This window comes from Myotis myotis, unplaced genomic scaffold, assembly GCF_014108235.1.
Source record: "Myotis myotis isolate mMyoMyo1 unplaced genomic scaffold, mMyoMyo1.p scaffold_m19_p_1, whole genome shotgun sequence".
Lineage (NCBI taxonomy): Eukaryota > Metazoa > Chordata > Mammalia > Chiroptera > Vespertilionidae > Myotis > Myotis myotis.
The window spans coordinates 85,568,633-85,640,721 of NW_023416313.1; the positions used below are offsets into that span (position 1 = coordinate 85,568,633).

Consider the following 72,089-nt stretch of genomic DNA (forward strand, 5'->3'; position numbering starts at 1 on the left):
TAGTGTAAGGAGCCTCTGGGACAATTTCAAGCATACCAACATTCACATTATGGGGCTGCCAGAAGGAGAGGAGAGAGAGCAAGATATTGAAAACCTATTTGAAGAATTAATGACAGAAAACTTCCCCTACCTGGTGAAAGAAATAGACTTACAAGTCCAGGAAGCACAGAATCCCAAACAACAGGAACCCAAAGAGGCCCACGCCAAGACACATCATAATTAAAACATCAAGGGTTAAAGACAAAAAGAGACTCTTTTTTTTTTTTAATATATTTTATTGAGTTTTTACAGAGAGGAAAGGAGAGAGATAGAGAGTTAGAAACATCGATGAGAGAGAAACATCGACCAGCTGCCTCCTGCACACTCCCCACTGGGGATGTGCCCGCAACCAAGGTACATGCCCTTGACTGGAATCAAACCTGGGACCTTTCAGTCCACAGGCTGACGCTCTATCCACTGAGCCAAACCGGTTTCGGCAAAAAGAGACTCTTAAAAGCAGCAACAGAAAAGCAGTTAGTTACCTATAAGGGAGTGTCTATATGACTGTCAGCTAATTTCTCAACAGAAACTTTGCAGGCCAGAAGGGAATGGCAAGAAATATTCAAAGTGATGAATAGCAAGAACCTACAACCAAGATCACTCTACCCAACAAAGCTATCATTTAGAATTGAAGGCCAGATAAAGAGCTTCACAGACAAGAAAAATCTAAATAAGATAACCACCACCAAACCAGTATTACATGAAATGTTGAAGGGTATTCTCTAAGAAGAGGAAGAAGAAGAAGAAAAAAAATTAAAAATATGAACAATAAAATGGCAATAAATACATATCTATCAACAATTGAATCTAAAAATCAAAATAAACAAACAAGAAATCTAATGAACAAATTAAACTAGTTAATAAAATAGAATCAGAGGCATGGAAACATGGAACAGACTAACAAATCTCAGAGGAGGGGTTGGAGGGGGGACGGGGAGAGATTAACCAAAGATTTTATATGCACATATGCATAACCTGTGAACACAGACAATAGGGTGGTGAAAGCCTAGGGTAGGGCAGGAACTGGGTGGAGGGGGGAAGTAGAGGGGGGGAAAGAAGGACATCTATAATATTATCAACAATAAAGATTTAAAATAAAATAAAAATTTTAAGATTATTTTCTTGAAAAACTAAAAAAAAGGGGGGGGGGTGGCAACTAAGAGAAAATAAAAGGAAGGAGACTGTAAAGCAGGGGTTGGGAATCTTTTTTCTGCCAAGGGTCATTTGGATATTTTTAACATCATTTGCTTAACATAATTCACTTAATATAAATTTATGTTGCTATGAAAAAAGCTCTTAGATTTATGGAATTTCAAGTCCCACCTGTGATTGCCTTGGCAGGGCCAAACCAAATGATTTTGTGAACCAGACATTCCCCACCCATCCTGTAAAGGGTAGAGTTTTCCACCCTCTTACCTCAACTCCTTCTCACATCACCAGTTCAGTTTCATTCCCTCCATTTCTAGAACACCCATGCGAGGAAGAAAACAACATTTTGGGTCCCTTCAAAAACCCCCACAAAAACAAATAAGCCTAAGCAACCAAAGAAGTCCTTACAAAATCGCCTCCCTCCAGTATTTATCCTTATTCTGCCTGATTCCTCTTACTCTACTGAAGTGGAAAATATAGCATTTTAGAGGTTTAAAATTCCTGCTGACTTTTCATATATGCTAAGCTAACCACTGCCTCTGCTGTCTTAAATATGTTAATTACTAATATTACCATTCCATCCTGGTATACTCGTTGCATTTTCTCGCCAAGGGCACAATGTTATAACTATACTAGAGGCCCGATGCACGAAATTCATGCAAGGGACTCGGCCCTCTCAGCCCTGGCTGCCTCGGCCCTTGCAGCCCCTACTTCATCCAGAAGGTCATCCAGATGGTCATTCTGCTGCTCAGTCTAATTAGCATATTAGCTCTTTATTATATAGGATAGGTATCTAAGCACATTGAACACATTTTTTACATGGGTAGTTCATGTAACCTATATGTAAACCTGGTTTTTACTCTCCCATAGCAATAATATAAAATACCACTGGCAAAACATATGCAAAAACTCACAAACTATGGACACCACACATCTGGTCTTTAAACTTCATAATTGGTGGGATATATATATATATATATATATATATATATATATATATATATGGTTTCTATTGATTAGAGAGAGAGAGAGAGAGAGAGATTGGTTACCTCCTGCAAGCACCTGATCGGGACAGGAATCGAACCTGCAACCAAAGTAGGTGCCCTTGACTGGGAATCGAACCTGCGACCCTTCAGTGTGTGGGCCAACACTCTAACCACTGAGCAATAGTGGCCAGGGCAGTGGGTTATTTCCTAATGGTGTTGAGGAAACTAGGCAGCCTCCTGGAGATAAAAGAAGATAGGTACATAAAGTCCCTTAGGTAAGAGATTTGTATTAAAAATAAACAAACTAGAAAAATCCATGAGAGAAATTTCAAAAATAAAATCATGAAGTGCAGAAAGCCCTTTTAAGTGTATTATACAATTCAGAAACCAAATAAGAAAATATTGAGAATTTTTTTCTACCATGTCAAAACCCATTTGCAAAATCTCTTAATTAAATTTTGTTAAAATTTGGAAATGGCTAGGTGGAGAAGTATTAGCAAGCTGTCGTTAGCACAATGTAATTTGCACATGAATTATTCTCTTTGTATAAATATACATCTGTGCAGTGTGTATATGGAGCGGTGTGTGTTGGAATAGTGCGGTCTCAGAGCAACTCCACAGACACCCCAGAGTCTGTATCCTCACACATTGTTGGAGAGACTGCTTTCCTCCTTCTCTGCCCTTGTCTGCACTGAGAGGCGGAGAAACCAGGTGTGGCAGAGAAGAAAAAGACTGCTGGGATGACTAGTAACAGGGAATGGAGTCAAGTTGAAAGCTCACTGCCGTGAGAATCTTGAGGATCTGCAGCCCCAGCTGTAACCCCAACCCAATCGCCACCTGTGAGGCCTTGAATAAAGGTCTTTTTACAGGGGTTGTTTGAAAAAAAAAATGGAAGAAGAAAAGTGTGTGGAAATAGGATGTGCTTTACAGATGTGGTATTATTATTATTATTATTATTATTATTATTATTAACAACAGTTGCAATGACATGAGACTTGCAAAGTGGATATATTTCCAGTTACATTCATGCCAGGGTGGAGTCTCTGATGGTCCCAAGGCCCAGGGATTCTGGGGGAAATAATGGGACACAGCAATGTTAACTTTCTGTGTAGAAGGTCGGTCGGCAGTGGTTGTACTTCTGAAATAATTCCGCTAGGACAACAGCTGTGGCTGCTAGAGGTAGGAGGAGCCTGGGATGACACCCAGAGCTCAGAGTGGGCAGGGCCATCTTGGGGAGTGGGAGGAACTGCTTTCTGAAACAACAAATGCTGGCAAGGATGTGGAGAAAAGGGAACCCTCGTGCACTGCTGGTGGGAATGCAAACTGGTGCAGCCATTATGGAAAACAGTATGGAATTCCCTCAAAAAATTAAAAATGGGCCCTAGCCGGTTTGGCTCAGTGGATAGAGCATCGGCCTGCGGATTCAGGGCTCCCAGGTTCGATTCTGGTCAAGGGCATGTACCTTGGTTGTGGGCACATCCCCAGTGGGGGGCGTGCAAGAGGCAGCTGATTGATGTTTCTCTCTCATAGATGTTTCTAACTCTCTATCCCTCTCTCCTCCTCTCTGTAAAAAATCAATAAAATATATTTTAAAAAAATTAAAAATGGAACTTCCTTTTGACCCAGTGATCCCACTTCTGGGAATATATCCTAAAAAACCCAAAACACTATTAGAAAGACTATATGCATTCCTATGTTCATAGCAGTGTTACTTACAATAGATAAGATTTGGAAACAGCCCAATTGCCCATCATTAGATGAATGAATAAAAAAGCTGTGGGGCATTTACATGATGGACTACTATGTAGCTGTAAAAAAGAGGGATCTCTTACCCTTTGGGACAGCATGAATAGACTTAGAGACTATTATGCTAAGTGAAATAAGCTGGTCTGAGAAAGACAAATATCACATTATCTCACTTATTTGTAGAATCGAATGAACAAAATGAATCGACCAACAAAATAAGACCCGGAGCAAAGAAGCATGGAACAGACTGATATACCTTGATGTGCGGATGGGGGGATGAGAAGAGCTAAACCAAAGAACTTATATACTTACTAGAGGACCGGTGCACAAAAATTTGTGCACTCGGGAGGGTCCCTCAGCCCAGCCTGTGCCCTCTCACAGTCTGGGACCCATCAGGAGATGACCACCTGCTGGCTTAGGCCTGCTCCCTGGGGGATTGGGCCTAAGATGGCAGTCAGACATCCCTCTGGCAGCCCGGCAGCCCTCAGGGGATGTCCACTTGCCAGCGGGGAGCAGGCCTAAGCTGCAGTCGGACATTCTTAGCACTGCTGAGGAGGCGGGAGAGGCTCCCACCACCACCACTGTACTGGAAGCCATCAGCCTGGCTGGTGGCTGAGCAGAGCTCACTGACCACCAGAGGGCAGCTCCTGCATTGAGTGTCTGCCCCCTGGTGGTCAGTGTGTGTCATAGCAACCAGTCATTCCCAGTCGTTCTGCTGTTAGGGTCAATTTGCATATTACCCTTTTATTAAATAGGATAGAGGCCTGGTGCAAGGGTGGGGCCGGCTGGTTTGCCCTGAAGGGTATCCTGGGTCAGGGTGGGGGTCCTGCTGAGATCTCTGGCCAGCTTGGGTGAGGGGCTGATGGCTGTTTGCAGGCTGGCCACGGCCCCCAGCCACCCAAGCTCCCAGTGGAGGCTGGCTGGAAGCAGATATCTGGGATTTATTTATCTCCTATAATTGAAACTTTGCTGCCTTGAGTCGTGGCTGCAGCTGGCCAGGGCAGGCTGGAAGCTTGGCTTCCTCCATCGCCGGGGCAACCAAACCTTCTGCTTGCTCCAGCTCTGTGGCTCCCAGCCGCCATCTTGGTTGGGTTAATTTGCATATAGTCACTCTGATTGGCTGGTGGGCGTGACTTGGGATGTAGTGGATGTGTGGTCAATTTGCATGTTTCTCTTTTATTAGATTAGCTATGCATAGTCCATGGACATGGGCAATAGAGTGGTGCAGACTGGAGGCAGAGTGGGGGCAAGAGCCTGGGAAGAAGGAGGATGAAAAGGGGGGGAATGGGAGACATCTGTAATACTATCCTATATAATAAAAGACTAATATGCAGATAGACCAAATGACAGAACAACCAAACAACCAAACAACCAGTCGTTATGATGTGTGCTGACCACCAGAGGGCACTCGTGGAACATGGCAGGCATTGACCACGTCAGGATGGTGGAGCAGGTGAGCAGGGGCACCAGACCAAAGTGGGGCACTAGTGGCTGCAATCAGGGCGAGCCTCTGGTGGTTACTGAAAATTCTTTGCTGACAGCGCTGGCCCAACTCGCACCCACTGCCAGTACCCAGTGCCAGCCCCAATCGCTCAGCACCCTCAGTGGGTGCGAGTGGTGGCTGCCGACCCCGATTGCCCCTGAGGGCTTCTCCACCTCCCCCTGATTGCACCCACTGAGGGCACCAACCCCACTCACACCTGCTGCTGGTGCCAGCCCCAAATGCTTCACACCATCAGTGGGAGCCAGCATGTGGGGGTTGCGGGCAGACAGGGGACTGGGGGCCACAACAGGAGGGGCCAGGCGGGGGTGCAGAGGATTGGCCAAGACCCACCCCTGTGCCCACCTCAGCCTCTCAGCCCACAGTTCCTTTCAAGGTGCACAAATTTGTGCACTGGGCCCCTAGTCTATAATAATAAAAGTGTAATATGCTAATTAAACCGGACATCCTCCCAGACAACCTTCCAGACAAAGCTGGGGCTGCGAGGGAAGCCCAGTTCCCAGGTGCCAGAGGGAAGCCAATGCCAGCAGCTGGGGGAAGGAAGGCCTACTCTTGCACGAATTTCATGCATCAGGCAACAATAACTAACTAAATAAATAAATATTTTTTAAGGAATGGCATAGGAGATAGACATTGTTGTTCCTAGGTTAGAGTACATCATAGTCAAAAGAGCTTGGAATTTGGAACCAATCAGTCTAGTTCTAATGTTGTTTTCATGTCTTAAAAAATCCTTCCCAACCTGGCCAGGTAGTTCAGTTGATTAGAACATCATCCCATTATGCCAAAGTTCCATCTGAGGTCTGGAAACATACAAGAATCAACCAATGAATGCATAAATGAGTGGAGCAACAAATCAACGTTCCCCTAAAAATCAATCAATAAATAAAATTTTTAAGAAATCCTTCCCAATTGTGATGTCCAGTGTGTTTTGTAACGCCTATTTATAAACTTTCACATTTAAATATTTAATCTATTTAGAATTGACTTTTGTATATAGGTTTGTTTTTTTGTTTTTTTCCATATGGATACCCACTTGTCTGCTGGTCTACATTGTCACCTTATCACCTGCCAAGTGCCCATGTGAGTGTGAGTCTGCTCCTGGCTCTATTTTGTTCCATTATGGCCACACTACACTGTCTTAATCAGTATGGCTTATAAATGTTTATATTGGGTAGACCAGGTTCCCCTACATTGTTATTTTTCTTCTAAACTGCCTCTTCAATTCTTGGCCGTTTGTATTTTTGTAGACATTATAGAATCAGCTTCTCAAAGCAGTTGCTGAAATTTTAATTGAGATTGCTTAATTTACAAATCAATTTAAGGAGAATTGGCAAACATATAGTATGCTTCGTTTATATAAAATTAAAAACTAAGAAAAGTTAATCTAGAGAAACCAAGATGGTGGCATAGGTAAACACCAGAAATTGCTGCCTCCCACAACAACTTCAAAAATACAACTAAAAGACAAAACAGGCATGATCCAGAACTATAGGAAGGCTGGCTGAGTGGAAATTCTACAACTAGAAGGAAAGAGAAAAGCACACTGAGACTAAGAGGAGGTGCGGAAGTGCAGAGGTACAGAGGCGCACGTGGCAAGGGCTGGCAACTGAGGATGCAGCTGTCTTTTTTAATCAGGAGGGAGTCACAAGCCCCCAGACTGCTCTGTACCCCTGTTCCGGGAAGTCTCTGGGGACCCAGACTCATACGGGGAGAAACTGGACTGTCTGGCAGTGGGCAGAACTCGGAACTCGAGGGTGGCTTTCTCTCAAAGGTGCTTACAGTGATTACCAGGACACTGAGACCCAGGGCCTCTTAGGGCAGGGCTGAGGATCAGCCATAGCTGCTTGCTCCGCCCTGTTGATTCCCTGAGACCCTGCCCCACCCAAGCTGCAAGCAGAGGCTTTTGCATATGAATTCCCTGGCCCTTTGCAATCTGAAAATTACCTAACAAACTGCAGCTGGGCCAGACAGACCCAGAACTTCCAAGAGAAGGCCCAAGGCCCCACAGCAGCTTGCATTGCTTCACAGCTGGGCCTCATCTGGGCACCTCCAAACCCCAAACAAGGAAGGGGAATCTGCAGATCTCTTCATAGCTCCTGCTGGGTAGCCTCAGGCAGAGGCTAAAATTAGCACCTCCTTAGATCCAAGAGCCAGTGTACCCAGTGGTCAGAGTGGGACCATCCAGATTACAACCCCTCAGATCCATAAGGGACACACTCAGGGGGCAGACTCAGTGAGCACCAAAGCCCCACTGAAGCAAGTCTTGCCCCAGAAGGGTGTCTCCAGCACAGAAGTTCTCCCACCGTAGACAAAGCTGATTCTCACAGCCAATTGGCCTGGAGGTCAATTCCTCTCAGTGATACCTACAACAATCAAGGCTTAACTACAACAAGACTGTGCACAAAGCCCATAAAGGGGTGCACCAAGAGTGTCCACCTCAGGTAATTAGGGAGGCTGAGCCATTGGGCCCTATAGGACACCTAGCACACAAATCCACTCTACCAACACAGGGAAGCATAAAAAATGTGGAGACAAAGAAACAAATGACAGAAATGGGGGAAAGCAAACTACTGGATATAGAGTTCAAAACCACGTTTATAAGGTTTTTCAAAAAATTTCTAAAACCGTGGATAAATTTAGTGAGACCCTGGAGAATATGAAAAAAGACCACCTAGAAATTAAGCATACACTGACTGAAATAAAGAATAATATACAGAGATCCAACAGCAGACAAGAGGATCCCAAGAATCAAGTCAAAGATTTGAAATATGAAGAACTAAAAAATGCCCAACCAGAAAAGCAAAAAGAAAAAAGAATCCAAAAATATGAAGATAGTGTAAGGACCCTCTGGGACAACTTCAAGCGCACCAACATCCGAATTATAGGGGTGCCAAAAGAAGAGAGAGAGCAAGATATTGAAAACCTATTTGAAGAAATAATGACAGAAAACTTCCCCTACCTGGTGAAAGAAATAGACTTACAAGTCCAGGATGCACAGAGAACCCCAAACAAAAGGAATCCAAAGAGGACCATACCAAGACACATCATAATTAAAATGCCAAGGGCAAAAGACAAAGAGAGAATCTTAAAAGCAGCAAGAGAAAAACAGTCAGTCACCTACAAGGGAGTACCCATATGACAGCTGATTTCTCAACAGAAACTATGCAGGCCAGAGGGAGTGGCAAGAAATATTCAAACTGATGAATAGCAAGAACCTACAACCAAGATTACTTTATCCAGCAAAGCTATCATTCAGAATTGAAGGCCAGATAAAGAGCTTCACAGATAAGAAAAAGCTAAAGGATTTCATCACCACCAAACCAGTATTATATGAAATGCTGAAAGGTATTCTTTAAGGAGAGGAAGAAGTAAAAGGTAAAGATAAAATTATGAACAGCAAATATATATCTATCAACAAGTGAATCTAAAAATGAAGTGAATAAAAAATCTGATGAACAGAGTAAACTGGTGAATATAATAGAACCAGGGGCATAGAAAGGGAATGGACTGGCAATTCTTGTGGGGAAAGTGGTGTGGGGGTGCAGAAAGAGACTGGACAAAAATCGTACACCTATGGATGAGGACAGTGGGAGGGGTAAAAGCAGAGGGTGGGGTGGGAACTGGGTGGAGGAGAGCTATGGCAGGAAAAAAGAGGAACAACTGTAATAATCTGAACAATAAAGATTTAATTTTTAAAAAAGTTAATCTATACTGTTTAGAGATTGATAAATTTTCAATATAGTAAGGAATTCATCATCATAAAAGTCAGTGAAATGGTTACCTCTCAGAGGGAAGTTAGGGGCCATGATTTGAAAAGAATACCTAAGGATCCTTTGTTTTATTTCTTGATCTGATTGTGGTTATTTATTAAAAACTATATTTGTGATTTACTTAATTTTATATGTATATTTCATAATAAAATACTTTTTAAAAATCCTAACCCCGCCCCTTGCTAATTGTTACATCTGTCTTTATTACATTAGTCTCACTCTCTCTTACTCAGCCCCAGTTTCTATTTGTAAAATGGAGCTAATACCTGCATCACAGAATTGTCTTTTCTTACCACATTGCAAACAACACATAGTACAGGGCTTAGCTCATTATTAGTACATAATAATAAAAATGCTGATCTCACTTTCTCACCGCCCCCAGTAATCTAGAATAAGTCAGAGAGAGATGAGAGGACAACCTCTATGAGAATACAGAATTACGTACTTAGGAGTTCGCTGCCTTGGACTTACACTCTGTCCTGTACAAAAGGAACGTTGACTGGGCAGTGAGGTTATCTCCTGTTCTTTCTAGAGCTCATGACATCTGTTAGTTTCATCACCTCAGGTGTAGGGCAAAGTGAAGCTTGTTGAAAAATGCTTATCTGTAAACAAGCCTTCTGCCAGAGTCATCAATTGGCAATGGACTTCTCCCCACCTCTTTCACTCTGTCCTTGACTGTAGAGAAAGTGAACCCATAGCCTTTGACCCTTACTGGTAAACACTACCTGGTTGTAACAAATGGTCATTTTTAAAGTTAACTCTTACATTGTCGCCTTATCACATGTCAATGTAAGAAGTCCCTTTAAAATATTGCCACGGAGTCCCTGTGATATATATCCGTCAGAGAGAGGTACCAAGGTTAGTCCCTTAATAATAAAAATGAAAATAATAAAGGTTAAGATATTTTAAGTGGTTGCTAAATATGCCAAGCATTTTGCTTAGCATAATGCATTTCAAATGTATTATTTTATTTAATCCTCACTTGATCATGTGTTATTTTTATCCCTTATTTTAAAATGACTAAACTAGGTCTCAGAGAAGTTGTGACTTGGCCAATGCCCCACTAGCAATAAATTGGGGAGGCTTTTATTGTATATCTAAGTTTGTGTAATGCCAAGTTACAGACTGAAGTGCTGGATACCCACATATACTCATGCATACAAACTGGCTCATATGCCGTGCCTTCTCTTATTGCAAAGAATGACTCACAATAATGATGCTTTCCAACCTGTGTGCCATTCCTCTATGACTGGTGGCCGCCTATCAGCACACTAACAAATAATCATGATGGCTCTCCCGCTCAGACTGCGCAGTGAGTATAACTGATTGTGCTAACAATGAGATGATGGCGGAAGAGAACACACACCTAATAACCCCAGTGGTCACAAGTACATTTTGTGGCCAAATTGTTCCACATCTGCAGGAAATACAATTACCAATTGCACACAAAATTAGCTGTTGGTTGGGTCTTAGACAAAGTAATTGTCTGTGGTCACAAGAAACACCTGACCCAAGACCAATAAGACCCTCTACTACAAAATTTGGCATTTGAACAAAGAGCCATTAGTCTCTTTGTTTAGCCAAAACTCTAACACACAAAGTCAGGAGCTGTGAGGGAGTAATGTGCCCTGTGCCCAGAGGCGCAGAGAAACAGTGGTGCAAAAGGAAGTGGGAAAAGAGGCTAAGACCCCTGAGGCCTGGTGGCTCCCATTCCATCCTCTCCTGATCTTGCTGCACACCAGCCCTGGAGTCCCTGAAATGTCCCGTTACCTATGCTGGCATAATTCAGACCTACGCTGGTTCGTCAGTTGGTTGGTTTCTGCCGTAAAGTAGTTTGAGTGTGAAAGAGGGGGGTAAATCATAGGAAGAAAAGCATTAAATAAATAAATAAATAAATAAACAAATAAATAAATAAATAAATAAATAAATAAATAAATAGAAAGAGGGGGTAAAAGAAAAATGTCTCCCTTTGCCTACAGTGCAGCTTAGAGAATTTTGTTTCGCTGACCCCTCTAGCAGAGCCTCTGAGCTTCCCTCGCTGTCTGTCCCTGTCACGGCTCTTCATGCTCTTGTCCAACCTTCCCTTTCAAGCCCTGCCGGTGTTTTGGAATGCTGCTTGATAAGAGCTTTCACCGGCACTGCCATGCGGCCCTAATGGCAGATGGGCTACGTGATGCCCATTTGTACAATAAATGAGATAGACCTTCCCCCTTTAAAAACAACCACAAAAGTACAACCATCTAAACTGCTAGAGGTAGCAAGTCACAGCACTGGCTATTTTCCAAAAAGGAACCAGAGGGCTCACGTGTGTTCTTGGAGACAAAGAGAGGGTAGAGAATGAAGGGAGTGTAGACCGGCTGTACACTGGAATCACCGGGGGAATTTTTAAGTCATGATGCCAGGGTTCCACCCCCAGAGATTTCGATGGAATTGGTCTGGCCCATGGCACCAGGGTATTAGCAACGCCTTCGCACCCAGCTGGTGTGGTGCAATGATTCAGCATTGACCTATGAACCAGCAAGGTCATGGTTCCATTTCTGGTCAGGGCACATACCCGGGTAGGGGGGCGTGCAGGAGGCAGTGATCAAGGATTCTCTCTCATCACTGCTGTTTCTATCTCTCTCTCCCTCTCCCTTCCTTTCTGAAATGAATAAAAATATATTATAAATAAATAATAAAAGCGCTTGGGCATCCCAGGGGATTCCAACTCCGAGAACCACCAATGTGGAAGAGAAACATTGTTATCAGGAAGTTGGGCAGGTTTAGGACAAGATAATTGTTGACTAAACTCTTTGTTCTCCACGGCATCTAGTTTTAAGTAATGACTATCTATTAAGCACCCGCTGTGTGCCAGAAACCTTGCTTTCTATTAATTACCTCCATTCATCACAGCGACCCAGGGGTTTTCCTAGCTGAGGAAGCTGAAACTCAGGAGGTAAAGTATCTCCACTAAGGACAAACTCCTCAGTCTCAGAGTTTGTGCCTTTCCGGAAACACCACTCAGTCTGACCTTACTAAGCAGCAGGGTCACCGGGGGCACGTGCTAACAACGCATTCCTTGGTCCTATCTCACAGGGATCAAGTGGGTTTAAACAGGTTCAAGTCTTTCTCCCAAACACCCCAGGTTAGTCTTATGCACATGTGCATGGTTCACAGACAGCTTTGGAGACGTTCCCCATTATACTGTTTCCTCAATGCCCCCAACATAGTAGATGCTCAAGAAAATATTACAGGAGGGAAGGAAAGAGGGAGGGAAGGAGGGAGCTAGGGAAGGAGGGAGGAGGGGATAGACTTGGGACTTTAATAATAATTGAGTGATAATCCTTTAGTAATAATTATTGAGTAATAATTGAGTTGACTGTGCACACAAATATCAAGGGATACACTTCACATATCTGTAGGGCTTGTTTGTCAGTCAAAAAGGTAAAATGAACCCTAGCAGGCTTGGCTCAGTGGATAGAGCGTTGGCCTGCGGACTGAAAAGTCTCGGGTTCAATTCCGGTCAAGGGCACATGCCCCAGTTGCAGGCTCCATCCCCAGTGGGGGGCGTGCAGGAGGCAGCTAATCAATGATTCTCTCTCATCATTGATGTTTCTATCTCTCTCCCTCTCTCTTCCTCTCTGAAATCAATAAACATATATTTTTTTAAAAAAGTAAAATGAGAAACCCTGAAGGTCAAGGGTTTAGAGGCAGGGAAGGGGCACAGGCTGCAGAGGAGAGTAGATGGGGTGGGTGTGTCCTTCTGCAGAGCCACCAAAGGGGCCCAGATACCAGCAACAGAGGCATCCAGTTCCAAAGACAGGTCTCTGAGTACAGAGGTGTTTACACCTATTCCATTGAACTTGGGTTTTACACCCACGAATAAAACATTCATTGGCACATAAGATTACAGAGTTGACCTGCAATTCCAGCTGGCATTTCAGGTCTGCTTAAAAATACAGTGCCATCCGGCAAGGATTCCATATTTAAAGAGAGGGTCTTAAGCAGAGAGGCAAGAACAAAATAGATTTGGAGATTATATGACTCTTCCTACACAAACAGGACAAAAATCACTCTAAGTTTTAACCATCGCCCCCAAATTTTCTGTATTGGAAAAGTAATCATTACCAAGCCCCAGGGACAAGTGATATTTTATCTAACCACATTGTGGCCAATAAAGGAATCTGGACAGTCCCTCAGAGGCTGTCCACTGCCAGTGCCAGAACTATATTGTAATATTGACGAAAGGCCAGGCCGCATTTCTTCTTGCCTCTCCTTCCTCCTCAATTCTCTGCCACCACCATAAATTGCCTGTCAAACCCAGTGAAAACAGCTGGACAGGAACCCGGAGATATAACTTCAGTGAACATTTCCTCTTCCCACCAAACATTTGGACACAACTGGCATATGAAGAACTTTTAATATGTGTTTGTTGAATGAGTGAATACGTGAAAGGATTAATTAACCTACAAGTAGCCTGGGGATCAATGTAAATAATGTTACATAACAGGAAAAAGTCAAATGCTTGGCATTGACTCAGAAATTTTTGTAGTAGTTGCTCAATAAATGAGTGCTAAATGACAGGGAAGAAAGTGTTCTTTGAGACACTGACCCAGGTGAAGTATATTTATTCCAAACCCCAGGGCCATGTTTCAAAACTTCACCCAATACTGAGAAGCATCTGGTGTTTTTATTAAGAATACAAATTCCCCAGTCTCCTGCCATGTAGATTCTATTTCTACCGATCTCCTGCAAGGTCTGGAAATCTGTATTTGCAAAATTCCCAAATACCCTGGGGCCAAGGTATTAGGCAATTTGCTATTTTTCTTCAATTTAGTGGAGTCTAGCGTATTCATTCATTCAGCTAACATTTATTGAGTTCCTCCTGTGTAGCAGGCACAAAGTTAGGCATTAGGCATACAGCAAGGCCAGGTCCCTGTCCTTAAGGGGTTACTCTGAGGGAGATTTGAAGCTCATTAGATGGAATGAGATAACATCTCAGGAGCATCTGAGACCAGCGCAAACAAAAACCACTTTGTAAAGTCCCTGGTCAGTGGATAAGAACTGGGAGAGGGTAAACAGAAAGAAACCTCTCTAAAAAGGATTGAAATTCAAATTTCAGGAAGATGCTGGAATTTGCTTGATTCCTATTTTCTTTTCTTTTTCTTTTTTCTTTCTTTTTTTTTTTTTTTTAATAAACAACAGACATTTATTTCTCACAGTTTTGCATGCTGAACCAGCGTGATCCATTCTGGTGAAAACCCTCTTCCAGGCTGCGGACGGCTGACTTCTCACTGTGTCCCCAGTTGCAGGAATGAAAACCAATGCATGGGCTAAGGTTGATGCCTATTTTCTGACCATCACTGCGCCCGGGGTGGCGTGGCCTGAGAAGGGAAGTGTTCCAGTGGTTTACTCGGGGTCACTGCAGTGACAAGAAGTAACAATGGGGCTGAGGCTAATGCTGCTGCCTGACCTCCAAAGCAGGAATGTGTCTCTTGCTGGGGCCTGTGGGACTTGACTTACAAGAGTTTCCAGAAAACAAATGTTGTAATTACTGCAACAGATGAGTGAAGCTTTCATGGCTTTCTGAAGAGCCTGTGCTGTGAAGGTCTCCTCAGGGAGGTGATGGAGAGCCTGGGGCCAGGAGTGTTTCCATCTTTATCACAAGTAGAAGGTACATGGGTTACCCGGCTGCAGTTCAAAACAGTTTTGGACTTAAGAGAGAACGAACTGAAATTCTGCTTTCTCCACTTATTTATTGTGTTAATCAAGATACGTCCTGGAGGTTTTCTTGTCCCTTGGGGTCTTTGTGAGAAGTATATGACAGAATACATATGAATGCTTAGCAGAATTCCTGCGACATAGTAGGCAATCAACAAATCATTGCTCTTTTTTTTTTCATAGATGTGCAAAAACTGATAGCAGAAATCTATGTGTCTATAAATGTCAGTTTTTGTGGTTGCCATCTTGATACGTTCCCTACCTTTGGGAGCATGGAGTTCCCACACTTATCTACCAGGTTTTCCATATGCAAGATATTCTTTAAGCTTTCTCATTCGAAGGGTGTGTAAGCATGCTGACCTAGTGGATTTAACACCATCCGAGGAGGGCCCCAGGAAAGACCCAGCTGAAGACTTGTTCCTAGGGCCTCTCTACCTTTGCCTTCGATTCATGCCAAGTGAGTGGTTTCTGGTGGGCAAATTTGGACGGTGGGTGTTAAGGATTAAATCATGAACAATACTGATTTTTAACTAAGGAGAGAATATAAGGAGTGTTGAAAGTGTTGGTGGATCAGAGAACTTGAACTTTGAGAAAAAGATGGTTTCAGTGGGTAAGGGAAATGCCTGAAGAGCTTGGGACAGGCTGGAAACAATGGGGAGCAAAAGTAAGGAGAGTCCAAGGTAAGGAGAGTCCCAAGGAGGAAAAGATGGTCAAAGAATGGTCAGAATATCTCAACTGGGACCTTGGATACTTTGAATATGGCCTGAGTTTCACCTGGCATTCAACCCTACAAGGTCCAATGTTCATTGGTTCATTCATTCATTCATTCATTCATTCATTCATTCATTCAACAGGTATTTATTATGGATGTAAAATAGCAAGTACTTAATAAATTCCTGAACTGAATTAACAGGCTGCTTCATGCAATGACTGCTTTGGGGCAGGTTACTTTACCTCCATGACTTAATTCGGTAAAATAAGTATAATAGTAGTACTGTTATATGCGATGAGGATTAAATTAATGCATGTAAAGTGCTAAGAAGACTGCCTTGAAAATGGTAAATTCTCAATAAATGTTAGCTGCTGCTTATTATTTTAATGTGTGTGTTTTAATTGATTTTAGAGAGAGAGGAAGGATAGAGAGATAGAAACATGGATGAAAGAGAAACATCATTGATCAGCTGCCTCTTGCACGCCCCCTACTGGGGATAGAGTCCACAACCAGGCATGTGCCCCTGAGGGCTTCCAGACTGTGAGGGGGCAGGCCAGGCTGAGGGACACCCCCCCCCCCCTCCAGTGCATGAATTTTCATACACCAGGCCTCTAGTTATATATAAGATTACTGATGTGGTATAGAAATATAAACATTTACACACATAAATAAATACATATAAGTATTTGTATTTACACAGATACATTCTAATTTACATAAGACTTTCAGAATTCCATCTCATCAAATGTCAATGAAATGCTTAACAAGCTCTAAAGATGAAAACTGAATGCACTAAAATCTAAAATTTAAAATAAAGAATTCTTATCTAATAGCCTGAGGTAAATGTCTGCTATTTTATAAGCACTGAAAGTCCTCAATAATCTTGCAATAATAATATTCGTACACTCTCAGCACTCAAAGAACTGCTGGGAAATTGCCTCATTAACCTTTATAATACTCTTGTGGGGTCGGCGGGAATTTGATGAGATTTCCATTCTCTATGGTGAACTAATGGGGACAGGGAGAATTGAGAAAAAAAAAATTGTAGACAGAGCTCAAATATAAGTAAATCCTGTATTGAGTCCTGGGAGAGTCATCAGTTTAGGGGCATATGAATGAATTAAAGTCTATTAATCACCAGTCATTTTAAACTTGTATCTAGATCTCAAGAATAGAAAGTCATGTTAGAAGAAATGATGAGAACAAAGAAAAATAAAAGAAAATTTATCGAGCACTTTCTATTTGGGTCTTTTAACCTGTCTCCAGTTATAGATGTAAGAGAAGCAAGGACTCATTAGAGAGAGCAAGAAGTATGAGAATAAAATGAATACTCTGAACAAAAACAGGAATTCTAAAGTTGCTAAAATGAAAGACAGGAATGGGAATGGTGTGAAACAGAAGAATCTTATATGAAGCATATAATGGGAGGGAAGGAAAAAGCTCTGAAATTTTGAAGTCAGGGAAAGCTGAGCTGACTATAGTCATCCATCTTGAACTGAAGAGTATGTGTGTGGTGGGGAAGGGGGTGAAAGAATCAATAATCTCCTCAAAACAGCATTCTTCATTTGACACCCAAATGGCCTTCTGTTAATAATAAGCAGCAGGTGCAGGCCAGTGTGGCGCAGTGGTTAAGCATTGACCCATGAACAAGAAGGTCACAGTTCAATTCCCAGTCAGAGCACATGCCTGGTTGTGGACTCTATCCCCAGTAGGGGGCGTGCAAGAGACAACCGATCAATGATGTTTCTCTTTCATCCATGTTTCTATCTCTCTATCCTTCCTCTCTCTCTAAAATCAATTAAAACACACACATTAAAATAATAAGCAGCAGCTAACATTTATTGAGAATTTACCATTTTCAAGGCAGTCTTCTTAGCACTTTACATGCATTAATTTAATCCTCATCGCATATAACAGTACTACTATTATACTTATTTTACCGAATTAAGTCATGGAGGTAAAGTAACCTGCCCCAAAGCAGTCATTGCATGAAGCAGCCTGTTAATTCAGTTCAGGAATTTATTAAGTACTTGCTATTTTACATCCATAATAAATTCCTGTTGAATGAATGAATGAATGAATGAATGGATGGATGAATGAACCAGTGAACATCGGACCTTGTAGGGCTGAATGCCAGGTGAAACTCAGGTAATATTCAAAGTATCTCTCTGCTTTCTGTGGATGGATGAACTGTCTGTGTTCATACTAGTATTTCAGGGAGGAGAGAGTGATTGACTGTGTCATATATCCTGCTAGGTCAAGTGAGATGAGGATTGAGAAATAGTCAGTAGGTTTAGCAATGTGGAGGTCACTGGCGACTTTGAGAAGAGCAGTTTCAGAGAGGCGGTGATGGTGTTGGTGATGGAATGGGAGAACAGAGATTGGACCAGTGGGTACATGCAAGACTTTCAAGGGTTTTTGCCAAAAAGGGATGGAGAAACAAAATGAGTGTTAGTCAAAGGGACAGGTTATTTTAAGATTGGAAAGTTAGCAGAATACTTGTAGGCTGATGTGGGGAATAATTCAGTAGGGAGAGAAAAATGGATGATTTTAAATGACAGAAAATAAAATGGTGGTGGGATGTTCCAAAGCAGGCGATGGAGGACAGCCTTCGCTACTAGTACTTTCTGCACTTGGTTTTCAGGACATCCCCCCTTGCCTGGTTTTCCTCCTTCTTTTCTAGTTGCTCATTCTCAGTCTCCTCTGCCAGTTCTGCCTTTGACATGTATCTGCCCCAAGCCTTGTCCAACCTACTATCATCTCTCACCTATATTACTGCAACTCTCCTCATAACTGGTCTCCCTGCAACTGCTCTTACAAGATAATTCTCATGACAGCAGCCAAACTTATCCTGTTAAATATGTCAAGTAGAGTCATTCTTCTGCTCAGAGCATTCCATTGGCCTCTCATCCCATCTGAACTAAAATCAAAGTCTCTACTCTGTCCTGCCAGGCCCAGCGTGATCCTATGTTGTCCTTCTAGCCTTTTCACTCCCACCACTTTGCCCCTTGCTCACTCATCTCCAATCACAGGACCCCCTTACAAACTCCTTGAACTTGACCTAATGGCCTTTTTACTGCTCTTCCTACTTTTCCCCAAATCATCTGATAGCTCACTAGCTCACTTCCTCACTTCCCTCATTTCCTTACTCGAGAGTTGCTTTCTCAGAAAGACCTTCATTGACCATCCTAAGCACCCCTTCTGCTTTTTTTCCTGCTTGGCATTTCTTTTTTTTTTTTACTTATTATCTGTCTTCCACGAGGATTAAGATTTTTTTGGTCTGTTTTATTTACTGTTTTATCAGTTCCTAGAACAATGATTGGAAAATAATAAGCATTCAATATAAATATTTACTAAATAAATTATAAATAAAACAGATGATAAGTCAGTTTGTTGTAATTGATAAATTGTCAGAAAAATAAAATTCAAATGTTGGCATGAAAGCATCGTTGCTGTGGATTAGGGCATGCATGTGCCCCGTCGGTCTCTGGTGTGGAAGGCGCACCATTGGATGACCCTCGCCTCAGCCCCTCAGCAGCATGGGCCGCCAGCAGTCTTCCTGCAGGAGCTGGTACGTGCTCAGGGAGGACTGGCTCTCCACCTGAAGGACTTTGCCAAGTTTATCACTATTAACTGATCAACAGAGGCCAATAGGATTTTGTCCTTTTTCAATATTCTACTAGGTTATCAGGTCTCAATCTTCTTGGCTTTTGCCTCTTAGTTTTGTTCCCAAATCCAATTGGGGAAGATTTCTATTCAGACTTAATTAAACTCTTAAGGAACTGGCTGTAATATGATTTCCTGCTCCTAGAGGTTGTCTCTCCGTGTCAGCAGAGCATAAACATTTAAGTAAAATATCATTCATCATTCAACAACACTGATAGAGCTATATGATTCCAAGTACAATAATGGATGCAAAAATAAATAAGGCTCAAACCTTGCTTTAGAGGAGATCAAAGTCTAGAGGGGGAGAGAGACTTATAGACTAATTCAATACATTGTTATAAGCCCAGTAATGGTCAAAGGGTTATGGGAACACTGAGCAGAGAGCAATGAAGTCTGCATGAAGCTGTGAGCTTTGAAGGAAAAGAAGGTGCTTGCTGAAAGGAGAAACTGCAGGAGATTCTGCCACCCACAATAATCCCTTGCTTCATTCAATATGACACAAAACAAGAGTCACCTTCAGCTAGCTAGGCTGAACAGTGACACAGTTAAAATTAACTTGATTTTTTAAAAATTGTATGTTTCCTATTCATGTCATTTGACCCATCCCCAGGAATAAAATACCATAAGATAAAGTCACCCAAGGTGCCTGTTGGATAGGTTTCCCACCTTAGGCTCATAGACTGTTAGAGATGAGAAGAGACTAGCTTTGCCCAGACTTGATTGCCTCCACCACTGAGGAGGCCAAGGCCCTGAAAGAGTTGCTGTCCTCCCCAGGGAGCATGGTGAGTTAGGCCTCCCTGTCGCTCAATAGGACCTGATCTGAATACATGTCAAGGGAATGAATCAATTCTTGCAACTTATTTTCTGCATTTTCCAAGCCATTCTTACTGCTCTCCAGACCTGAAATAGGTGACACTGCTCTGACCCACTCTCCCTCCCCATTCGGTTGCAAAGGGCTTATGTAGCCAAGAGAAGCAGTATCAGGAGGTCTGACCTGACCACTTTCCCGCATCTGAAACAGTCAATAAGCTGCCCCAAGCTTTGCCTTTAACGAGATTCTACAGTGGTTTTTATGGGCTGTGACTCAAATTCCAAACTTAAGTCTTTGTAGGGGTGTTAAAACCTATCACATCTTGCCCTGGCTGGCATGACTCAGTAGTTAGAATTTCAGCCTGCACAGTGAAGGATCATGGGTTTGATTTCCAGTCAAGAGCATGTGCCTGGGTTTTGCGTTCCATCCCCGGCACTGGTCAGGGCATATGTGGGAGGCAACCAATCAATGTGTCTCTTTCACATCAATGTTTCTCTCTCTCTCTCTCTCTCTCTCTCTCCTTTTCTTCCTTTCTTCCTTCCTTCCTCCCTTCCTTCCTCCCTTCCTTCCTCCCTCTAAAAATCAATGGAAAAAATATCCGTGGGTGAGGATTAACAAAAACAAAACAACAACAAAAACCCTACCATATTTTGGCATTGAAGGTTTTTTTTAGATTCTGCAGGGCTTTCCTCATTACACCAGATTCCCTAGGCTGTGCCTTGATCAGGAATGACAAAGGGAATGGGAAGAAAGATTACCCCTGCTCAGAACCTTGTCTTCCCTACTTGGTCATAGCTCTAACGAGCAAAGGTTGGCAGCTGTGTGCAGACCAGCATCATCTAGTGGGCATTTGGCTCTTGTAGCTTCAGTTAATAGGGAGGTATTTTAAAGTACCAAAGGGAAACAAAGCCTTAAGAGTTTAATTAAGTCTGTAGCAGTTAAATGATCAGCCCTTGCAGTCACTCAGAATACATGGTAGACTGGCCGTTCAACAGTTCCCGAGTCCTGGTAATCCAGTCATCTTCACTCTGCTACTGCTATTATTCCCCTCCCTTCTGCCTGCTTCTGTAACTTTTATTAAGATTCTAGTGACTCTCTTGCTGCTGCCAACTACTATTAAAAATATCTGATTACTAAGTTTTCATGTATGTAGTTACAATTTGACTTGAATGATTATTCTCATCCTCTGAAACACACATACACTCATGCATGGAGAGTCTTCACATAAGCTTGGTTCCTCTTCAATTAAGCCATAGGTTGTTCCTTTGGACCTAGATTACAGGAAGCAATAATAACACCTACTGTTTGTTCAGAGCTTTACTTGCATTAACTCCTTTAATCTCCATAAACTTACTCTGATTCATAATATTTGTCTACCTGACATTCTATAGTTGTCTACTTATTTGTTTGGATATGTCTCCTCCTCTAGAATATAATCTTCATGAGGGCAAGGTCTTTATGTTTTATTTTGTTTGGTTTTTGTTTATCCTCACCTAAGGATATTTTTCTATTAATTTTTTTTTAAAGCCAGAGTGGAAAGGACAGGGAAAGACAGAAATAGAAACATCAATGTGAGAGCCACATCGATTGGTTGCTTCCTGCATGCACCCCCTCCACGGCCGGAGATCGAGCCTGCAACCAAGATATGTGCCATTGACCAGAATCGAACCTGGGACCCTTCAGTCCACGGGCCAACACTTTATCCACTGAGCCAAACCAGCTAGGGCAATCTTTATGTTTTTTTTAATGTCATATCACCGGTATCTAGAAGAATTCTTGACAATTAGTAGTATTCCTTAAATATCTGCTGAACAAATAAATTTAATACCCTGACAACCTATGATATAGGTGCTATAATAATATCTTGATTCAGGTAACAAGAGGTTATCATAGCACTACTTACTGTGTGACCATAGCACTGAGAATCAAGTACAATGCCTCACAGTAAGTAGGTGGTGGAGGTCATATTAAGACCCACCTGACCCCAGCACCTTGTGCTCTGCCACTGTGCTGTACTGGCTCTTGGCATGCTGCCTGGGTGCCCTGGGAAGAAAGCCTTCCTTTCAGCCCCTGCCTATTTGAATCAGACTCAGACTGAGTTTAAAATAAATGAAATAATTGTTCCCTTTGGAACTGATGCTATTTGTGATCACCAGCAGCACAACTTTTCCCCCGACTAGAAGGGGGACTAGTACGGTAAACCACTGCATCCTGAATGGCCAGGGGCCATTGCCAGGTCCAGAGAACCAAACTGCCAATACAGCCATGGAATCTTGGCTGAACGGATGAAAGGCCAGCATCTCAAAAAGTTAAAGCAGGTGACTCTGCACAGAGTTTGCCCAATGGGGCTGTAATCTGACCAATTATACAATTGTCAGCTGATGTATGTTTTTCCGAAAGATGAACAATCAACTCTTCATAAACAATAAGGAAAACGATGCCCAACGTTGGTATCCATCGGGTTTGCTTCACTTGCCGCCCATTGGAACCTCACAGCAAGATTGTCTCAGAGGACAGACCTTCAGGTATGACTCAGTCAACAGAAGCCCTTCAGAGAACCCAAGAGGCTGAGGGCAAACATGATATAGCTGGGCGGTAATACTTTTGTCACAGGTAAGCATGTCAAGAGAAGAATGGTGATGGAATTTAAGCAGGTTTAGAATTACAGTATTTGAGCTATATTTACATAGTATGAGTTGCCTTTCATAACAATTTGGGAAATGTGACTGATATTTATGGAATCTCAAATGAATACTGTAGTTCTGGTCTGACAGTTCTATTCTAATACATTTATATATTTAAAAAGATTTATTTACAGATAAATATATACCTCATCAGGGATTCACTTTGAATTAACTCAGACTGGGAGTGGGGCAGCGGCAGTGGGCATTCATGGGACAAGCTTGGCCATGAGTTGATAATAGGTGAAGCTAATCAATGGGTGAATAAAGGTTTATTACACCACTCACTCTTCTTTTGTCTGTGTTTAAAAGTTCCATAATAAAAGTGAAAAGCCCTGCCCTGACCTGTTTGGCTCAGTGGATAGAGCGTCAGCCTGCAGACTGAAGGGTCCCGGGTTCGATTCCGGTCAAGGGCATGTACCTTGGTTGCGGGCACATCCCCGGTAGGAGGTGTGCAGGAGGCAGCTGATCGATGTTCCTCTCTCATCGATGTTTCTAACTCTCTATCCTTCTCCCTTCCTCTCTGTAAAATATCAATAAAATATATATTTTTTTAAAAAAGTGAAAAGCCCTGCCTGAGGCTGCTCAGTGCTTAGAGCATCAGCCAGAGTATCAAAGGGTCTCAGGTTTGATTCCCGGTCAAGGGCATGTACCTGGGCTGCAGGTTTGATCACTGACCCCGGTAGGGGCACATGAAGGAGGCAAACATCTTACATTGATGTTTGTCTCTCTCTCTCTATCTCTCTCCCTCCCTTCTTCCATTCTCTCTAAAAATCGCTGGAGAAAATATCTTCCAGTGAGGATTAGAAAGAAAAGAAAAATGTGAGAAGATAAGCAAATAATAAAAATAACTTCTACCCTCCAGTGTGCACAGCGCTCTGCCATGTACAGCAGAGAGAGCATGACCAGGTTCTTCCTCAAGGGGCTAAAAGTGCTATCAGGGAAAACATGCACACACACATTCTAAATTCCACCAAATTAAAGGAATTTGTTAAATATCTGTAATTAATTTAAAAAGTGGAGTGATTTGCATGTATTTTGTAAAGTTTAAAGCATTCCCCCAAAGTTATTTCTACTTAAGTTCTCAAACATAAATCAAGCTCCTATCATATGCTAAATTCTGTGCCTGTTTCTCAGATGCAAATGGATGAGACTACACTGATAAAATGTGGTAAGTGCTACAACAGGTGAATATGGGTGTATGACTAGAGCTATGGTGCAGAGAATTTTGTAAAGAAGTAAATAAGAAACAGAATCAGACCCTGAACTAAAAACAATTTCCAATCTAGTTAATTCATATATATACTAGAGGCCCAGCACATGAAATTCATGCACAGGGGCAGGGGGTCCCTCAGCCCGGCCTGCACCCTCTCCAATCCGGGACCCCTCAGGGGATATCCAACTGCCTCTCGCATTCCGGGACTGCTGGCTTTTAACTGCTCACCTGCCTGCCTGCCTGATCACCCCTAACCACCTCTGACTGCCTGCTTGATCACCCCTAACTGTTCCCCTGCTTGCCTGATTACCCCTAACTGCCTCTGCCTCACCCCACACCCGGGACCCAGAATTCCCTCCTCCGACTGGTCACATGCAGCCAGGACCCGGGCTTCCCTCCCTCTGACCTGCCGCAGGCACCCAGGACCCGGGCCGGCTTTGCCCAGGCCGGCCGCAGCCGCAGGGGACCGTGGGCAGGTGGCTTTGTCCAAGCCACAGCCACAGGTGCCCGGGACCATGGGGCAGGTGACTTGTCCCTCTCCCGGGCCACAGGACCAGGCACAGTCGCTGGCACCTGGGACTGCGGGGCATATGGCTTGTCCCTTTCCCAGGCCTCAGCCTGGCTGGTCCCCATTCCTCTCTTGCGAGTTCATTTGTGCCTGGCTGGTCCCCATTCCTCTCTCCCCAGTGTTGAGTGTCTGAGCCATTACTGCATGACGCATGAGGGCATGACGACCATCTGCATATTAGCTCTTTATTATATAGGATAATTTTTTTTCTTTATTGATTAAGGTATTACATATGTGTCTTTATCTCCCCATTGTCCCCCCCACTCATGCCCTCACCCCCCTGGTGTCTGTGTCCATTGTTTAGGCTTATATGCATGCATACACGTCCTTTGATTAATCTCCCCCCCTTACCCCCACCCTCCCCTGCCTTCCCTCTGAGGTTTGAAGATCTGATTGATGCCTCTCTGTCTCTGGATCTGTTTTTGTTCATCAGTTTATGTTGTTCATTATATTCCATAAATGACTGAGATCATGTGATATTTATCTTTCTCTGACTGGCTTATTTTGCTTAGCATAATGTTCTCCAGTTCCATCCATGCTGTTGCAAATGGTAAGAATTCCTTCTTTTTTTCCCACAGCATAGTTGATTCTTTTTTATAAATAATAAAAGGCTGTTGTTTCATTGAGGTGAAATAAAGATGTGTTCCCGGAATGCTCCATCGTGGTAAAGTGCAGAGGTTCTGGATGCAGACCACAGGTCAATCACCTTGTATCTGTGCAAACTTTGGAAAGTGACCACCTCTCTGAGTGTCAGTTTCCTTATCTACAAACGTCATGGCATTGTTCAGAGAATGCAGTGAGATGACAGATGAGGTGTTCCGGGAATTATGCCCGGCACACAGTATGCTGTCAATAAACATTAGCTGTTTGTTTGTTTGTTTGTTTAATATGTATTTATTGATTTCAGAGAGAAGAAGGGAGAGGGATAGAAACATTGATGAGAAACATTGATTGGCTACCTCCTGCATGCCCCCTACTGGGGACCAAACCCACAACCCAGGATGTGCCCTGACAAGGACCTCCTGGTTCATGGGTTGATGGCCAACCACTGAGCCACACAAACCAGGCCATTAGCTGTTTTTAATACCTATACTTCCTTAAACAACAAAACTTTCCACAGTAAAAGAAAATACTCTTGCCCTAGCTGGTTGGCTCAGTGGGTAGGGCTTTGGTCTGTGGACTGAAGGGTCCTGGGTTCGATTCCTGTCAAGGGCACATGCCTGGGTTGCGGGCTCTGTCCAGTGTGGGGCGTGCAGGAGAAAGCCAATAAATGATTCTCTCTCATCACTGATGTTTCTATCTCTCTCTCCCTCTCCCTTCCTCTCTCTGAAATCAATAAAAATATATATTTTTTTTTAAAAGAAAATTCTCTGGAGGACACTAATTAGGAGCCTAATGGGTTAAACGTCCTAGAGAATGGAGTGCTGTGCTAGGCTAGTGAGTCAGCACTTGTCCTTATTTGTTCCCTATCCATTCACAAATACTGATTAACATGCTCAGAGGAAGAGATCCAAGAAGAATTTGAATGACAGGGAAAACAACAAGCTTTCTTGAGGTAGAGGCAATTTCCTCATTAAAGTTTTACAAACAGGTTATGTGACACATGGGGGGTTGCAAGGGAAGGGGGAGGGGGGGAAGAAAAGGCAGATCTTCCTGTGCCAGACCCAAAAGACTCAGAGATCGTCAGTCTTCAGCTCTTTCTGGTACATCTGTCTGCTCTTCTCAAAGTGCTGACCAGGCATGGCCCAGGGCAGAGGACACCCAACCACGTGGTCCAGACACGTGATGAGCTTGTTGTGAAGACCTGCACAGGTTACCCGACCTTCAATAGCTCTGAGCAGAGGCTTACACCAAGGAGGACGTGACCTTTCATGAGGACGCATGTCCACGCTCAGTAAATGAAAGAACTAGCAGCTTGTGCTGCTCTGCCTTGGAGAGGTGATTGAAAGACTTGGCCAATCTTTGGTTTGATGGTGGAAGCAGAGGGAAGGGGCACCACCAGCTGACGTGCACTCCTGTCTCTGGCATCTCTTGCTTAGCAGTGTGGAAGTACAACATAACCACCAGCCTACACTGGAACGGGCTGTTTACAAAACGATAGTAACTGGGCCTGGGAAAGTCCTCAGAAAACTTTGAGAAAAAACAAAGAGAAAATGAAGTTTCGGGAACACCTGGATTTTTCTGCCTCCTGCTTTGAAGCACTGCTTAGTTGGTATCTAGGGGAAAACATTGATGGCATTAGTATTAGTATCCATTATAGATAAAATATTAAGTATTTTTTTCCTTTTTATTGAATTTATTGGGATAGCACTGGTTAAGAAAATTATACAGGTTTCTGGTGCACAATTCAACAACGTATCATCTGTACACTCTATGGTGTGTTCACTACCTCAAGTTAAGTATTCGTCTATCACCATTTATTCCCCCTATACTCTCCTAAGATATTAAGTATTAACATTTATTTATACATTGAACATTTTCTCAAACTCCCCATGGCTTCTGTCTTATTGATGATCACAATAGCCTTAATAAGATGCATTTCCTAGCTTCTGAGTTCCTGGAAGGTATTCGCAGGCCACAGAAGATGAGGCCTATCAGTTCCTTCACAAAGGAGCTGGGAATACTGAGGTCACTTAACTCTGAGCGTCAAATTGTGGCACTTCAGCTTCAGAAGATGGCTCAGTAATCACTGGGCCCAGTTTTAGACAGGGAGAGGTTTCTTCTTGGTAAAATAAGTTTTCCTTTGAAACCTTTACCATATGTAAGAACAATAATCTGAGATAGGCCTAAGAACAGAATAATATAGATTTGAAGCTGCAACAACAGGATTGTACCTGGGCACATGGTAGGCACTCAATAAATACCTCTTTCTATTCAATTGTCAAGAGCTCCATCTGCTGGTCAAATGGAATTCTGTTGTAGCCCTGTAGTTACTTAGAAAAACCATATATCAGAAAATTAGAAAAGATAAAAGGAATATCAGAGGTGAAAGATTACAGATCATCTGATCCACTTGTTTTATAAATGAAGAAGCATATTATACTCCTAAAGGCCCAGTGCATGGATTCGTGGACAACAAAAGGAAATTAATTAGAAGGTGACAGGTGGGGCGGGACTGGGCAAGACAGGCCGCACATGCCCTGGAGCCAACCTCCCACGGTCCCTCCCCAGCTGGTGCACCTGGGGCAGTTCCAGGGCTCAAAGGGCATCTGTGGAGTGAGTGGGGTCCCTCCAGCAAGTGGGGTCCCCCGGCCTGGCCTGCAGGGACCGGGTCAAAACCAGCAGTCTGACATCCCTCGAGGGGTCCTGGAGTGTGAGAGGGCACTCTGCAAAGTTGCTGTCACTTGGCAGCTCCTGCGATGAGCATCTGCCCCCTAGTGGTCATTGTTCATAATAGCTACTGGCCAGTCAGCCAGGCAGCCGGTCGTTTAGGCTTTTATATATATAGATTGCATATTCCTAACTAGAAGAAATGGAGAAAGTAAAACAATTTGTCAAAATTATAGTTCACTTATAGTGAGTCTGAAAAAATTGACTGTGACAGACAAGCATGAAATTTTATAAGATAAAAATAATCTACATACTGAAGATCCTTTCTGATTTAAAATTGCTACCTGCTCTTCTCAGGGAAAACGGTAAATTGGGAGTTTGGATTTGAAGTCAAACTAATATTTGACTAGAGATTCCTCCTCTGCTAGCTGTTTCTTGGTTGAGATAGCTACATTTCTGGCTTAATATCCTTTACTCATAAATTGTGAGTCATAATACCCTGCTATGAGGGTGAGTGATCATATGCCATAAGAGGGGTCACACGGTAGGAACCCCATAATTGGAGGAGAAGGAGGAAGGATGACTGTGGTTGTTGCTATTAATAATATTGTGGACCAACAGTAGCCTACAGTGGGATTGTCAGGAGAAATGAGGTGATGTATACGCAAGTTCTTTGTAAAATGAAAACGTGCAATACATCTAAAAATTAGAATTGTGAGTTAGTCACAGATTACAACAAAATCTTTTCAAAAGAATAAATTAGGAACATTTCTTGGATAAACTGTGTTACCTATACCAGCTTTCGTTTACTATCTGGAAAGACTTCTCGCCCCTTTTCCTCTAAACTTAGCGGAGCAATTCCTTCTTTGGTTCATCTCTCTTCACACATTTCATTACCTGCGGCTAGAAGAACCCGGTTCATACTTCTGCCTAGAAATGTTCCTAGTCCAATCCATGCGTCCTTAGGTGCCCTTTCTATTTTACACGTTACTGCGGACAGCAAGGCTAGCAAACTTGTGGCCTTTACATAACAAGGGTCCCTTTTCTTCAGCCTCCAAGGTCATTTCCTCACTGTCTCCAAGCTCACCAGCGCGTGCCTGAGGGCCTGTGGGCTGTCACTGTGGTCTTGACACCCTTCTAGCTTGCGTTCTTCAGCTCCTCCAGACCCTGTCAATTCCCATGCACCCCTCAGTCCCAAAGCCAGCACCACATTTCCACCCCAGTTACCTACTGCTGCATAAAAAGCCCAGCGCCTATACACAACAGTTTATCAACATTTCCCTTCTCTCTACAGCAGGTAGTAATTTAAATGCATATGTTTAAAAGTATTGTTGCCCTGGCTGGTTTGGCTCAGTGGATAGAGTGTCCACCTAAGGACTGAGGGGTCCCAGGTTCCGTTTTGGCCAAGGGCACATGCACTGGTTGCAGGCTCGATCCCCAGTAGGGGGCGTGCAGGAGGCAGCCAATCAGTGATTCTATCTCATCATTGATGTTTCTATATCCTTCTCCCTTCCTCTCTGAAATCAATAAAAAAATATATATATTTAAAAAAAAGTATTGTTTATATCCCTTCTGTGGCAATAGATCAGACATTATCTGATAAAAAAAAAAAAATTCCAAACCTTTCTGGGCTCAGTGGGCAGTTGTCCTCGGGGGTGTCTCGCCCAGGGGATGGCAGATGGCAGCTGGGGCTGGATGTCCACCAGACCTCACTCACAGGACTGGCGGTTGATGGTGGCGCCAGCTCAGAGCTCAGCTGGTGTCGGAAGGAGCAGCCACTCCCACTCGTGGTTTCTCTAGGTGGCTTGGGTTTCTCATACCTTGCAACTGGGCTCCAAGAGCCAGCATTCTAAGAGGCAGGGGACCAAAGCTGAAAAACTATGCCCAGCACTGGTACGGGTTGGCTTCTACCATCTTCTCTCAATCAAAGCAGTCACAGGGCCTGCCAAAGCAAGGGCTAGAGAATTAGTCTCCATCTCTTGCTGGGGAGTGGCAAGGTCATTCTACATAAAACAAGCGAGACAAGAGATACTGTTGCAGCCATCTTCAGAAACTACAACATGTCACTTAAGGATTTTAAAAAATCCTATCAACCCAAAAAGGGAGAGAGAGAAGGAAAAAGAAGCATTAAAAAGTGAGACAAGTAGTACAATGTGGGGAGATATCGAAAAGTCTAAATATGTAATCGTCACAATTCCTGAACATAGACTAAACTCATTAAGAGGCAAAGATTGTCACAGTAAAACACAAATAAACAAAGCGAACCAAGATGGCGGCATAGGTTAACGCCGGAGTTTGCTGCTTTGAACAACTACTTCAAAAGTGAAACTAAAAGACGGAACAGACGTCACCCAGAACCACAGGAACGCTGGCTGAGTGGAAGTCCTACAACTAGGAGGAAAGAGAAACGCATACGGACACTCAGAGGAGGCGCAGTGCTGAAGTCAAATTCTGAGGTGCGGAGTGCGCAGAGCGGGCTGGCGGCGGAGGGCGCGGTTGGCGTTTTCAATCGGGAGGGAGTCGCAGACTCTGAGCTCCAGATACAGGCGAGTCTTTAGGGACCCAGACTCAAACAGGAGAAGCGGGACTGTCTGGCTTCGGTCAGAGCGAGTGCAGCTTTCTCTCCAAGCTTTGCAGCGGGTGCTGGGACTCAGAGAGGCAGAGCCCCTGGAGACAGGACTGAGAGCCGCCATAACTGCTCTCTCCGGCCCACCCTGTTGATCCTGTGCGACCCGCCCGGCCCAAGCCCAGCACAGAGGCATTTGCTGGATAGCCTCAGGCAAACGCCAGATTAGCACCTCCCTAGAGGACAGAAGTTCTCTCACTGCTGACACAGCTGATTCTCATAGCCACTTGGCCTGGAGGTCAAACCCTCCCTGGTATTAGCTACAACAAACAAAATGCGGAGACAAAGAAACAGGACAAAATTGTCAATGGAAGATATAGAGTTCAGAACCACACTTTTAAGGTCTCTCAAGAACTGTTTAGAAGCCGCCGATAAACTTAATGAGATCTACAAGAAAACTAATGAGACCCTCGATCTTATATTGGGGAACCAACTAGAAATTAAGCATACATGGACTGAAATAACGAACATTATACAGACTCCCGACAGCAGACCAGAGGAGCGCAAGAATCAAGTCAATGATTTGAAATTCGAGGAAGCAAAAAACACCCAACCGGAAAAGCAAAATGAAAAAAGAATCCAAAAATGCGAGGATAGTGTAAGGAGCCTCTGGGACAGCTTCAAGCGTACCAACATCAGAATTATAGGGGTGCCAGAAGATGAGAGAGAGCAAGATATTGAAAACCTATTTGAAGAAATAATTACAGAAAACTTCCCCCACCTGGTGAAAGAAATGGACTTACAGGTCCAAGAAGGGCGGAGAACCCCAAACAAAAGGAATCCAAAGAGGACCACACCAAGACACATCATAATTAAAATGCCAAGAGCAAAAGATAAAGAGAGAATCTTAAAAACAGCAAGAGAAAGAAACTCAGTTACCTACAAGGGAATACCCATACGACTGTCAGCTGATTTCTCAACAGAAACTTTGCAGGCCAGAAGGGAGTGGCAAGAAATATTCAAAGTGATGAATACCAAGAACCTACAACCAAGATTACTTTATCCAGCAAAGCTATCATTCAGAATTGAAGGTCAGATAAAGAGCTTCACAGATAAGGAAAAGCTAAAGGAGTTCATCACCATCAAACCAGGATTATATGAAATGCTGAAAGGTATCCTTTAAGAAGAGGAAGAAAAAGGTAAAGATACAAATTATGAACAACAAATATGCATCTATCAACAAGTGAATCTAAGAATCAAATGAATAAATAATCTGATGAACAGAATGAACTGGTGATTATAATAGAATCAGGGACATAGAAAGGGAATGGACTGACTATTCTTGGGGGGGAAAGGAGTGTGGGAGATGCGGGAAGAGACTGGACAAAAATCGTGCACCTATGGATGAGGACAGTGGGTGGGGAGTGAGGGCGGAGGGTGGGGCGGGAACTGGAAGGAGGGGAGTTATGGGGGGAAAAAAGAGGAACAAATGTAATAATCTGAACAATAAAGATTTAAGTAAAAACAAACAAACAAACAAAAAACAAAACAAACAAACAAACAAAAAAAATATCTGGTGTGGTTAGAGTTTCGACCCAAGGACTGAAGGGTTGTATGAAGGTTGGATTCCTGGCCCCAGTTGGGTGTGTGTGGGAAGCAACTAATCGGTGTTTCTCTCTTCCCACCTTCCTCCTTCCCGTCTACTCTCTCTAAAAAAAAAAAGCAGTGGAAAAAATATCCTCAGGTGAGGATTAAAAAAAAAAAAAGAATTGATCCTTCCCAGAAGTAAAGTTGTTGGGTAAATGAGGCCTGATAAAAATAAAATAAAGTGATGTTTTAGTTGCACTTATAACACTTTATTGTATCATTCCACTAATTCTCACAATAGCTATATGTTTAAAAAAACAAAACAACAAAAAAAAAAAAAACAAAGCGTCGTGATCTACATGAGAGACAGCCCTAAAACCTAAGAAAAAAAGGCTGCAAGTTTGAGTGGAATGTTCTATAAACTGTTAGTTAGGTTAAGTTGGTTTTTAGTACTGTCTAAGTCTTTGTTATTTTGATTTTTGATCTATCTTATTCTATAAGTTATTGAGAAAGTTGTGTTGAAACCTGTTTTGTGGATTTGTCTATTTCCCGTTCATTGATCAGTTTGTGTTTCGTGTATTTTATAGCTGTCTTTGGGTCAGCTTTAAATTTAGTATTATGTCCTCAGAATGATTATTATAAAATTACTCTTTTATACCTGGTAATATTATTTGCCCTTAAATATGTTTTATCTGGTATAAATATAGCCACCTCCAATTTTTTTCAATAGTGTTTGGATGGTATATCTTTTCCCACCATTTTACACACTTTTCCCAAGTGCATATGAAATATATTTCAAACAGACCATATTCTGGTCCATAAAACAAGTATCAATAAATTTTAAAAATTCAAATTATACAAGGCATGTTCTTTGATGATAATGAAATTAAATTAAGGATCAATAATAGAAAGATATATGAAAAATTCTCCAAAATTTGGAAACAAAATACTATACTTCTAAATAATGCCAAAGGAGATAACATGGTAAATGAGAAAGAATGAAAATAAAAACACAACATTTCAAAATGACTGGGTTTCAGCAAAAGCAGTGCTTAGAGGGAAATTCATAGCATTAAAAATGCATATATTATTAGAAAAAAAAAATGAAAGGATGGTTTCCAGATGGGAGGGGAGCTGGACTGGAGAGATGGGTGAAAAGGGTGAAGGGATTAAGAAGTACAGATTGGCCTGGCCGATGTGGCTCAGTGATTGAGCATCAGTCCATTAACCAGGAGGCCATGGTTCTATACCCAGTCAGGGCATATACCCATATGCTCAGTTGCTTAGAGCATTGTCCTGATATGCAAAGGTTTTGGGTTCCATTCCTGGTCAGGGCACATGCAAGAATAAACCAATGAATGGAACAACACAATCAATGTTTCTATCTATCTATCTCTTTCTCTACCTCTCTCTCTTCCTCTCTCTCTCTTTAAGATCCATCCAAAAGAAAAAAAAATACTCATTCTCGCCCTAACCGGTTTGGCTCAGTGCATAGAGCATCAGACTGCAGATTGAAGGGTCCCACGTTCGATTCCAGTCAAGGGCATGTACCTTGGTTGCGGGCACATCCCCAGTGGGGAGTGTGCAGGAGGCAGCTGATTGATGTTTCTCTCTCATCAATGTTTCTAACTCTCTATCCGTCTCCCTTCCTCTCTGTAAAAAATCAGTAAAATATATTTTTAAAAAATGATTCACTCTAACCTGCAGAGGACTAAGTTAGCTACATTAACCTGCAATACATAGACTTTGAGACAAAAAAATCAGTGTCACATATGAAGAGGATCACTACATAATGATGAAAATTTCAATTTAGTAGAAATTACAATAAAATTTTATAAAACTGAAAATAAATATATTTTAAAGCATAAAGGTATTTTTATGTGTAACATAGGCAAATTATTTAAAATTAATAAATCTTTATTTAAGGAATTTCACATATTGTGATTCTTTCCATTGCCTTAGTTTCTCCTGAGTTTAAGTCTTAATCTTCAAGATAGTCCTTTTTTTAATATATTTTATTGATTTTTTTACAGAGAGGAAAGGAGAGGGACAGAGAGTTAGAAACATCGATGAGAGAGAAACATCGATCAGCTGCCTCCTGCACACCTCCTACTGGGGAGGTGCCCGCAACCAAGGTACATGCCCTTGACCAGAATCAAACCTGGGACCCTTCAGTCCGCAGGCCGACACTCTGTCCACTGAGTCAAACCGGTTAGGGCCAAGATAGTCCTTTTAAAAAGAACTTTTGTTCAATCCACAGTTGTCATGTCCATCAGTCCATAGTTCTTTTAGTTGGGCTTCTTTGGTCTTCTCTTGACTATGGACATACTTCAAAACTTCTCCACCCCTGTAGGGTCAGAATAGATGGCTCTGCCTGGTTCTCAATTTCAGACAACCTCTAAACATAAATAAGTTGAAATCATATTCACTCCTAAGCAATCACACTCTGGAACAGTACAGAACCTTGGGTAAAACAATACCTAAGATTTTTAAAAAATTTTTTGACTATTAGTTCTTTCATAGTTTTAGCAGCTCTGTCTTATAGTTCCTCCCCACAGATCTAACACATATTTACTCCATGAGGCGTTTCCAACAATGTAGGTTTATAGAAAAAGCCCCATCAAGATAGACCTCAACTGAAAATATTTTTTGTAATTATGATCACAATCTCCAGGCCCAATACCATATGATCTCATATGTGGAATCTAATGAACAAAATAAATTGACGAATAAAATAGAAACAGAGGCATGGATACCTGGAACAGACTGACAGGTGTCAGAGGGGAGGGAAAAGGCGGGGACTGAATGAAAGAAGGTGAAGGGATTAGCCAAAGAACATACAGGCATAACCCATAGACACAGACAACAGTATGGTGATGGCCAGAGGGAAGCCGGAGCTGGGTGGAGGTGGGCAAAGTTGGTGGTGTGGAAAATGGAAACATATGTAATAGTGTCAACAATAAAATATAATAAGAAATAAGAAAGATTAAATAAAAATTATGACCATGTGAAAGATACCATACACAATTTTAAATTACCAATGTGTTCAACAGTAACTCAAAAGCAAGTAAAGACTAAATGATATATTATTTAATAGTCACACAAATAAGGTAACACTATTTTTTTAAAAAATCAACAACAAAGAGGCCTGGACTGTGTTGTTGTGAGGATTGAAAATAACATGGATCAAGTGCCCAGCATGGCGCCCCTCCTGGATTCAGCCTGCTATTTCTTCGTATAACACTAAGAGACCTAATGACAGATGGGGTCCTGGTCAGGGTTAAATGAGATAATAGATGTGAAGGCACTTTTAAACGTTGAAATGGGTTCTCATGCGAATATAAAGTGTCATGTGAAAAGATACAGAATATTTGCTATGCGGGCTTAAAATTGTTAGGTCATTTCTTGTCATATCAGTTAAGATAGTTATGCAGCTTGGGGACTCTGAATTACAGCTGTTCTAACCTACTAACCTGGTCACACCTCAAGTGCTCTTGGTCAGACTGGCACCCACACTCTGCTGTCAAGAGAAAACTCTTTTTCCGAGGTGAAGCCACTGCCAACATAAGCACTTACGGCCCCTGTGGTGGTTCATCCTCGGCAGGAGCATCTGAAGAAATGGACTGTTATGAAGAGGAGATGTCACCCATTAACCAAAGGCAGCTTCTCGGCCTTCCGTCCAGGGGAGGCGTCATGCTGCGTAGAAACTACTTCTACCTTGCAATGGATGCAACTTGAGTCAGAAAACCCTTTTTCAGTAGGACACAAAAATAAAAACAGCCCCCGCCGGCGTGGCTCAGTGGTTGAGCATCAACCAGGCTCAATTCCCGGTCAGGGCCCATGCCCGGGGTTGCCGGCTCAATCCTCGGTGGGGGCATGCAAGAGACAGCCAATCTGATGATCCTCTGTCATCATTGATATTTCTATCTCCCTCTCCCTTTCTGAAATCAATTAAAAAGTTCTGAAAATAAAAAAATAAAAAAATAAAAGCAGACATTCCATGTTCAACTACATTTATCACACACACACCCTGTGGCATTTCCAACACATCCATCTCCAGAGCAGAACGTATAGTCACGCATTAAATAAAACTACAGCGTGTGAAGGGAAAGACACTGCAGATAAGTTTATAACATTTCTGGAGCACCTAATATGTTCCAGAAGTTGAGCACTATTTCCTTTAATGCTCAGGACATCCCTATGAGATAGGAATTGTTAGCTTCATTTTACTAAGAGGAAAACAAGGCTCACAGAATCTAAATGACTTGTCCATGGTGACAACAGCTAGTAATTGCCAGAGCTGGAACGTGAACCCAAATCTGATTGATCCCAAGTGTGAGCTCCTACTAACTCATGGTACTGTCCATCGAGATGGGTAGTGACCATTGCTAACACCCTGATAATTAGCATTGCTTATAGAAGTATGGAGCCAGCAAAATGGCTGTATCGATTGCAGTATAAGCATCCCAGAAATAATCTTCCGGGAAACTTATTTTTTGAAGGGATATAGACAATGAGTGCAGCGAGAGAAGAATGATCATAAAGGAACCAGACCACATGCTTGAGCCTGAAAAGCTAGAAACGGTAAGCCTGGTAAAATGGGGGCTCCCCAAAAGGATTTTAAAACTTGCAATGCTGTCATTACATTGTAATGAACTAAAGCAAAACAATAAAGTAGCTTTCCAAAAGACAGAGATCTGCAGATGGAATGAATGGGCTGCTCTGAGAAGTAAAAAGATTCCCACCATTGGCAGGTTCAACATAAGTTAGAGGACACCTCACCATGGATAATGAAATTAAGATATGAATCATCTCACATATATGAACTAAATTCCATAAACTTGATAACAACTGAACTTTGTGTAATCTTGCAAAAAGGTAGCTAGACAACTAGAAGCAGCAGGGCTGGGGAGGGAATTAGGGAAGGATAGCCGAAGATAAGGTAAAGGGTAGGAGTTTCCATTCAAGGAGGTGACATTACAAAATGATTAAACAAGGTAATTTCCTCTAGAGTGCCTAAAGCTGTCGAATGTCATGATCAAGACAGACTGGCAGCCCAGCCTGCGTGGTTCAGTGGTTTAGCATTGACCTATGAATCAGGTGGACATGGTTCGATTCCTGGTCAGGGCACAGGCCAGGGTTGTGGGCTCAGTTCCCAGTGCAGGGCATGCAGGAAGCAGCCAATCAATGATTCTTATCATTGATGTTTCTATCTCTCTCTCCCTCTTTCTTCCTCTCTGAAATCAATAAAAATATATTTATGAAAAAAAAAAAAAAAAGACAGGCTGACAGCCATGATTCCTACCATTCTGACCCAGAGTAATAAAAGTGACCAGTTTTATAAATAGAAAAGCATGAAGCAGACCCATAGAATATGTCAAAAATAAAGAATAGAATTCTTATCATGCCATGTTAATTCTGGTACTCCTAATGCCCAGCAGCATCCCTGTCTTGAGTATTGTACTACTCTAATCTATAATAAAAGCATAATATGCTAATTAGATCAGACAGGCAAAAGACCTTCCAAACGTCCTTCTGGACGACCTTCCAGACGAAGCCAGGGCTGCAAGGGCCAAGCCCCTTGCACAAATTTTGTGCATCGGGCCTCTAGTATCCTAATCATCTTTGTTGCTTAAGATAGCTTGAGTGAGTTTCTCTCATTTGCAATTAAGGGACTTAGTACATGAGTAACACAAGGAAAGAGATTTGGGGGGAAAAGTGTACTTACACTTGAAACTTTTAGGTAGATGAGTAGCCCAGTGTTCCCAAGCCAAATTAAAGACTTCTTTCTTCCGAAATCTGGGTTTCAGTGCTCCTGCCATGAGCTCCTATAGCAGAGAACTGGCCCGGTTGTGTAGATTCACTAAATTATAAATTACCCATAGACAGAGGTTGTGCTTTTCTTGCTCACTGATATAACCCAGCACTTGGCATTGTCTTTTACAAGTTAACGTATGTTTCTTATTACTACATTCAGAGTGATCGTCTATCCCAAGAAACAGCAGCACGTGATGGAAACCATTGGTCTGCCATGCAGACCTGGATTCTACTTCAAGCCCTACAGCAAACACATCTCCATTCACTTACCAGCAAAACAGGAAGATAACCTTTATTCCAGTTCTACCCTTTAGAAATGTACCATTTAATTCCCAATTCAAACACTAACGACAATCAGTCCAATCTTTCTTTTATAAGGAAGGTATACAGGATTTCCTCACTTCAATCCTGTAAAGGGGATGTTTTCTTTACAAATCTGTGACAGAGATGAATGGCTCCGACCTCCTGCCTGGCTATGAGTGGGGCCAGCTGACAGCCTTGTTGCTAGCTTTGTCAGGACTCACCTGTTTTGCAGCCAAGGTCATCCTAACCTCAGGGTGGCCAAAGACCTGACAAGGCAATGGTGTGAGGGTCCAGCCACTTCCATCCAACATACTACTCTGATAGGCAAGTTTTGCTGCTCTGGAGCTCCCCATGGGGCTAACACAGTGATTTTCAATTGTATGCAGCAAGAATTTTTAAAACATGCAACATCTATTTACTCAGGGGCACTGACCTCGTTACTATTAGATTATCAAATTAAAAAATGACGCCCTGACTGGTTTGGCTCAGTGGATAGAGCGTCCGCCTGCGGATTGAAGGGTCCCAGGTTCGATTCCAGTCAAGGGCATGTACCTTGGTTACGGGCACATCCCCAGTGGGGGTGTGCAGGAGGCAGCTGATCGATGTTTCTCTCCCATCGATGTTTCTAACTCTCTATCCCTCTCCCTTCCTCTCTGTAAAAAATCAATAAAATATATTTTAAAAAAAAATGACAGCAGCCAACACAACCATCTGGTGTGAATGAATCAAAATGATACCTATTTGCCCTAACCTGTTTGGCTCAGTAGATAGAGCGTCAGCCTGCGGACTCAGGGGTCCCAGATTCGATTCCAGTAAAGGGGATGTGCAGGAGGCAGCTGATAGATGTTTCTCTCTCATCGATGTTTCTAACTCTCTATCCTTCTCCCTTCCTCTCTGTGGAAAATCAATAAAATATATTTTTTTAAAAAATGATACCTATTTTTTTGTCAGATTGGCAAAAAAAATTTTTTTTAATGTGTCAAAGAATTTTAGCTACTTTTTAAAATTATTATTTTTAAGTGTTTTTATTGCTTTTAGAGAAAGGGAGAGGGATGGATAGAAACATTGAGACATAGACCAGCTGTCTCCTGCATGCCCCCTACTGGGGACTGAGCCCACAACCCAGAAATGTGCCCTGACTGGGACTAGAACCAGGGACTTCTTAGTTCATATGTGGGTGTTCAACCCCTGAACCACACTGGCCAGGCTACAGAATTTTAGTAATTAGTTTATGTGTGCCATGAGATCAAAAAGATTAAAAATTGCTGGGTTAACAGCAATTCTGTCAGCTTGGCATCACAAAATGACAGCTTCCCCTGGCTAATGTTGCATCCATCCTTTACTTCTTTCTGCTATGTCTCTCCACTAAACCACATTGCACTTCTGACTCCATTATAATACCTATTTCCTGGAGAATCCTGTAATAAAATCAAAATTTTTTGCTTCCGATCTAGTCAATTTTTTTTTCTTTTCTAGTCTATTTTTTTAAACAGCTTTTCAAAAAGCATGTTTTTATTGGTTTCAGAGAGAGGGAGATAGAAACATCAATAATGGAAATCATTGACTGGCTGCCTCCTGCATGCCCCCTACTCAAGATCAAGCCTAAAACCAGGGCATGCTGTGACCTCCTGGTTCATAGGTGGATGCTCAACCACTGAGCCACACTGGCTGGGCCCAATCTAATCTATTAATTTACTCTCTCTCATTCATTACATCTCTTGGAAGCTTTCTGTCAGGCTATGCCATTTTAGTTTAGTATCCCCAAAAGCATTTTAACTCCAGTACAAGGTACAATTATTTTCTTCACAAAAAATATTGCAATTTTACCAGAAAAAAACATTAAAATATATTTCATTGTATTTAGGAATTTTATTTTCTTAAAAAAATCAAAACCAAAACTTCTAAGAGCTGTAACACAGAAAACTACACCAAACCTAATAGCACCATCTGGTGGTGCTTAAAGGACTGCTCACTACTCAATCACTTAGAAAAAGACCTTTTGAAAATAACACTTTTAGAATATCTTCTGTCCATCTAGCTTAGTTTTAAAATATGGCCAAATATGTCCTGGTTGGTGTGGGTCAATTGGTTGGAGTGTCGTTCAATACACAGAAAGCTTGTGGGTTTGATTCCCTACATAGATCGCAGATTCAATACCGCATCAGGGCACATACGGAGGCAAATGATTGATGGTTCTCTCACATCAACGTTTCTCTCTCTCTCTTTCTCACACACACACACACACACACACACACACACACACACACACAAAATTGGCCAAAAAGTGTAATTAAAGTTAAATCAAGTCTTTAAATCAACTCTTTATGGTGAGTACATATAGCTCTTGTTTCCCGTTTTCAGAACTTTGGCGGATAGCAACCTCTTCCCACCTCTCATCACTACAGTACAAACTATTAACTTATTTTGCTTGATTTTTGTAGCATTTATCAGTATCTGACATTTTATAAACATTTTTATCTTTTGATTATCTGGCTTCCTTATAAGATTTTGATTATCTTCTCTTCCCTTTGTCGTATTGAGTCTTATAATCCTCGTGTTGGTTGGCATATAATTGGCATTCAAAATATTTTTTAATAAATGAATCCTTTTTAATTTAATGAACAGCTGCTTTTAGATCAGTCTTGGAATTAGGAAAAAAAATTTACCTGAGTGAAAACTTTCCTGGAAACTTAAAGATTTTAGGGTAAGAACTGAGCCACTAGAGAAGTTCATGGCCAGTCGGGAGAACTAAAAGGCCTGGCTAGCAGAAATGAGGGGAAGACCACATTGGTCTAGAGGTGTTTCTCAGATGTGCTCAAATGTGTGTTAATTAGTAAAAATGAAAGGCTGAAGGGAATGTTCATCTAACGCATCACATTTCCAACAATTCTGATACAGGCTTGCAGTCCAGCTTGAGTATGTATAGGAATGTGAAGTTGCTATCTCACAGGGCATCCTGACAACTATATGTTGAGACTTTAGGCCACCATCAGTAGCTAAAATCACAAGATGGGACTGAATAATTATAGCCCAAAAGGTTAATATCATCAATTAAAAAACAAATATAAAAGGTGTTAATTAGAAAAATTCTTTATTCCTGATCCTTTCATACACCTTATTGTTCAGGAAACAGTCTTACATACACATCTGAAATAATGTGCTAGTACACACACTGTTTAAAGGCAAAGCACCACAGGTAAAACTGCTCAGCTGTCCAGAGTTCCCAGCTTATGGGATCTTGCTTCCTGATTTTACATTCATTTCTGAGTCAGAAATGTCATCTCCAAAATAATGTTAAGATGGTTGTAAAAAATAATTACTCTATTCAATATTACAGGTGTAGAAATGGAGTACATTTTCTTTAAATTAAAAACCGAGAAGAAAATGCCACTTAACATGGGTATGTCAGTGTAGGTCAGCAGGAAAAAACACTGTATAAGCTAGTCTCTTTGATACCAAGAAGATATTCTAGTCCGAGCTTTAATATGTTTCCATGTTTCCTACTAGATGCTTCTTTTCTGCTGCTTTTCATTCTTTTCCATATTTCATAGCAGAGGCTTGGTACCGCCTTTAAAACTTCATTAACAGGAACAAATCCAGTTTCCACAGATTTCTTCTCAAAAGGCACGCTAACCCATCAGATAGCCCCTACAGAAACAAAATTTATAAACACAAAAAGTGAAAAGGAAGCAACATTTCAAAATGCCCTAACAATCTTTATGATGAATCAAATAATAATCTGAAAATACTAGAGGCCCGTTTGTGCCTGGGTAGGGTCCCTAGGCCTGGCCAGCGATCAGGGCCAATCGGAGCCTTCCGGCTGCCAGCTGGGGCCTCTTTTCATTCTGCGCCACCCCCTGGTGGTCATCGCACATCATAGCAAATGATTGAACTCCAGGTCTCCTGGTCAAACTCCAGAGGGAACAATTTGCATATTAGGCTTTAAGGTGTGTGTGTGTGTGTGTGTGTGTGTGTGTGTGTGTGTGTGTGTGTGTGTGTGTGTACACAGTGGGGCCTTGACTTACGAGTTTAATTCATTCCGAGACCGAGCTCGTTAAGGAGCTTGTTAACTCAAATTACTCTGTCAACTCAATGTAAAAAATCGGCCGAGAGACAGCTGGTATCTCAAAAACCTCGTTAGTCGGGACACTCATAGTCAAGGCCCCACTGTATGTATGTATGTATATATATAGTGTGTGATTACTTTTATGGTTTTTAGTTCATTATCTGGGCTCCTCCCCGCCCCAGTGTTTTACTGGGCCTCAGTTCCATTACTCTTCCCCCTCAAAGGATAAACTTACAAACCAATATGCTAAACCATACAAAATGAGGGGGGGGGGGGGAAGTAAATAAAAGAAAATGTTACGTAAAAATTAAAGAGTCAGAATCAATTTTCTTTGGACTTTCTCCAAGTGCAACAAAAATCATAAACTTTTTAATGGAAAGAAGCTAGTTTTTATTTTCTAAAAACCCTAACATTACCAAAGGAGAAGGCAGGAGGATCAGGAGCTACTCACACCTGGGAAGTGAGCCCTGAACCCTCGAGAAACAGTGCAGAGCGTGGGCCTGCACCTCTGCTCCTCAGGAACTGTCCGGACAGCGGGGAAGCCCTAAGCTGCAGCTGTTGAGCAGGTCGAACTTTATGCGGATCAAACAGGAGATCCTTTTACTAGATGTACAACTTAGGCCCTGGAATCCCTTTCAAATTTAAGCATTAAGTTTGGTTTTCTAAAGTTCCGAACTTTTCCCTTTGCAATTAATCTTTGCAACCTATTAGTAAGGACCTGCAAGATCGAGGAGGGGGCGGGGGTTGGGGGGGGACTATATAAAGCTATCCACATTAGGAAAGGATTTAATACACCCTATCTTCACTGATGCCTTCAGAACTTCTCTCCTTTGGACCCTATAACACTCCTATATAGTAAATGCTACTCATGTAATTAAGTTCTTGATGATGTTAGCTATTATTAGTTCAGAACATGTCATTATTTTTAATTATTATATATATTCAAGCTTGTGAGAATTTTACAGAAGTAAAATTACTGGCAAATACAAGCACTTAGGTAATATAAAAGTAAATCAAGAACTCAAGAACTAGACAGAGAAGCGAGAATAATCTTCTACTTAACCTTTAAGACATTCATTCTTTCAGAGTACCTTCTGTATATAACGCAGGTACTGTGTTAGGTTGGCACTAACACAGAAATTTCTCAAACACTATGGCAAGCATTTTTGCATTTAACCCTTGCAACAATCCTAAAAAGGATGGTGAAACAAATATCGTTGGCATTTTCCAGTTGAAGAACGTCAAACTGGGGGGATGGGGGGGAGGCAATTATGTGGTTTGCTCAAAATCGCACAGCAAGAAAAGAACAGAGCATACATAGATGCTCCACTCCTGGCCCGTCTCCTCCAACAGTCCTAAAACAGAAATCTCACTTTCTTCGTTTAAAAACAGAAACTGCCTATTTATTTTTTAAATGGTGGCCATAATTCAATTTGCAAATAGAAATTTTTTTTAGGATTCTGTTTATCTTTACAATAAAAATACTAATTATTAATATTATGCTTGAGAGCACATAAAACACCCTCTCATTTAATCTTAACAGCAACTCTGAGTCACATAATTAACTTCATTTAACAAGTTTGGAATCTGAGAGTCCACAGAACTGACCCAAAGTCTCAGAGCGAAGCAAACCCCAAACTGGCCTCCAAATTCCTCACTCCCCCTACCACATACCATCCTCAGCAGCTGTACATTCTGTTTTGTTAGATTTCCTTCCCTCCTTTGCTAACAATCAACCCTGGATCCTAAATTTCACTCACTGAAGCAACCCAGCTTATGCAGATGTCAGAGTCTCTACAACCTTAACATTTTTTTAATCCTCACCCAAGGACATGTTTGTATGTTTTGTTTTGTTTTATTACTGATTTTATAGAGGAAAAGAGGGAAGGGGGAAGAGAGGGGAGAGAGAGAGAGAGACTTATAGGATTAAATTTCACTTATATGGAAGAATCATATATATGCATCATCCTAGTCCCTAAATGATATTAATTTAAGTAAAATAATATTACATTCTTATTTTTCAAGTCCCCCTCCTCCCCCCCCCCGCCACCGCCCCCCCCCCCCCCACCCCATTCATTGACTGATCCCATGATCTTAAGATTTTCTCAGTGGCCCAGCTTTTCTTATCAGGCTTAATAAACACTAGTTCAAATTACTAAAATGGCAATTTTTACCAATCTGAGCAAAGCAGGCCTTTTGTCTTCAATCATAAAATAGTATCTATTTAGTCTATTTTATACAGCTTTACAATACTTATAAAAGCATTTTAGTAAGCCAGCGGTTCTCAACCTATGGGTCGAACGACCCTTTCACAGGGTTCGCCTAAATACATCCTGCATATCAGATACTTACATTACGAGTCATAACAGTAGCAAAATTACAGTTATGAAGTAGCAACAAAAATAATTTTATGGTTGGGGGTCACCACAACATGAGGAACTGTATTAAAGGGTCGCAGCATTAGGAAGGTGGAGAACCACTGTAGTAAGCAGTCCATAGCTCTATTATTCTCAAAGTCAAATGCCTGAGCTAAAAGAAAAACACACTCATCCTAAGGAGAGGACCTAAAACCATAAGGAAGAATGGGAAGCATATGTAAGATGAGAACAAGTCTGGTTCTATGGGCAACAGCCCGCTTTTGCTCTGCTGTGTCTCCAAAGGTTCCTTCTGTTTGAGTTAATTTGTAATAGTCTCCTTATCCTCTCTGGGAGCCTCCTTTTTTCTTGTTTTGCTACGGAAAACTCTAGCCTCTTCCATCTACTCTTCCAGTACACCTTTTCCAACAGGGGCAGAAAAAAGAGGAGCAAAAAGAAGAGGCTTAAGTACCTAATTCTTCATACAATTTAGCCAATGGCCAAAATTATTTCTCTTGGATAGAAACAGGAGCCACTGGCAGGGGAGTCTGAGGGAGTTTTATGGCCACACCGATATTCAGCTGTCAAAGAACACTGCTCTCTTTTCCCGTCCTAAAAGGCTAAGCTGGGAACACCAATGCAGGATAAGAACCTCTAACTTTCTCAGGGAAAGTCTGTCCATTCTCCCCCAGATGTGTTACAGATAATGTACAGGTTAAGTCAGAGAATAAGTAAACTTGTGAAACTCAAACACATTCCTATACCCCCTTTTATTATCTCTTGTAATAAAATACGGGGAGCCCTAGCCGGGTGACTAAGTTTGTTGGATCATCATCCGATGCACCAAAAGGTTGCAAGTTCAATTCCTAGTCAGGGCACATACCTAGGTTGTGGATTGGGGTGCATATGGGAGGCAACTGATCGATGTTTCTTTCACATTGATGTGTCTCTCCCTCTCCCTTCCTCTCTCTCTAAAAAAATCAAAAAACTATCCTTTAGGAAAAATAAATAAATAAGGGGATATCAGTTCTAAGAAATAAGTATAGGTGAAACTTGAGAAGTTCCATAGCTGAAATGAAATATAGGGAAATATGATTATACTTGTCCACATCTCAAATTAGTGATCTCAATGGAATTATCAAAGTTGCCATAAAACAAATTTATCATTAGTCTAAGTTTTCTGAATCAAAATGAGATATATATGAATAAAATCCTTTTCCCATCTTTTTGGAGAGGCAACTCCCCTTTCCTGGCCAAGGCTTAATGAGTTTTCCTCATACTAATATCAAAGAGCAGCAGCAATTAATGTCTTGAAAATATTCCCTACTATCACCATACTACTAGAATCCCATATGTTACAGACTAACCCAAAAGCACTTTAGAGAAACATGGTCAATGATGCTACTGCAAAATAACTAACTTTTCTCATGCATGAAGATAGCAATTAGGAAGACCTATTCATCTCAATTTTGCTACTGACTATAGCTATAACCTTGAGAAAGTCACATTTTTTTATTCTCAGAATTTTCATCTGTTTAAAACGAGTTAAATTAAATCTATAATTTTATGTGACCTAGGTAATTATTGTACCAATTTGCAACATAAGTTGTGTAACTTTGCTGTTACACAAAGTACTTAATAACTTACGGCAGTTTCATTCTCATGAATACTCTGGCCATGAAAAAACTCAATAGGACACAGACGAATCCAATGAATAGAAGAAGAAATCTGTTGAGTTTTGGAATGTTTGGAGCATTGGATCGGTCTAGGATTATGAAACCTAAACCTCCCATTGTAAACAGGAAGCTGGATGCAAGTCCTTCCATAATATATTGTCCATTTACTCTGAAAAAGAAAGACCACAGCAAAATAAAATTTAAAAATTCCCCAAAAAACAAATTTAAATTGAAATTCTTAAATTGAAATTCTCATTTCTGCTAAAACATTTTTGTGCTAATTTTTTATTCTTACCCTTTCAACTATTTTGCTACATTTCTAGATATTCATTTCTATCAAGTACTATTCTAGATTCTGGGGCTAGAACAATGAATAAAACAGACAAAATGCTGTCTTCATGGAGCATATGTCCAAAGAGTTTTAGGACCTCAACCAACACAACTATCTATGAAAATCGGTACTCGCATTTTAATTATTAGCCTAAAAAGCCAATTATTATATGTATATGAATCCTTTACCCAGAACTTTAGCTTTTAAAAGTTATACTATTTAAATTTCTTTTGATTTCAAATTAATTTTGAACTGGTTAGAAATGTATCTTAAAAAGTTTTATAATAATTAATACACCTTCAGTTTCAAAGGGAAAAATTTAAAAGCAGGCGTTCTTAACTAAGGCTCCATGAACCCCACATGTATTCCCAGTGACCTATAAATCCCTATAATTATATGCAAGTTTTTGTATATTATCTGTATCTGCTTTTTTTGGGTTCATGGACCCCCAAAAGCAAATTTCTCTGTTAAAGGGGTGCTTTATACATGGAATATGCAAGGAAGGTATATATTTTTTGTTAACTAATTGCTTTAATTCAGCGGTTCTCAACCTGTGGGTCGCGACCCCTTTGGGGGTCAAACGACCCTTTCACAGGGGTCGCCCAAGACCATCGGAAAACACATATATAATTACAAACTGTTTTTGTGATTAATCACTATGCTTTAATTATGCTCAATTTGTAACAATGAAATTGAGGGTCACCACAACATGAGGAACTGTATTAAAGGGTCGCGGCATTAGGAAGGTTGAGAACCACTGCTTTAATTGAAAACGCAATACATGCACCATGGTCAAAATTCAAATAGCACAAATGATGACACTGTGAAATGTTTTCCTACCAAGATCGCCTGTCATCTGGATCCCCTCCCCAGAGAACCACAATCATCTTTCCAAGAATATCCTATGCAGAGAATACCATTTGTAAGGTATAAATACAAATATATAGCTATGTTTAAATAGACAAGTAACAAATGGATTATAGAAAGCAATACAATAAGCATTGCTCAAGTGAACCAAACCACACTAGAACGGTGTTTCATTGCTTAAATGGAACTCCCAGTTCTCAAAAATTGTGTTTCTTATTTAGTAACATATATTTCTTAAGTGGCCAGATAGTACAGTACAGGCCATATGGTTTATGCCACACTTACCACTGTAGTATGAAAGGAGCCACAGATGGTATACAAAGAAATGGGCACACCTAGTTCCAATAAAGCTTTACTTACAAACTGGTTTGCTGATTCCCAGAACAGTCTACAAATGTATTTTAAACTGATACCCTCCTTTAAATAAGTGATCATATCTTTGTGAAATATGTTATTTCCTAATAAATGAATAGGTAATATACTTCTCTTACTCCTGCTCACTTCCTGCCATTCCTAAATTTATCATTTTAGAGCAGCTAATGTCTAAATACAAATGGATTCCATGGGTTTCACTATTATTTTTAAACTAGAGGCCTGGTGCACAAAAATTTGTGCCCATTTGTGCCCTCTCACAGTCTGGGACCCCTCAGGAGATAACCACCTGCTGGCTTAGGCGCGCTCCCCGGGTGGCAGAGGGCAGGCCCGATCCCTAGATGCCTGTCCGGGTGGCAGATGACAGGCTGATCCCTAGGTGCCTGCCCCACCTCCCTGGGCCGCGCACAGGGCAGGGCCAATCAGCGGGTTGGGGCGCTGCCCCCAGTCCACACAGGGGCAGGGCCGATCCAGGGGTTAGGGCCCCGCCCCAGGTCACACACGGGATGCCTGGGTGGGCCAGCGGATGGCTGCTGCCCCGCCCGGCCGCCCCGGGTCTGGTCTGCCCAGGATCGCAGATAGCAGGCCCAGATGGTGCTCTCCCGCCCTGCCTGCAGTATGCAAATTAGCCGCCATCTTTGTTGGCGGTTAATTTGCATATCGTGCCGATTAGCCAATGGGAGGCATAGCGAAGGTACGGTCAATTACCATGTTTGTCTATTATTAGATAGGATAAGCAGGCATGGCCCAGCAGCCCGCTTTCCCACCACCAAATCATTCAGAAAGGTAGCTCTTACCTGTATGCCAAGAAGGCTACTGGTCTTTGATGCCCGTGTTCATCAGTCATAGAGCCAACACTTGGAGGTTCAACAATAACATCATAAATTATTCCTATATGAAAGGCAATAGTATAGATTAGAGAATTCCTCATTTTAAAAATAGGATTCTCATCTGTCTCTAAAGGTTAATTTATATAGGACTGTACATAGGACTGTCTTGATATATACTACTATAATCAAATGAGGCCCAGCTAATCTCCCAAACTTCAGATAAAACTATTCATTCAACTCAATACTTCAGAATGACTTGTAAAACAATATTATCTTTAGGAGTTATTTCATAAAAGAAATTCATTCAGTAACTGTTTCTAATACTCAAGTATGACTCCACAATAAAAGAGATTTAACATTAAAGATTATATTTTAGTTCAAGAGTATGTTCCACATAAACTTGGATTTGTTTCTATAAATTGAGAGCTACTAGAGAAATTTTCTTGCATAAATATAAAACAAGGAAACATTTTTAATCACACCATTAGCATTAAAGACTCATGATCACTAATTTCAATATCTATCAACATTTTAAGTTTTCCGAATCTCCCACTGTCAACATCTGTTTTTCTCCATTATTCTCCAGCATCCTCACGCCCAGCTAGCTTTTCTTAATCATAGATTATGTCTCCCTTCCCACTAACAAAACAATCATAGTGGAATTCCCTAATCCCTCCTCCCCCAACTACAAACTGGTGCCCTCACCTATCCTCACCTCTTTCCCTCTAGCTCAGATCAAGGAAGAATCCCTTCTCCAATTAGCAGAAGTCCATCCCTCTTGCCTTCTCAGAGACTTGGTTCCTTTGGATATTTCTTCTCTCTCCTGTATTTTCAACCTGTCTTTCCCTACATCAACCTTCCCTGACTCCAGACCATCCTAGCTAACATCCCATTTATGTATTTCCTTTTTGAAAGGGAGTTAGGCTTTCTTCTGAAAAAAAACGGGGGGGGGGGGGGGAATTTTGCAGTCTCCCCTTCCTTAATTCAACGGCCACTTTTCAGTTCTCGTCTTAGGAGGTTTCCCAGGAGCATCCGATCCCATTTTCTAAATCCATTTTCTTGGAAGGAAAAATGGCTTCTCATGACTTTTGTAACCCTCTTGCCCATGATTTCTTGCTACCTCTCTAGCTAAGCCTCCTCTTCTATAAAACCACTAAGTGATGGAAGTTCCTTAGGGCTTGAACCACTGTCCACTTTTTCTATGTTCTCTCCGGAACTGAACTCATCCCTTGCCAGGGCTTTCAATTCCATGTGCGAATGACTCTCAATGTGCCAACACATGTCAAATAATGTTAGCACTGTTGGAATTAGATGTACGTTCCCCAAGAATGGGGACTTGGGAGGAGTTCAGAAAACATTTCTTATTGCTCAACTTCAACACAGACCTCTTTTCTCAGTGCTACTCATACCTGTAAATGCACACATCCAACTAATTATAGTTGGTTATGCCCAACTAGTGTACGTCCCAAAGTGAGCTCCGGTTCATCATTCTCCACCAAAAAAGACTTCTTTTGTTCAGTCTCAAAAAATGTTACTTTCACCTACTCAAGATACTCTAACCAGACACCAATAAGATTCCTTCACACTTCATTCTCCCCCTACATCCAATTACTCCATCAAGACCTACTGAATCTATTTCCAAAATATCTTTCATTATATTTTCCTCCATCTCCACTGCCCACCAACTAGTCTGGTCTAGGTCAACTACAAGACCCACCTAATTGGTCTCTCGGCCCCATATCTGTCCATATTCTTCCCTCTGCTTAGCATACACACCCTTTCCTCCAATTCATCAGATTTTGGCTAACAAGCCATTTTCCTCAGGAACCACACTCCAAAGTAAATATTCCCAACTCCCACTATTTTTCCATAATCTCTTGTTCTTTTCCTTCAATGCATCTGTGGCATTTTTGCAAGGAAAGAAAGAATGTAAAAAAAAGTGCATGTGATATTTAATGTATCTCAACCATGGCATTATAAGCTTCGGGAGGGCAGGGTCGTTGTTTGTTTGACATTCACTGTTGTAGCTGGTGCCTGAAATTTAATAGGGACTCGATACATCATTTGCTGAATATTCCTCTGCAATAAATATGGTTTATTTATAAAGGTACACTCGGTTGTTTGAAGAGACTCCTGTCCAGTGGCAACACCGACTCCTTGTATGAGACACCTCACTGACCTTTCCCCCAGGGGTGGGGGCAGAAAATCTCCCCATTGCAACAACCAACATGGCAAAGGTAGCCAGAATGAAAACTGTGAGGCGTCTGGCAAAGGCTCTGGCTCCAAGGGAGGTAAGGGTTACAGGTAAAAGAGTAGCAAATAAGAGCCCAGGAAGACTCTTATCACTTATTTAAAAAAAAAAAAAAAAAAAGCCACATGCATATAAGTTTCATTTCAATACACAGCACCTATTAAAGTGCTGAGAAATGTTATTGCTAATACAATGCTAGGATAAGTAAACTGTCAGTACTCTGGGGGGAGGGCAGGCTGCAATTCAAAGATACTTGCAGATTCTTCCCTCTTCCGTACAACCATTCTTACAAAATATCTATGAAAATGAAGATGTCTCAGACCATTCGCTTAAAAAGAGGATCACTTTTATTGTCCCTAACCTGTAGGACTTGAGTTGTATCATTTCCAAATTAAGTACCCCACTTCCCAAAATCTAACCACAGCGCAGTCCCGCAAATCGTGGACCGGTGGCTCGAAAGGGTGGGTGGTGGCCCCGGAAAGACTGCAGCGGGACTGCCAACTCACCACTACGCAAAGCAACGCCCCTTTTGCAACGTTCTATATTTGAAAAGAACATGATATAACAATTCATACGTTTTTAATAGTAATACCATCTTCCTTCTTCTTTATATTCCCAACTTCTGCTCTATTAAGTACAAATCTATCTCCAATCTCAAATATTTCCAAACCCGTGGCTTCAGAAGATTGCATTCACATTCATTCTTGAACTGGACCAAAAAAGCCACACGGAACCCTTAGGTCTGAGCTGACAACAACCTTAAGAATTCTCACGTCTCTTCCAAGGTTCCAGGGACCGAAGACAAAGAAAGACTAGAAGTCCCACTCTCTCTTGACCTCAACAACGGGAGGACAATGGGCCAGACTAGACTTTCCTAGTCTAGACTCGGTCAGACAACCTAGGGCCATCAGAAAAGAGCAACAACCTGGCCTGGAAAAACATCTTCGATCTGGACGGATCCCCAGGCTGAGAGGCTGGGCGGAGGAGAAAAGCAATGGGCGTGAGAACACCAGTGCAGCCAAGAGAAAGGGCAGGGCCTGAGGGCAAAGGAACCTTTGGGCTGTGAATACCTGGGACCCCAGAACTTCCCTCCACCCTCTGAAAAGATCCAGAGCGAAGCGACGCTGGCGCCGAGCTGAGGGTCGGCGGCACGGACGCCTCCGGGGCGGGGAGGTGCGCCTCGCCTCGGCGCCGCCAGCCCCGGCCAGCCCGCGTTACCTCCGGTGATGAGGAAGTAAGACACCACCACCAGAGCGTACACCGTCATGGCCGAGGGCATGTGCACCCAGGGCGGCTTCTTCAGCTTCAGGTTGGGGCACTCCAGCACCAAGAACGGGACTCGGTACAAACTCTCCATGCTGGCGGTCGCGAGAGCCGCTCTCCTCTGCAGCCCCGCACGCCACCCGGAAACGGGCCGGTCCTGCCCCTCCCCGGCGCGTGCGCGGAGGGGGAAACGGCAGGTCCGCGACACTCGCAGGGAGGGCATATATGCACAGGAGAAAATAAGAAACTACAAAAAGAACCAGAAGTCAAGGTGTTTAAACCTATGTGGAGTTGAGTATTTTTAAACGAAGATGTGAGTCATATTCTCAATTATGTCCAATGAATTAACATGTAACTTATGTCCCTTCAAGGACCTGCACGGCTTCTGACGTGGCCCAGCCAGAGAAGCGGAGGAACCCAAGCCATCTGACCCGCCCACTTGCTGACGTCACTGAGGATTCGGGAGCTGATTGGACCAGGGCGTTTCAGGTTCCCAGAGCTGGAGGATGAATGGGAAAGCTCGGAAAGCTCTGCCATTTTTATGAACTTTTTTTTTTTTTTTTTTTTTTAAAAGAGCGTGAGAAAGCCCTAGGTGGCTGTATTAGTGGTATAGTGGTAATAATAATAATAATTGTTATTAATAATTGCTAAAATAATATCGTTTCAAAATTTTTAAAGTATCCAGTCCAAATCTATCACAAATGTCAAGAGGACATCTCCACACGGACGCCTAAGACTGATAACCTTGACGCGACCAAAATACTCTTTGAAGTAACCCGTGTCGTCCCCCCTACTTTGCCATCCCTATCTCGTAAATGCTAAAATCTTTCAGACAGAAAACCTTGAGATCAGCCTAGTTGCTCGCCACACCCAAAATTTCAGCAGGTATTTTTGTCTGTACTACCAAAATTATCCTTAATTCATCCACTTCTCCATTCCATTGCTACCACCGCTAGTGGCAGCCACAGTTTCTTGCCTGGGCTACATTTGCAATCCAAGTGATGAAAATATATGATGAAGACTTGGTAGTCTTTGAGGATGGACTAGATGGCCTAAAAAGTTTTTTGTGTTGTTTCCTTTTTCTTTTTTATACACTCTCATAAGATTCTGTACATGTCAATTTCTTTTTGGATTAAGAGTTAAAAGTGACTGATTATATAAAGCCAGAACAAACTGATAATTTTATCAAGCCAATGTTTTCATGTTTTTTGTTTGTTGGTTTGTTACTGAGCCCCTGGTTTTACACAGGATGACATGAATTGGTTCTGCATGTTTAATTAATGGCTCAATTATTGAGAAATTGTTTAAATACCATAATAATGAAAATATTTATAAAAATTTGCAATACAGCCTGGCCGGCGTGGCTCCGTGCCTGAACGTCGACTTAAGAACCAGGAGGTCAAGGTTTGATTCTAGGTCAGGGCACATGCCCAGGTTGCAGGCTCAACCCCCAGTAGGGGGCATACAGAGGCAGCCCTATTGATGATTCTCTCTCATCATTGATGTTTCTATCTCTCTCTCCCTCTGCTTCCCTCATTGAAATGAATAAAATATATATATATATTTTTTTAAATCAATGATTAATAAATGATGCTATTTCTCTTGGAACCAGGATTCCCAAGTCCAGGAATCAAATGTAGAAAATGGGGATGGTGCTTCTCATTGTTACTTCTATTGATCTACTAGTGAAATTTTTTCCCTACAATTTTGGATTCTACTGGTCTAGAATTTTTAGCCTCAAGGGAGGACTATTTCAACTTCGAGGCACATCACTCATTCCATTAAACTGAGAGATGAGACTGTCCCCTCGACACAGTCTCATCTCTCATGCCAGTGAATCAAAAAGCAAGTAAGGGTTACCATATTGGACTAGGGGAATTGATGCTAAGGATCAAGGGAAAATTAGATTGCCACTACAAAATGGCAGTAAAGAGGAATACATCTAGAACAGTGGTTCTCAACCTTCCTAATGCCGCGACCCTTTAATACAGTTCCTCATGTTGTGGTGACCCCCAACCATAAAATTATTTTTGTTGCTACTTCATAACTGTAATTTTGCTACTGTTATAATCGTACTGTAAATATCTGATATGCAGGATGTATTTTCATTGTTCGCGACCCACAGGTTGAGAACCGCTGATCTAGAATATAGAAGGTTTCCTTGAGGTGTCTCTTAGTACTCCAACATTTTGTGATAAAAGCCCATAGACAACTACAGTGGCCCAAAAGGGGCAGGACTGTAAATGGCTCAAACCTTTCAGGAATTCAGGCTTAGGTCACTCCAGCAGGGAAGTAACCACAACCAGCTGAGATTTTTGCTGAGGGCCAAGGGAATAGTGAATGTGTAGCGGAAGAATGTACTTATAATAACAACAATGATCATGTGAACAAAGTTCTGGGTATCAAAGGAATGTGACTTATCTAGAATAGGAATGATTATTACCCAAAAGTGGATAATAGGACTTTGTTTTCTCTTTGGGGAGGGCATGTTGCAGTCATATGAGGAATAGTTGCATTGTTTTAAGTGGAAGTAAGCTGTTGCTATTGACCTTATTTTAAAATTATGTTAAATATGGTTGAAAAGTTATGTATGAATACCAAGTTGACAAGGGATAGATCGTGGTGGATTTGTATTTGTATTGTGTCAACTTAGCAGAACTATATTTCCCAAAATTCCTTCATGTGTAGTTCTGAATGAGTATGTGCCCCAAGAAACATTATTTTTAAGAGACATTTTTTAAACTAGTGAAATAAATTTCTACCTGATCACCAGTTATTTCTGAAATATTGAAAATAGGAGATTAATTAAATGAATTGAATCAATATAGTAAATACTATGCAACCATTAAAAATGATAGGGTCAACCTTTATTTTCTGGAAAAGACAAATGTTCACAATAGCTTTAAAATGATAAAAATCAGACAATAAAATTATATGTAGGGTATTGGTCCATTTGCATTGTATGCATTTCCTAGGCATTGTGCATTGAAAAAGTCTAAAGAGGCATAAATGTGATTAATACTATATGATGAGATAGCAAATTATTTTTCCCTTCTTTGAAATGCATGTATCTCCTAATTTTTCTTTAACAAGCACATTACTTTTGTAACTAAAGTAAAATTTAAAAACAGTATTTTTTTGGAACACAGCAGGTACCTTCTTTCTGGTATCACATCAGTATATCTGTCTCTCCAGGTGCTGTTTGTTCACTGCTGAATGCTGTAAGGGATGAGTATTAATGCTTTCCAAATTTGTTTCCACCACTATGCACCACCAGACAGCCACCTATGGCATCGTAAACTCAGTGTATGGAATGTTTCTCATCACTGAATTCCCTGCACCTCTCATAGTGCTGGCATATAGTCATATTCATTAAGTATTTGTTGAAAAAATCAATGAACAAACCCTGAATCTTCCATCTCTTTGACCCTTCAATGTGTCATCTTAACAACTGCACTTCCTTAGTGTCTCTTTAGTTTGTTCCCTCCGTTCCAGCACTACCTACCTATTAGTCCAGACTAGCCCTGAGTGCTTTGGCTCAGTGGATAGAGCGTCGGCCTGTGGACTCGAGGGTCCCAGGTTCGATTCTGGTCAAAGGTATGTGCTCTAGGAGAGTCTTTCTATTAGTCCAGACTCACAGCATCTCCTGCCCCGTGCTCCCCACATTGCAACTGGGGTGCTAAAAAGCTGAACAAATCTCATTCTGTCAATCAAGAACCCATTCTTATTGCAAAGAAGTAAGTTGCTGGATAAAAAGTAAAATGTATTGTTTTTTATTCATTACTATCTTCTTTCTTCTGCCTCACAGCTCCTTTCTATAGTTTAATACCTGTTTTGTGGAAATTGTGGTGTACTTGAAACTATAGAAGGCACCTGCCTAATCTCGCACACTTCTCTCCGTTCCTCAGAAGGAATGGAAACCAGTGAGGGCAGGCAGTAGTGCTGGTGATGATAACGTTCACCATTCATTTCTCCATTCGTTCTCCAGGCATTTATGTAGGAAGGAGCAGAGACAGGTTCTGTTCTAAGCGCTGGAGGATGTGGTATGGGAAAGGGGCAAGGTAAGCAAGATTCCTATCCTCAGAAACTGTCATCTAATCAGGGACACACACACACACACACACACACACACACACACACACACACACACACCATCAGCTGTCTGGGAGGTTCAGACTTATTGGAAGTTTGGACCAATTGCCTTTAGAGTTTCTGAGACAGGACTGATTCATTGTCACAGTCAGAAAAAGGAAGGTTTACAGAAAGGTTCACCTTTGAGCTGAGCTTTAGAGGAGGCGCTGGGTTGCTTAAGGGCTGGGGAAAGGTTTTACAGGCATGAGGACGAGGACCAGCCTGAGCAAAGGCAGAGATGTGGGGAATTCCAAGGGAAGACAGTGACTGTGTATGACAGGAGAGGAAAGAAAGAAAGGCTGGAGATAGGACTCAAAAGGAAGGATAGGGCATGATGGTGGAGGGCCTTTCAATGTCATGATACAGTTGTATTTCATATAAATTGTTAGGTTTATAACACTGAGAGTTTTTTAATGAAAGTAATCAGTTATGTGTTTGGGAGATGGATGGGTAGCAGAAAGACCTGAGGCAGAGACACCTTTTTAGGAGCTGAATGTGGAAGTCCGATTGAGAGATGATGAGTGCCTGCAGTACTGTGGGAATGAGGACAACAGGGATGTTGGTGGTAACAGAAAGATGATAAAAGATCTCCCGTGCATAGAATCAGTTACATTTAATCCACTGGTGGATATGAGGCTTGGTCACTCTGGAAAGAGAGGGCTATGATGAAAGTGTACTATGTAGTAATGGCCCTGGGCAACTCTGCAGCTGGGCCCCAGAGCAGGACCAAAGAAGAAGGCTGCTCCTGGAGCCAGAGGAGGAGACTGGGAACTGCCAGGGTCAAGCAGTGCTTCTGTGACAGCAAGAGCCAGCCTGGAGCAGGGCTGCTTCTCCCCGGGGAGTCTGATCACACGTGCTCACCCTGCTCACCTCCCCCCACCCACACAAGGCCTCTCAGAGGGAGGTGCAAGGAGTGGGAGGCTTCAGTCCTGCCATCTGCCTGCTGAGAACTATTGTTCTAGAAGGACCCTCCAGGAGGGACCTTGGTGAGACTGGGAAAGAGGCTTGAGTTAGAGATCCAAGAGTCAGCAGTCTCTGGGTGATGCTGGGAGTCACGTCAGTGGGTAAATGTGCCGAAACACAAGACGGGACAGGCAAAGGTTTTGTTTGGAGGGGCCATGGATCTCCTTGTGGAGCTGATTAAAACTATGAGCTTGCTTCCCAGAAAAATGTTCACACATACCCACCAAATGTAGCTGTAAATATAGGAGGTTCACAGACTAACATTAAAAGCGTGAGAGGGAAGCCCGGGCCAGTGTGGCTGAGTTGGCTGCAGCATCATCCAATGCACCAAAAGGTCTAGGGTTCAATTCCAGGTCAGGGCGCATACCAGGTTATGGGTTCCCTGGTTGGGACACATAAGGGAGCAACCGATCCATGTTTCTCTCTCTCTCTCTCTCTCTCTCTCTCTCTCTCTCTCTCTCTCTCTCTGTCTCCCTTCCTCTCTAAAGATCAATAAACATATGAAAAATAAAACAGTGAGACCGAAGAGAGCTGAAGATGATGCCTAGAGAATCGCCTACATGATTATGAGGATACTCCAAAGTGGCTACAGCAAGATCAAAGGCGCAGAAGAGCCGTGGGAGAGCAGCAGCGGAGAAGGCTCAGAAGGGGTGGTTTCCAGCAAGTGGAGTGAAACTAAACAGAAGCCACTGGGCACAGCCCAAGAACATGGTATCATGGTCAATGCTCATAATGTTTGGCAAATTACTTCATTAATTTCAGTAGCATGGTGTCAGGAGAAGCCAGATTACAGAGGGGATGAAGTGGATGGGCATTTTTAAAATAATACTAGTCTCCCAACCGGGTGTGAAAGGAATCTTTGGAGATATATATATATATATATATATATATATATATATATATATATATACATATATATATATATTCATGTATTTTCTTTTATATATGTTAAATTAATTTCAGAGAGGAAGGGAGAGGGAGAGAGAGATAGAAACATCATTGACGAGAGAGTGTCATTGATCGGCTGCCTCTTACACACCCCCTACTGGGGATCGAGCCTGCAACCCAGGCACGTGTCCTGACTGGAATCGAACCGTGACCTCCTAGTTCATAGGTTAACACTCAACCACTGAGCCACGCCGGGAATTCCAAGGAGAGACAGCGGTTGTATTTTCTTTATTTGAATTTTATTTTTTTCTTTTAACAGACTCATGTATTTTCCATTAAAATTTTTAAAGGAAAATAACTGTAATTTGCATATTTTTTTTACCTTTTCTGAAAAGCTGATACAAAACCACCCACATGTAATTCCTTTCTGTGGCCACAGTGGGGTAGGAGTTCTCTTTCATAGGAATCAGTCCTGTACAATTTTAACTTCGCCAAAATGTATTTTTGATACCTTGAGATTTATAAACCATATTCACAAGCATAATTTAAAAGAAGCTCATCTCAATGCTGTGATGTAACAAGTGCAATGAAACATTACACAAATGGAAAAGCCTGCTTTCCCTGCAGTCAAGCCTATCTTTAAAATGCAAATGGTTTACTCTTAATGAAAGAAAAATCTGTGAAAGCAACATTTTCAAGTGAATAAAATATCAATGAATAAAATGGTTGACTTTACATCTAGTTGCCTTACAAATTATATAGACTTATAAAAGCAAAAAAAAGAAAGAAAGAAAAAAGGAAGGAAGGAAGGAGTATTTGTCTGGCATGTTTTAGTTATTAAAACTTAAAAAAAGGGGGCTGGAGCAATGGGGGGATAAGGACACATATGTAATACCTCAATAAAGAAAAAAAACTTAAAAAAGAAATAATTTCTAGTGAAGCTTTTTTGTGAGTGCAATAAATTTTATTAGCACTTTTGATAATGTAATAAAAGTTTTATACTTTATTCAAAAGAATAAACTGGTAATATAATTTAAAAGAATAATTTAAGAATACTGTGGTCTAGTTAAATTCCCCTCTAGTGAAGCTTTTTAAAGCAAACTTATTAGATTTCATTTTTCAATACAGAAACTTATAGAGGCAATAATAAAAGTGACCTATAACACCATCATACAGATGATTCCTATTCCTTTAAAAAAAACAAGATGACATGTTCAGTTATAACACTCAGAGTAGAAGTGATAAAAATATGCAAATCAAATGCCACTTCCCCTTATCATCATTTCCCTTTCCCGTTCCTTCTCCCTTGAAAGTAGCCACGATTAATAGATTCTTGTGATGAAGAATATTTTCCATGGAATGTTTTCCCCCAAGATTGGGGACGGCATTTAAAACAACAGACTTTAATCTTTTTAAAGGAATTTGAACCAGAACCCAGATTGCAATTGGGTTGCACATGTGAAATGTGGCAATGGCCTCAGAACCAAAGCCTTGTGTGAATGGCCAGCCATCCCACCAGCAGCCCCCACTGACACCTATCAGAGGGAATAAGAAATCAAAGAGCCTTCTCACCTCCAGAAATGATCTTTCCAGAGGTAAGGTATTTGGGGTGCGTTTGAACGGCAGCTGGTCCTGCTGGCTGCCAGAAGCTCAGCGAAAAGACCACTGTCTCTCGGGCTGTCAATCGTGCCCTTTCATACACACTTATGTCGACTTCACAAAACAAAACAAAACAATTCTAGCTTAGAAATGACAAGAGACCCTTTAAGACATCGAATTCTCCATATTTGCACACATTGAAGTGAAAAGTATGTTTTTTATACATACTGAATAAAATAGCTAACTTTTAAAGAATGTTGTAAAATATTTCCATATGTACATTATATCAAAGTACTTTCCCCCAAAGTTCGGTTGAAAGGAAATACCCAGAGCATTAGGCCCATCAGAATAGATGTCTCCAGTTGTGGTTTTCAGATGCCCTAATGTGCTTCTGCCCAGAACTAATCAAATACAGCTTGGCACTTCCAGCGGGTGTGTGTGTGTGTGTGTGTGTGTGTGTGTGTGTGTGTGTGTGTGTTTCTTTACAAAGAGAAAAAATCATTTTGGGTAAAACATGATATGGGAGGATAAGATATCAGTTGATGTTTTGGTTTATTTCCAACATTATCACTTGTCTTTAATCATCCAAAATGAGAATATTCCATTGTGACCACTTGTTTTTCCATAAGGATACAATAGGGCAGGTCTTGTACTGGAAGCAGGATAGGCTCATCCCTTCTGTGGTGCAGATAACACAGGATATTTCTGAACTCCTAGAACCTCTGATGCTATATTATCTTCATTTTATAGGTGAGGTGACTAAGAGTTACAGAGGGTAAGAAACGTGCTCAAAGCCACCTAATCGGTTAATGCTCGACCAAAGATTTAAACCCATAGTTATCTAACACCAAATCACATATGCTTTCTCCCATATCTTTTTTTATTGAATTTATTGGGGTTATATTAGTTAATGAAATTATATAGGTTTCAAGTGTACAATTCTAGAATACATCGTCTTTATATCGTGTACCATATCTTGTGAAAGGGTAGTCCGGGACCCATTTCAGCTAGGAGGTCTTGTTAAAATGCAAGTTTTCTTGCTCAACTTTCAAGAAATTCTAATTGAGAAAGTCTTAGATGGGGCTCAGGAATCTGCATTGTAACCATCTCCTCAGCAGATTCTTAAGTGGCTCTAAAGCATGAGAACCATTGTCTGTATCGTAATGCTCAGATTTTTAAAACAGACAGGGAAATTCCATACGCTAAACCTCATTTGAGCCCCTGATGATTATTTGTAAAGAGGTGGTAATCCAAATGTGCTCTACACCATGGAGCACGCCCTTGGCAGTACCATTACGCTTTGTATTTATATTTGATAGAGCGATCCTTGACTCCCAGAAGACCGAATTATCAGCTTCATCTGCTTGAAATTCCTTTAGCAGAAGTTGGTCTTTCAACCCATCTTCAGTAATTATAAAGCTAAAATTTCACAGGAAACACACTGATTCAGGTTCACACAATGGTTGATGGCAAATGTGTTCTGAGGTAAGGTTTTGAAGAGAGATAGAAAGAGACCCAGAACTAGCGTTTATAAAGTACCTACCAGGTGCCAGACACACTCAATCTTTGTAACAACCTGGAAGATAGATATTTTCATAACCATTCTGGGGGTTCATAAAACAGAGACTTAGAGAATTTAAGTAGCTTTTCAAGGTCACCTAATGGGTAAATAGTGGAGCTTATGCTTTGTCCTCTGTACCAAGCCACATGCTTGTGTGTGTGGGAAGAGAGAAAGACTGGGGAGATGGGAGAGTGGGTAAACTCCAGGAATTCTCTCCAGAGTTAGTGCCAGCACAGTGCCTGATATACACCCAACACACCGCTAGTGTTTGTTGAATTAGCTGCCGTGAATTCTTCATACCGGTTAATGATCTTTCTGAATGCTAAGGTACTTAATACTCCTTGGTGTCTCCCAATTGCCCACAGTAATGGTTCTTTAACTTGTTCAGAAAGCAAAACATTTAGAAATCATGGTGCTCTTTTCAGAACACAATAGATTTATATATCATGTCACAATTTAATGTATTGTTCATTAGATTTTTTGCAAACAATGTTCAGCACCAAAGATTTAAGAAAAAAAAAAAGTAAATCAACACATCCACCCATCATCTAGAATTTTTTTCTAAAAATTGGGACTTGGACTACCTCGCAGAAGTTCAAAGTCTTATGGTTTGCTATTTCTTTTTTCCAAAATGTTGAATTTCTCCAGATAATGTTCAGAAGAAAAATATAATCTCCCTTGATTTTAGAGAATGCATTCCTGGAAAATTCAGTATTTATTAAAACCACACAAAAATACTTTTTGTTTATAGTTAAATGGAGTTTACCAAGGCTTAGATAATAAAAAACAGGTTTACCACTTACATAAACATCTGATTGGATATTGGAAAGTAATGTAGGACTTGGACGATATAACACATTACAGAATGTGTTGCGTCATGCCCCAACAAATTTCCAAAATGCTACATAGGTGCCATCCATTGGCTTGGACCACCGATTTAAACTAATCTATCAAAAGGCATATGTGACTGAATGAAACAACTAGATGGTGAGCTCCTGAAAGGACCTGGTGGTATTGTATTCACCATCAGAGCCCCATCCTAAAGCACAGCAGATGCGTAGTTCATTACCAGGACAAATAAAATGAATCAATGAACCCAGTAATCTAATCTTCTAGAGCAGGTAAGTGACTTAACCAAGATAACAGAAGTAGTTAGTGGCAGAACCAGAACTATATATGTATACTCGAGGCCCAGTGCATGAAATTTGAGCACTGGGGCGGGGGGGGGGATCTCCTCAGCACAGCCTGCACCCTTTCACAGTCCGGGACCCCTCAGGGGATGTAGCAGTGTGACAAGTGGCAGGTGGCCAGGGAGAAGCCCAAATCAGGGCTGGGCACCGCTCTTGCTCATCCTGGCCCGCTGCACCTGCTGCACCCACTCCTGCCACCGCCACTCTGCTTGCCAGCCATGAGCCTGGCTTCTGGCTGAGCGGCACTCCCCCTGTGGGAGCGCACTGACCACCAAGGGGCAGGCCCTGGTGGTGAGTGTGTATCATAGTGACCAGTCATTCCGGTTGTTCCACTGTAACAGTCGCTTAAGCTTTTATTATATAGGCTAGAGGCCTGGTGCATGAATTCGTGCACCAGTGGTGTCCCTCGGCCTGGCCTGCGGGATGAGGTCAAAACTGGCTCTCTGATATCCCCCAAGGGGTCCCGGATTGTGAGAGGGCACAGGCCAGGAGGAGGGACCCCACTGATGCACGATCAGGGCCAGGGAGGGATATGGGAGGTTGGCCAGCTGGGGAGGGACTGCAGGAGGGCTCTAGGATGTGTCTGGCCCATCTCACTCAGTCCCGATTGGCCGGACCCCAGCAGCATGGTCAGAGCATCTGCCCCCTGGTGGTCAGTCACATCACAGCGACTGGTCGACCCGTTGACTGTCTGCCCCCTGGTGGTCAGTGCACATCATAGTGAGCGGTTCAGTGACCTTAGCATATCATTAGCATATTATGCTTTGATTGGTTGAATGGCTGACCAGTCGATTGGACACTTAGCATATTTGACTTTTATTATATAGGTCAGTGATGGCGAACCTATGACACGAACGCGAACTCATTTTTTGGTTGATTTTTCTTTGTTAAATGGCATTTAAATATAAAAATTAATATCAAAAATATAAATCTTTGTTTTACTATGGTTGCAAATATCAAAAAATTTCTATATGTGACATGGCACCAGAGTTAAGTGAGGGTTTTTCAAAATGCTGGCACGCCGAGCTCAAAAGGTTCGCCATCACTGATATAGGTGGCAGCCATGCAGAAGTAGCACTTTGTGCTGGACTCTTAGCTCTGCTTCCTATCCAAGGTGCCTCTTGTGCAGGTAGGTGGACAGTTCAACTCACATGTCCAAGCTCATCTCACAGCCTCTGCATACACCCTCGGGCTTTAGGTGAGCATCTTAGGGGCTCAATTGTCCCTGAAAGATATGCCAGGGAGAAGTACTTGGGCCTAGGAAGAGGGCTTGGGGGGACTTGGGCAGGTGTTTCTGTAGCCTTGTGTACCGATACCCCATGTGAGGGCATAGAAGGGGAATATATGTTCAGGGTCAGCCTGCCCCTCAGTTTCCTGGACTCTTTGCATATGGGGTGGGATATTGTCTGGGCGGGGGACCCAGAGCAGGGCAGAGGTATCTCTTGCTCAGATCTAAGGCCCACAGTGGTCCAATCAAAGAATCATAAGAACCTTATAACCTGGCACCCTGTTTACTCCCTGACCTCATCTCCCCCTCCAGTCCATGGCACCTTCCTGCCTTCAGACTAGTCTCTATTCCGAATGCTTTTTCCCTGTTACACTCATGGTCTCTCATGGCCTTTAAATCTGTTTAAATGTCCCCTTCTCAGGGCCGCTTTCCCTCACACCACGATTTAAATTGCAACACCCTGCTCTCTCCTGCATTCTATTCCCTTTCCCTGCTTTATTTCACTCTACAGCATATATCAACCATACCATATTATTTCACATATTCACTTATTCATTCATTCATTTATTTTCTTATTCATCATCTGTCTCCCCGCATTGGAATGTAATCTTCAATAAGGCAGGGATTTTTGTCTATTTTGTTTATCCCAGTGCCTGGAACAGTTCTTTATAAATAGTAAATAAATTATAAATAATGCTTGATTGATGACTGATTGTGAATAAATAAATAGTGTCTTTTGGGCTTTGTGTCTTTCCCCGTTTTACACAGAAGGGAGATGTTAGACACTGGAGTAGGGTATCTTGGCCCACATTTGAATGACCTAAATTCAGATAGAATGTAGAATGAGGTGGGAGGGAATGATGACAATTTTCATTTAACACCCTCACCTCTTTCATCTTGCCCAAATTGTCAAAGAATGGATTACTCTAGAGAGAGAGCTCCTTCTGAGTGAAGCAAAGAGAACACAGATGAAAAGGCAGTAATGCCTCATTCCGTCCGGAGGACAAATGGGTGGCAAGACTTCATGCCTCCCTCTTTTGCTTTTTCTTTCTTAGAAATAGAACTGTGGGAATTACCAATCAGAAAAATACTTTTAATATAAAACTTCCAACTGTCAAAAGAGCCGATTCCTGTCTTCTTCTTCCTTCTTTTCTTAATGGTTGCTATGTACTTTCTATTTGATGTATTTTAAAAGTGATAGAGCAGTTTCTTTTTAAAAATTATTCATACATTTATTGTGCTGGAAATTATATCTTTTGCAACAATTTAAATTTCTAAGGAAAAGTTTTAGGTGATAATCTAAAAATGTGCAAGGGTCTACACAACTTTTCAAATTCTTTAAAGGATATGTAATACAAAAATACTTAAAGACCATTATACTGTACCACTGTTTTAGTGGTATATTGCTATGTAACAAGCCACCTCAGAATTTAGTGGGACAAAACAACCATTTTATTTTTTTCTCACTATCCTTTGGGTTTACTAGACTCAACAAGAAAGTTTTCTGCTGGTCTTGCTTGAGGTTTCTCACACAGTTGCAGCTGGGTGGCAGCTGGAGCTGGAAGCAGGGTCATCCAGAACAGGGAAGGTCCACAAACTACAATCTGCAGGCCAAATCTGAGGCCACATCAGTTTTTGTAAGTAAAGCTTTATTTGTATAGAGCCCTGACCATTTATTTAGATATTGTCTGTGGCTGCTTCCACACTATATCCCTAGAGTAATTGCAACAGACCACCTATATATATAACACCCTAAGCGACTGGTCCACCATTTGACAGGTCGACCGTTTGACTAGTCGCTATTATGCACACTGACCACCAGGGGGTAGATGCTCAATGCAGGAGCTGCCCCCTGGTGGTCAGTGTGCTCCCACAGCGGGAACACCGCTCAGTAAGTTTACTGAGTTGGGGGCGGCAGTAGGCACAGTGGGGCCGGGATGAGTGGAGCAGCTCGGGCTCCTCCCATGGCCGCCTGCCGCTTCGCACACTACTACATCCCTGGGGCATGTCCGACTGCCAGTTCCGAGGGCTCCCGGATTGTGAGAGGGCGCAGGCCAGGCCGAGGGACCCCCCCAGTGCACGAATCTGTGCACCGGGCCTCTAGTGTAGCTTATAAAGTCTTTGTACAATTTACACTGATGCAGTACACACCTGCATTTTCTTCAGGACTACTTGTTCTTTAGGCATGTCAAGCTGCAAGCTTATTTCTAACAAGAGAGGTGGAGGAGATGGGGGAGGGCATAGCCCTCAGGCTATTTGCACAGGCAAAGGAATACAGAAGCTGAATGAATAACTGGGGAATTCAGTCAATAGTTTTGATCTTTTCCTCCTTAATAGTAGGTTGATGCCTAAAGTATCTAGGGGGTTGCATAATTAAAATATCCCCTAATGCAGAGTTCTGTGTCTTTGTTCCTAACTAAAATAAGTTTAGGAAAGCTTTTCCTTCACTGGTCTTCCTTAGGAAGGAGAAGGTGACACAGATCTTTTGGAGCCTCGTAGGTGACTAAAATAGCTATTTGCTAATAGGAATGTTCCTTCATAGTAACAATCTGTTCACATATATCAGACTTATTGGGCTCTAAATATTAAGAGTGAATTGGGCTGCGTGAGTTACTTGTTTAAAAATATAAGCTATTTCTTGATTTAAGACCTTTGCACTTGGTTCTTATGTCTGGAATATTCTCCCCACTTTGCACCCAGCTAACATTTACTTGTTCTTGCGCTGAGCTTAAACATCACTTTCTCAGAAAATCCTACCGGCCCTTCCCAGGAGATTCCATTCTTACACTGTTTAACAGCACTGAGTACTTTCCCTTTATGATTCTTATCCCAATGTGTGCAATTAAAAGTGTATTTGTATCCTCATTTAACATGATCTCCCCTATGTACCGGGAGAGCAGGGGAAGAGTCTGCTGTGCTGACAATTGTATTAATATATACCCAGAAGCACAGTTTCTGGAACACAGTAGTTTCTAATACATATTTGTTGAGTTAATGAATGAAAGCTAAAGCAAATTAGAATGTAAATGAATGGCAAAAACATTTATGGAATCATTCAAATTATCCAGAAACATTTAAGATTTACTCAGAATTATTGAGTAGCGGATATATTAGAAATCAGAAAGCACCTTTTGATCTAGAAATGTTGTGAATCTTATCCTCTAGAAAGAAAACTCTTGAAGATAGTCTGTTGATTTCCTGTGTAAATACTTCCAATTTCAAGGTACCAACCTGGCATCACTGAACATAGAGCTAGAGACCCAATTGGCTCTGACAGCCAGGATGAGCTGGCTCCACACACCACTGGGTTTATTGTTAATAGCTGATAATTGTAGAGCTTTAACCCAGCAGTAAGTAATCTGACTCAGAGAAAAGTAATCATATTCAGTCCTGCTTCACAATCTTACTCCAAAGACTGGTAGAGGTATATGTAGTTTTATTGCAACTCACTTTGTTGCTTTCTATAAATACTGCTTTTTCTTTCTTTCCTTTTTTTTTTTTTTTTAAACAAATTGAAGACTACACCAGCAAAAGGATTAGGACTTGCTGAAATCTCAGATGATGGTTAGCAATTTCTAGCAATAAAGTATTTTTAAGGTATTACTTTTTAAGACATAATGCTATTGTACGCTTAACAGAGTATAGGAGAGTGTGAACCTAAATTTATATACACTGGGAAATCAAACAGTTCATGTGACTCACTTTATTGTGCTATTTGCTTTGTTGTGGTGGTTGGGAACCAAACCCCCAGTGCCTCCAGGGTATGCCTGTATGTGATTTCAGTTGGTATGATAAAATAGTTTGTAATTAGAGCTGGATACAGCCCTATCAAAATTCTGGGAGCCCAAGCTCCAAATCATTAGGGTAAAAAGTGTACACACTGCTGAAAATAAATTTGATTTATTTACTTAAATATATGAATGTTTTTGGCTTTTAAGGGTGAAAGACTAACTGCCCCCCTGCATCCTTCTAATGAAATTATAAGCAATTCAATGGAAGGAGAAACCACTGACTACATTCATGTATCTTCTTAGGAACCTGTCAAAAATACTTTGTCATATACAGAACTGGGTTCAATAAAAACTTTGTTTTTATAAAATCAAAACCTAGTGCAGTGAAGAATCCATTTTGGCCACTTGGACAGAGTTGGCACTATGTTCACACTAGTCTGTGGTCTTCTATATCTACACACAACACGAACTCTGACCTCCTGAGTGAGGTGAAGAGGAATTAGCAAAGGGAGGAATGGAGAAGTGCGGTCTGTGGTCAATAACTAAGTGGCTAACCTAACACAGGTGAAGAAATGGTCACTAACAAGGCATATTTCACATCCTTAGTGTTATGGACATGAATCGTGGCAGTGTTGTGTTTCTCCAAAATTCATATATTGGAACCTTAATCCCCAATGAAGTGGTGGCCTTTGGGAAGTAAGTCATGAGGTTGGAATCCTCATCATGGTTTTAGTGCCCTTGTAAGAGCAAAGACAAGAGAGCTTGCTTTTCAGCCTGGCTAGTTTGCTCAGTGGTTAGAGGGTCAGCCCACGGACTGAAGGGTCTGGGGTTTGATTCCTGGTCAAGGGCATGTATGTGGGTTGCAGGTTTGATCCCCAGCTCTGGCTGGGGGCGCTTGTAGGAGGCAACCAATCGATGTATCTCTCCCTTCCACTCTCTAAAAAAATCAATGGAAAAAATAACCTCAGGTGAGGATTCACAAAAAAAAAGAAAAAAAAGAGAGAACTTGCTTCATTCTCTGCTGCTCTCCATCATGTGAGGATACAAGAAAGCAGCTCTCTGCAAACTAAGAAGGGGGCCCTTACCAAGAACTGAATCCACCAGCAAGCACCCTGCTCTTGGACTTCCTGGTCTTCAGAACTGAGAAATAAACTCATTAAAGCCACCCAGTCTACAGTGATGTTACAGCAGACTAAGGCACTTAGGGGACATAATTTTAACCCCAATAATTTAACTTGACTATTGAAGTACTGTACTTTATTATGAGCTTATGAATTTTTAAAAACTCAGCACAAGTGAAATAGATATATAAGAATGCTCACAAGTGTTCCAACGGAGAAAAATTAGAAATAATTCAGCCCAGCTGGCATGGCTCAGTGGTTGAGCATCGACCTATTACCAGGTCATGGTTTGTGGGCTTGATCCCCTGTGGGGCATGCAGGAGGCAGCCAATCAATGGTTCTCTCTCATCATTGATGTTCTAGCTTTCTCTCCCTCTCTGAAATCAGTGAAAAAAATAACCCAATTATTCAAAAGAAAGGGACTATTTAAATTATGGTACATAGATTTGATGACATACGGTTATTTTTCAAAAGAAACATGTTTACAGGGGTTAAGGGTGGAGAAAGGATTCCAAGTTTATATATGAAGTATGCTTCCAATTTTGACTTAAAAATAATTATCTGCATACTGAAATTAAAGAGGATTTTTTTTTCATTCTAATTTTCCTACTTTCCAAATTATCTACAAACATGTTTTATAAGAAAAGTGAAAACATTTCAAATTTGGAAAAGGTTAAACCATTTAACACATGAAGAATTCTTTGAAAAGTATGTGACTTCAATGCTTTAGTTTTCTCGAATTTCTAAGTTAACCCACTTATTTTGTTGAAACTTGATAGTCCTCACATTACAGCCTGTGTTCAGTCAAGTTGCTCTACAGAACTTTGTGTCATTAGAGCCCTGCCATGATAATGCAGGCTTTTCCTCCACAGCTGTTACTTAAAAATGACATCTCAAGCCTAGAGAAAATTAGTTTACAAAACAAGTAACTGAGTTTACATTTTAAGGCATTGTTTTGTTATTTTTAAAGTATTCATGTTTATTTTATTTTTTCCAGAAAAAAAATTATTTTTCAATTATAAAGTATCCATTTTTAGATTCTTATACCACACTATAGACGATCACAAAACAGGTCCAAGCAGTATCTATCAGCATCAGTCAGAAGAAATGAGATGTTACTCTACTTCAGAATCCAATGCTTTTCAATGATATCCCTATTAAAAATGTTTATATTGTGATTAAACATTACCCAAAATAACTGTATTGTTCTGGCTGCTTAACAATTCAATTGGAAGACATTTGGGGAAAACTTTTATCAGTCATCTGAGATGATGTTAAAGGGACCTCAGCTATCATCTCTTGTGCTGAAGTATTTATTGGGAGTCCATTCAATCTCAACTCCCTAAATACTAGTACAAGTGCAATTCTAATGGATAGTATTACACAACTTGTGCGCCTCACTGCCCTCATTTGAAAAATGGGAATAAAGGTGTCACAGGGTTGTTGGGAAGACTAAATGAAGTGCTTTGAAGTGTCAGGCACAGGGCAAATGTTAGGTATCACTACGGAGATGCTATCAAGTATTGTTAGAAAGAAATTAACTGAGTTCAAATGACAGCCTAGCCCAGGGGTGGGCAAACTTTTTGACTCGAGAGCCACAATGGGTTCTTAAACTGGACCAGAGGGCCGGAACAAAAGCATGGATGGAGTGTTTGTGTGAACTAATATAAATTCAAAGTAAACATCATTACATAAAAGGGTACAGTCTTTTTTTTTTTTTTAAGTTTTATTCATTTCAAACGGGCCGAATCGGGCCTGCGGGCCGTCGTTTGCCCACGGCTGGCCCTAGCCAACTTACTCTACTCTGCAAAATGCTGATCAAAAATCATGTCTACCAAAGAAATTAGCTGGCAGCGTGGTTCAAGGCCAGATTTCTACCTTTTTCCTTCTTTAGAAAAGGGCACCGACCAGCTGGTGTGGCTCAGCGGCTGACCTTTGACCAGGCCCTGGCTTGTCAGGGCACATGCCAGGGTTGTGGGCTCAATCCCCAACAGGGGGCATGATTCTCATTGTTGATGTTTTGATCTCTCCCTCCCACTCTGCAATCAGTAAAAATATGTATTTTTCTAAGGGCACTATTATAAAAAAAGAAATGTTTCTCTACACAAGACATCAGGCCAGTAATTGCAATGTCTAGAGCAGTGGTTCTCAACCTTCCTAATGCTGCGACCCTCTAATACAGTTCCTCATGTTGTGGTGACCCCCAACCATAAAATTATTTTCGTTGCTACTTCATAACTGTAATTTTGCTGTTATGAATCATAATGTAAATCTCTGATATGCAGGATGTATTTTCATTGTTACAAACTGAACATAATTAAAGCATAGTGATTAATCACAAAAACAGTATGTAATTATATGTGTTTTCCGATGGTCTCAGGTGACCCCTGTGAAAGGGTCGTTCGACCCCCAAAGGGGTCGCAACCCACAGGTGAGAACCGCTGGTCTAGAGGAAAAGGGTCAAAATGCACAGAATTCTCTAGCTACAGAATTTCTAGATTTCTTGGCTTGTGCAAGTAGCCTAGGATTGATTGGAAGCTTGGCATGACTTGAGGCAAAAGTAGGTTTACAGTTGTGACCACATGCGTTTTCTTGTATTACTTTCCACAGGAACAAATCTGTATACTGGGGTCTATAATTTTAATGTTCTGATCTGGATTATAAATCCAACATAAATCTGAATTTGAATTTTACTATACCATGACATTAAAAGTTTTATACTCAGGAGCTCATTTTTGCTGATAGTTTCCAGTTCTCCAAAATAGACCCGTTTGAAAGTAAACTAAGAAATAAGAGGGTTCAATGATATTAAGAATGGTTCCATTCCAAATAACTTTAAACACTGTGGTTTCTGCTCTATGAATTCTGATGAAGGAGCTACTATGAAAATGATCCAAGCAGTCTTTAAAGAAGCATTCAGATATAAGGGCTACTCTTCTCAAAAGGCCTTGTCGCCTCGAGTTAGCATAAGAAAATTCTAGCGACCATTAACCTCCCACTACTGTCATTTAGAAAAAGTAGAAATCTAGGTATCAGAGGGTCCCCAGATAACACACAGAAACAAAACCTGTATATTAACAAATTACAAGATAAATAACAGAATGAGACTTTTGTTTTTATTACTCAAAAAAGCTTCATTTTTTAATTTATTTGGCTTTCTGACTCTGTGCTTGTGCCTTCAACACTTTCACAACGATTTTCTGCTCCTCAATAAGGAAAGCACGCTTGATCCTACAAAGGAAAATGTTAAATGAATATAGTTAAACCCAAATAACGATTTAACAAAGGCAAGAAAAGTACCTGCAAAGATTTAAAGCTATGAGGGAAGATACTCAAGAACGAAAATAAAACCCCCAAGTACGAATTAAAAACTGACATTATATGGACAGACCCTGTTGGCCTAAGGTCTCCTTCCCACAGTGGTACCACCCTCCTCTTTGGAGTCACGGTAAACTGTGAAATCACACCCACAGGAGCCGGCTCTCTGCCACTATGGTAGCTTTCATTTAACCAGGACTAATGACATTACTTGATTTGTAAAGCGTCTTAGAATGTTTTAACCACATTATTGAAAATTTC

At 41.5% G+C, this 72,089-nt stretch overlaps 2 protein-coding genes and 1 non-coding gene across 4 annotated transcripts in view; all 3 read right to left on the reverse strand.

The window, feature by feature from the left end:
- Positions 1-34,500: 34,500 nt before the first annotated feature.
- On the reverse strand, positions 34,501-34,605 carry LOC118661977. Its single transcript, XR_004969555.1, has one exon. It is a non-coding gene; the product is annotated as a small nucleolar RNA SNORA18 (small nucleolar RNA).
- Positions 34,606-41,160: 6,555 nt separating this feature from the next.
- On the reverse strand, positions 41,161-52,271 carry OSTC (oligosaccharyltransferase complex non-catalytic subunit). 2 transcript variants are annotated; one of them, XM_036343598.1, is made up of 4 exons: positions 52,054-52,269; positions 48,552-48,645; positions 46,156-46,353; positions 41,161-41,736 (listed from the first exon to the last, which is right to left on the reverse strand). In XM_036343598.1, the coding sequence occupies exons 1-4, from the start codon at positions 52,190-52,192 to the stop codon at positions 41,718-41,720; spliced, it is 450 nt and encodes a 149-aa protein (XP_036199491.1). In that variant the 5' UTR covers positions 52,193-52,269; the 3' UTR covers positions 41,161-41,717. The 2 variants fall into 2 exon arrangements, with proteins under 2 accessions (XP_036199491.1, XP_036199500.1); XM_036343607.1 differs by lacking the exon at positions 46,156-46,353 and having other exon boundaries at positions 52,054-52,271.
- A 19,333-nt stretch (positions 52,272-71,604) lies between these two features.
- The window catches only part of RPL34 (ribosomal protein L34), a 4,690-nt gene continuing 4,205 nt past the window's right edge, over positions 71,605-72,089 (reverse strand). Inside the window, exon 5 of the mRNA XM_036343621.1 lies at positions 71,605-71,741. Coding sequence (XP_036199514.1) covers positions 71,657-71,741 — 85 coding nt within the window. The 3' untranslated portion in view covers positions 71,605-71,656. The remainder of the gene's footprint in view (positions 71,742-72,089) is intronic.

Bases quoted from the DNA above. Each gene is read 5' to 3' on its own strand.
- OSTC (XM_036343598.1), bottom strand. From the start codon at position 52,192: ATGGAGAGTTTGTACCGAGTCCCGTTCTTGGTGCTGGAGTGCCCCAAC. The intron at 48,646-52,053 runs GTAACGCGGGCT...CCTTTCATATAG, and splicing joins TTACTTCCTCATCACCGGAG to GAATAATTTATGATGTTATT. The intron at 46,354-48,551 runs GTAAGAGCTACC...TTTCTTTTTCAG, and splicing joins GTAGCCTTCTTGGCATACAG to AGTAAATGGACAATATATTA.